The 61,282-nt window shown below is 36.4% G+C and overlaps 1 protein-coding gene and 1 pseudogene across 5 annotated transcripts; both read left to right on the plus strand.

Annotated features, from left to right (window-relative positions):
- Window positions 1–11,958: 11,958 nt before the first annotated feature.
- LOC117237246 (NK-tumor recognition protein-like) lies at window positions 11,959–31,745 on the plus strand. 5 transcript variants are annotated; one of them, XM_033501011.1, is made up of 15 exons: window positions 11,959–12,253; window positions 12,480–12,596; window positions 13,390–13,505; window positions 13,573–13,696; window positions 13,771–13,954; window positions 14,093–14,377; window positions 14,446–14,666; window positions 15,437–15,565; window positions 15,932–16,034; window positions 16,119–17,043; window positions 19,709–20,134; window positions 20,223–20,360; window positions 26,260–26,448; window positions 26,523–26,668; window positions 30,815–31,745. In XM_033501011.1, exons 2-15 carry the CDS (start codon window positions 12,528–12,530, stop codon window positions 30,928–30,930), a joined length of 3,171 nt encoding a protein of 1,056 aa, XP_033356902.1. In that variant the 5' UTR covers window positions 11,959–12,253; window positions 12,480–12,527; the 3' UTR covers window positions 30,931–31,745. The 5 variants fall into 5 exon arrangements, with proteins under 5 accessions (XP_033356902.1, XP_033356901.1, XP_033356904.1 ...); XM_033501010.1 differs by having other exon boundaries at window positions 15,932–17,043; XM_033501013.1 differs by lacking the exon at window positions 15,437–15,565.
- Window positions 31,746–39,074: 7,329 nt separating this feature from the next.
- On the plus strand, window positions 39,075–39,193 carry LOC117237254 (annotated as a pseudogene).
- The last annotated feature ends 22,089 nt before the right edge of the window (window positions 39,194–61,282 follow it).

The raw sequence follows: 61,282 nt of genomic DNA on the forward strand, positions 1-61,282 counted from the left end.
TATTAAAAGGTAATGGCTTATTTTTTATTTCCTCCATACCTATGCTGAGAAAAAATTATGCTTGATTATTGGCATTGAATTGTTCCATCTAATAGAAAAATAAAATGATTTCCAATAACTGTTAGATATGAATTGTATGCTGCTAAAATGATGATAAAACACAATAAAAAATACAATAGCAAAATAGCAAATATATAGAATAGTATAATATAAATAATTTTTAAAAATGATAATAGTAATAATAACAATGATAACTTTTGATTGAATTAAAATTATTGTAGTTACTAAACTTTATGAATAGTACACATATCTGTGTGTAAACACTCTTTCATATTATTTTTATAATATTATTGAAACAAATACCAACGAAGAATTAAAAATGATTAATAATTAAGAGAATAACAATCAAGGAAACTTGATTAATACTAAATCTGCTACTATCTACCAATTTGACCGTTTTCAAACTTTTGTACAACTTTCACATATTTAAGCATTATCACATCGCCATCAAACTACACAGCTTTTCTTAAAATATGCATACAATGAATTGTCGAATATTAATTCCCGTGTTATTTTTTTTCCAAGAAATATATGAAACCTGTCCTGACTACTGCCGCCAGTCTATTTGACCGCTCGAGATAATATGGTATTTACTCTCTAAAACAATCAATATAAAAGAAAGGCTATCTCAATATGTCATGGCCAATTCAAAAGAAATGACCAAATCTTTTGTTTTTTATTTTATTTATTAAAATTCCAATCAATTCTCGCGTTGAGAATTTTCAGTAATTTTTCTGGCGTGGCGCAGTGACATGGCTGATTATTTATAATAAGTTAGTACTTATTATAGATAAGTATAATTTATAAGTAAGTGTTATAAATAAGTGAATATTACTTAATTTAGATAGCTAATTGAATCTAGCGTTTAGGTCTAGCGGGTAGTGCCTCTTCAGTCTGCGAATCTGGTCCGTCGTATCAAGTAGCCCAGTGATTAGGGGGTTTCGGTGTTTGTTGATTCTTTTGCTATATCTGTCGCTATATTTTGCTATTTCCTCTTTGACGGTGGGTATCTTGCGGTCGCGGTGTATTGTTTCATTGGTTACATACCAAGGTGCGTCAATTAGGGATCTTAGCGTTTTCGATTGGAAGCGTTGGAGTATTTCAATGTTGGAGTTACTTGCTGTTCCCCATAGTTGGATTCCGTAGGTCCAGACAGGTTTTATTACGGTCTTGTAGAGGGTAATTTTATTCTGCATGATTAGTTTGGAGCGTCGGCCCGTGAGCCAATACAATTTTTTTATTTTGTCCTTTAGTTGCTTCGTATTATCTGAGATGTGTTTTTTCCATGTTAGTCTCTTGTCCAGGGTCATGCCCAGGTATCTGACTGAGTCCATGCTAGGAATTGTTGTGTTGTTGATGGTGACCTGGGGGCAGGTTTGTTTTCGGAGCGTGAAGGTTACATGTGAGGATTTTTTTTCGTTAATTTTGAAGCCCCATTTATGAAACCACTTTTCCATGGAGTCGAGACATCGTTGGAGAGTGGATGAGGCAATTACCGGGTCTGCGTGGGTAGCTAATAGCGCTGTGTCGTCTGCAAATGTTGCTATTGTTATCTCGTTTGGTATAGGTAAGTCGGCAGTATAGATGGAGTACAGTAGGGGTCCGAGGACACTACCTTGGGGTATGCCGGATTCTATTGGGAATGTTGCGGAAGTGGCGTCTAGGAATTTAACCATGAATTGTCTACTGGTTAGGTAGTGTAATATCGTAGAATAGATTTGAATTAGAGGTCGGTTGAAAATAGAAAAAAACCGTGTACGTCGTCTTTCGTGGTTTGTTTACATTCAAGAGCGCCTAGTAACAGCGACGCGAGAAAGGATAAGCAGCGTCAAAACAGAGGTACGGTTTCATATTTCAAGGAATGGCAATCGAGAGGCCAGAGTATGTGAGCCGAAAAGTGTGTATGTGTGTGAGAGGACGAGAGCAAGAACGAGCACGACCGGGCAGGAGTGTACTGGCGGAGATCAGAGCTAATTGAGTCGTCGAAGAGTAGAGTCGTTAGAGGTTTTGAGTCGTCGAAGAGTAGAGTCGTGAGAATTGATAGAGTTGTTAGAGAGAGAGTGTGTGTGTGTTAGATTCGTTGTGACGAGAGTGGTCAAATAACTGTAAAGTTATTTGATATAGATACGAGTATTGCATTTAGTTTCCGTTAAATATCGTTCTCTGTCCAATTTATATTTGTATATTCAATTTAATATTAATAAATTGTAAGTAATCGAAAAAAAAAATTTCTATCCTTATTTTTCGATATTACAGTAGGATTTTAGGATGGAGTAGTAGGGGTGGGGTAAGATCTTTTTAAGCTTGTAAAGTAGCCCTTCATGCCATACTTTGTCGAATGCCTGTTGGATGTCTAGGAAAACCGCTGAGCAATATTTTTTCTTTTCGAGGGTTTCCCTGATCGTATGGGTTATGCGATGGATTTGCTCTACTGTTGAATGTTGTTTTCGGAAGCCGAATTGGTGATCTGGGAGTGTTTTCAAGTCCTCTAGGAGTGGAAGGAGTCGATTCGTGAGCATCTTCTCGAATAGTTTAGACAGGGTAGCTAAAAGACTGATAGGACGATAGGAGCTGGTTTCGTATATCGGTTTACCGGGTTTAGGGATGAGGGTAATCAGTGAGATTTTCCAGGCCTTAGGATAGTGTCCAAGGCGAAGGATAGCATTAAAAATCGATGTGATGAGTGCGATCCCTTTTATGGGAAATTCCTTGATTGCTTTATTGCCTGTTAGGTCGTGCCCTGCTGCTTTCTTGGGATTTAGGCGACTGATTGTTTCTATAGTCTCTGCAGAAGTGAAGGGTTCGATAGGAGGGGACATTTGAAAGGGGGTGTGCAGGTATTCAGTAACGTCCGCGGCAGCTTTGGAGGAATGGGGTTTGAATACTTTAGACAAGTATTTAGCAAACAGGTCGGCTTTTTCTATAGGGCTGCGCGTCCATCCACCTTGCGGACGGCGGATTGGAGGGATTATTTGAGGGCGGCGCGTGAGTTTCCTGGAGGCCTTCCATAGTGAGTAGTTGGAGTTAGCTGTGGGGGATAAACTGGCGAGATATTTTTGGAAACAGTCATTTTTGTAATTTTTTATGGTTTTGGATAGCTTTCTAGTTGCGTTGTTTAGTTTGCGTTTGTCATCCGGTGTTCTATGGGTCTGCCATACTCTTCTTAGTCTACGTTTTTCTGCTATTTTTTTTAATATGTATTGGCGATATTCATGTTTGCTGTTAGACGTCTTTGTCGGTGTGGAGAGGCGGAAGGCGTTTATTATGCTCGTGTTTAAGTATTCCGTGGCTGCTTCGATTTCTTCCTTAGTTTTTAGTGAAGTTAAGGCTGAAGTTGAGTGAGCAAACTTCTCTAAAGAGCTGCCAGTTGGTGTATTCTCGATGATTGTTGAACTGACTGTTGCTATCACGGGGAAATGATCAGAGGAGAGATCAGCCGAGGAGTTGATTTGGACGTGTCTTGATGAGATATTTTTAGTTACGAAGAAGTCCAAAAGGTCGGGTATTTTGTTAGTGTCGGTGGACCAGTATATGGGTTCGTATGTGGTGAGGTAGTTGAGGTTGTTGGTTATTATGCTGTTTAAGAGGTTTTTGCCTCTTACTGTATCCAGTCTGCTGCCCCATTGGGTGTGCTTGGCGTTATAGTCTCCCCCAGCTATGAATCTATTGCCCAGGGTGTCCAGGAAGTTATCAAAGTCTTCTTTGGCGATGGAGTGTCTGGGAGGGCAGTATACTGCTGAAGTGGTGATTGTACCATGACAGTTTTCTATTGCTACGTTTGTTGCTTGGAGATAGTCTTTCTGGAATGATGGAAGTTCGTATTGCTTAATACTTGTTTTGATTATGATTCCGGTGCCGCCATGGGCTTTTCCGCTGAGGTGTTACAACTTTTTGGCTCATGTAGTCTTGCTGACCTCCTAGACACAATCGATACACTTACAGCCTCCTCCTGAACCTCCTGATTATTTTCATTAATTAAGTTTTCTATGAAAAAGCCACGTTTTCCCTTATCATTTTCACCATCACTTTGGACCTCAATATCAATTGGCTCAATTCCCTTTTCAGGTTCAAAATCTTCAACATCCCATATCCAAACAGAAAATTTCTTCTTGACATTACTCGTGTCCACACTAACACCCTTGCAGGGAAATACATTTTCTTCGAACACAACATGACACGAGATTATTACTTTCTTGGTCTTTGGTAGATCCTGTAACCCTTGACTTGTCAGTCGTAACCTACAAAAATCCCCTCATCTGCCCTATTATCAAATTTCTTTCCGCTTAGGCTGATCAGGGCTAAACTTTACATCCAAATACCCTTAGTCTATTTATCTCCCCTTGGATGCTGCATCTCTCACCGTTCCATAACTACAATGGAATTTTATCTCCGATAGCAGCGGATGGGCATAACTTCCTTATGTGGCACGTATTACTTATAGCTTCTCCCCACAGATAGTCAGGGAGCCCTGAATGGATGAGCAACTACCTAGACATCTCAACCAGGGTACTATTGGCTCGTTCTGAAACGCCATTTTGCTCAGGGTTCCTAGGGACGGTCTTCCTGTGTGAAATGGCCTTCTCCTTCAGGTAGTTCTCAAAATTGGCCCTTATGTACTCACCGCCATTGTCAGTTTGGAGGGCACTTATCTTGGACTGATGCAGGGCCTCCACTTTCATCTGATATTCCTTGAAACACTTGAATACTTCACTTTTCTTACTAATGATTCTAACGTGCATGAAACGAGAGAAATCATAAATAAAAGTTACGAAGTAATTTTCTCCACCTAATGATTTACACTGAGCTCTGTCACTGACATCACTGAGAACGATTTCCAAGGGACGTTGGCACATATGGTGAGCTGTCTTTGGGAATGGCACCTTTGTCATTTTTCACTTTACACAGACTTCACACAGTTCATCACATTTTTTGGAATCTTCCTTCACGCTCAGTACAGGAATTTTACTCATTGTATTTCCATGCAGATGACCCAACCTCTCATGCCACGATACAGTACTTCTGTATGCCTTTGCCTCAATGACTTCAATATCTTCGTCACTGTGGCCAGATGAGTTCTGCCCGAGCAGTCGAGCTATGCGGATGTGAAAACTAGTGCCTCCGTAAGTGCGACAAGAGTGAAAGAAGGGACGAGCGACAGAACCAATCGATGATGGAAAACACTCAAAAGAATACTAAACAAACAATAAGAATACTAAACAAAGGAGAAACATACGCTATAAACAGGGCAGTAGACCAACAGAGCCCAAATAAACCAACAAGTGCAGTACAGGATTGCTCAAATACAAAAGAAATAGAAATGGAAATAATACAAAAAGACGACGTAAAGAGCAATACCAACAAGGATCTACCACAACATAACGAAAGCTGGATGACTGTAACTCCCAGCAGAAAAAGACAAATAAACACAAACACAAACGATAGGAGGACCACAGAAACAGAAAGACAACAATGGCTACAAGAACATCCTACACAAAACTCCTTCAGCTCACTGACAGAAGAAATGGACACAGACCCAGCAGAAAAACCAATAACATACACTCCCAAACCAACACCAATCTACATAGACGCGAAAGTAGTAGACCCCCTCATTGATCTGCTAAACAGCACGGCAGGAAGAGAAAACTACACCATTAAACAACTTAAACTGGATCAGATAAAAGTACAAACTAATACCCCAAAAATCTATGGGAAAGTGACAAAAGCGCTAAAGGAAAAAAACGCTGGGTATCATACTTACCAACCCAAATCTGATAAAAACTACAAAGCAGTAATCAGAGGTTTACACCCTAAAACAAATACAAACAACATATGCGAGGGATTAGCCAAAATCGGACACCAGGTAAGAACGATCAACAATATAACCAGATTTGATACTAAACAACCATTACCGCTATTTTAATAGAACTTGAACCTAAAAATAACAACAAGAAAATATTCGAAATTAAAAAAATCTTAAGCACAATAATTACGGTCGAGCCACCCAGACATAACGAAGACATACCACAATGCATGCGGTGTCAACAATATTTCTTTTTTTTTATTATTTATTAAAATTACAATCAATTCTCGCGTTGAGAATTTTCAGTAATTTTTCTGGCGTGGCCCAGTGACATGGCTGATTATTTATAATAAGTTAGTATTTATTATAGATAAGTATAATCTATTCTATTATATATTCAGTGGTGATTGTACCATGACAGTTTTCTATTACTACGTTTGTTGCTTGGAGATAGTCTTTCTGGAATGATGGAAGTTCCGTAGTGCTTAATACTTGTTTTGATTATGATTCCGGTGCCGCCATGAGCTTTTCCGCTGAGGTGTTGGATATGGTAGAATTTGTAACCATTTATTTTCAAATAGTTTTTGTCGCTGAAGTGGGTTTCGAGCTGGTGTTTTAGGTAGAGTTCTAGTTCAAATTTGTGTTGCGCTAGACCGTTGGCACTCCAAAGGGCTATGCGTCTTGGTTTTATTTTGCGTCGGGGTGTATTAATTTATCCATGATGAGTGTTAGTAGCGATAGCAAATTATTTATGTGCTCCGATTGTTTCTCTATTAGCTTTTCAAGCCTAGAGACGTTGTCTGTGTTAGGTGAATTGGGGACACTATTTTGAGAAAGATCCCTTTGGCTATTCGGATTATTTTGGATGCCTTGTACTGCTTGGGCATAGGAGGTTGAGATAGTGGCGAATTTAGTAGGACTGGGTATTTGGTTGGTTGAGGGGATTGGGGTAGCCGTGAATTTCGGCGAAATGACCAAATGGCAAGCAAATACAGTGTCAAGACAAAATCCTGTAGGTGACCCCTCCAGGTGGTTTTCAATATTCTGAACCTAGCTGGAAAAAATATCTGGGTTTTGTGTAAAGAAACAACAGGGGAAAAATTTCAAGGCAAGAATTTTTATTCCAGTTACCTAGAGAACTTAGCGCTGCGTATCAAGAATCGCCGAAAAAGAAAATGTACGAAAAATATCAACAAATACAAGTTCATATTCACATGTACGAAAAATTTGTCGAGTAAAATATCGTAAAGGTTATAAAACTACGAAAATCTGTTCGAGATGCAAAAAATATGTGTGCGGCAAATGTATATTGTATATAGCAAATGTATATAAATGTATAGAAAGTAAAATAATCTGTAAATATTGCGGTGAAGTCGAATAAGATATATATTATTTATACATTTAGAAAAATGTGTATCCATATGTACATAAGGCATATATGAATGAAAGAATCTATATAACTACCGTTCATTTTTAGTCCTCTTTTCCAATTCATAATTGAATTTGGTCTGTGTTTTTGCCATTTTGCTTTCGCTTTTCTTTTTTCTCTAATTTTTTCGAGGATGTCTGGTGGAACTGTTTTTGTTTGTCTGTTGGTTGTTTCAGGTATAGTGGTTGCCCTTACTGCTTCTTGGATAGTTTCTGTGAATGTTGTTACTGCTTGATCGATGTGTTCAGGTGTTTTCAGTGGGATGTTGCAGCTGATTTTGCTCTCTATTATTTCTTTGAATATTTGCCATTTGGTGGTTTTATTGCATAGCTTCTCTGTGTTGCTGTAAAGTATTGATTTGTTTCTGTATGTAATTATTACGGGCGTATGGTCGGAGGTAAGCTCGAGGCTGGGTGCTATGTTTAGTTTATTTGCGTTTAGTCCCTTTGTAACTGCAAAATCTAGTAGGTCAGGTATTTTTCTCAGGTCTGTCGGCCAGTATGTCGGTCTTCCTGTGGATAGTATATTGAGGTTATAATTTCTGATGTATTTTTCCAAGGTTCTGCCTCGAGCTGTGGTGATTCTTGATCCCCATAGTGTGTGCTTTGAGTTATAGTCTCCGGCTGCAATATACTTGTCACTTAAGTGTCGAAAGTATTCTTCCCAGATTTGCGATGTAATTTTGTGTCGCGGCGGTACGTATACTGCTGACAACTGCAGTTGGTTGCTGTTAGTCTGTACGGTAACAGTGGTTGCTTATATATGTTCCTTACTGACCTGGCTGTGTAGGTGATGTTTTAATGTCGTTTTTATTATTACTGCCGTCCCTCCGTGTCCTTTCCCTGAGGGATGCTTGGTGTCGTATATGGTATTTTTATGTAGCTTTTTATTGTGAGGTGTGTTTCTGAGACGAGCAGTATGTCGATGTTATTGCTGTACAGGAATGTTTTAGTTTCTAGGACCCTTTGTTGTAGGCCGTTAGAGTTCCAGGCTGCTATTTTAAGCGTGTCTATTTTTATTTTTTGCTCATCATGTTAGTAAGTAATTGTAACATGACTGTTATCTGCTGTGTTTGCTGTCTGAGGAGTTCGTTTTGGTCGCTTATCATTTTTGTGATATTTCGGTGTTTTTTATGGAATGTTTTATTAGCTCTTTGATTTCTGTAGCGTCGTTGCTGTGGTTGTTCTGTTCTTAATTATCTGAGGGTGACGACCGGTTGACTACTTGCGCGTAGCTTCGGTTTCTAACGGTGTTGGTGTTGGTGTGGTTATTGTTCATTACGTACTGTGTATTTGGCGTTGGCATAGATTTCGTGTTGTTCTGTTGCGTGTGGACATTGTTGTGTGTCCTGTTTCGAATCGGCGGGAAAAGTTTGCTTTGTCGTTTTTTTCTGACTACGCAGCCTTTGTAGCTGGCTGGGTGATTTCTAGCGCAGTTGTGACATTTTACGTGGTTTATTTTTCCCGTGTGTGGGCAGTTCACTGTTAGGTGCTTCCCTGCGCATTTGACGCCGGGTTTCTGTTGCAGTAGTTTTTTGTGTGTCCGTATTGTTGACACCGCATGCATTGTGGTATGTCTTTTTTGTGTTTGGGTGGCTCGACTGTGATTATTGTGTTTGAGATTTTTTTAATTTCAAATATTTCTTTGTTGTTGCTTTTCGGTTCTAGCTCTATTAGGAATTGGGGTAGTGGTTGCTTAGTGTCAAATCTGGTTATGTTGTTGATCGTTCTTACCTGGTGTCCGATCTTGGCCAATTCCTCGCATATTTTGTTTGTATTTGTTTTAGGGTGTAGACCTCTGATTACTGCTTTGTAGCTCGTGTCGGATTTGGGTTGGTAAGTGTGATACCTAGCGTTTTTTTCCTTTAGCGCTTTAGTTACTTTTCTGTAGGTTTCTGGGGTATTGGTTTGTACGTTTACCTGGTCCAGTTTGAGCTGTTTGATAGTGTAGTTTTCTTTTCCTGCCGTGCTGTTTAGCAGGTCAATGAGGGGGTCTATTATTTTTGCGTCTATGTAAATTGGCGGTGGCTTAGGCGTGTGTGTTCTTGGTTTTTCTGTAGGGTCTGTGTCCATCTCTTCTGTCAGTGAGCTGAAGGAGTTTTGTGTGGGAATTTCCTGTAGCCATTGCTGTCTTCCTGTTTCTGTGGTCCTCCTATCGTTTGTGTTTGAGTTTATTTTTCTTTTTTTACTGGGAGTTACAGTCTTCCAGCTTTCGTTATGTTGTGGTAGATCCTTGTTGGTATTGATCTTTACGTCGTCTTCTTGTATTATTTCCATTTCTATTTCCTTTGTATTTGAGCAATCCTGTACTTCACTTATTGTTTTGATTGGGCACTGTTGGTCTACTGCCCTTTTTATAGTGTATGTTTCTCCTTTGTTTAGTATTCTTATTGATGGTATTTTTTTCCATCCTTGATTGGTTCTGTTGCTCTGCTCTTGTCGCACAATGTCGGAGGCACTATATTTTACGTCCGCCTAGCTCGACTGCTCGGGCAGAACTGATGTGATACACATGCGCACAACCATAATACGCAACGACTTTTAAGTAATAAATACATACGTCCATTTCTGGAGTTGGATATCATATGAATTTAAATAATTAATATTAAAATGACGAAAAAATTTTCTACCATAAAATGCAACACATACATAGATATGTTTGGCTATTAATATTTAACAGAAATCTAGGATTTTATGATTTTATTCGTTTTTCAACTCTTCCAAAAATTTGTTTGTTCGACACTAACAGTTTTTTCGACATAAATACATGAGAAATAACATTCTATTAATCAATTATATTTATTAAAAACTGTGTAGTTTCTTTAAAAAAATAAAGTTGGACTTTGTTCGATTTCTGAACAATTCTTTATGTCATTTTGACAAACATTTTTTAATTTTCTACTTTCGCTTTTTCTTGCACCAGTAGCAAACATCGAATCATAAATCTCATTTTCGCACAGAAGGATAACATGGAACATAGGACCAACGTATAACGATTGACTGCGAACACATGTCTAGCGACAATTGTCAATGTAGACTAGTTTCTTATCCGGAGACTGTTTCTGGACTTAAATTTCGTCTCTAAAATACACTAACTGTATTTTATTAAATATTTATATATGATATCACATGTGGTGTAACACGTGATATGTCATAATCTTTATTCATTGTGTGCTATCAGAAGCTACAAAACAAGTTAAAAAAGATTGGTACCCGGAAACGAAATTTAGTTAGAAAATTAAAGCACCAAACAAAATGAAATGAATCTGTCATATACATGTTTACCACTCCAATATTTTAGCTAAAGCGTGTCGACTAAAGTGAGTTTTCACGATTCGGTAATGTTTGATAATTTAATATTTGTTTACAGCGTTTACAACAACCTGATAGCCGCTAGATAAACTGATGTGCAAGATGGTTAAATTTGCCTCAACAAATGCTATCATACTTACTAGAGAAAAAAAATATGTAGTTTCATACGATGATGAAAGAATATTCATGCCTGTATAATTGATATGCCGAGTGCCAAGAGTTAATATTAAATCTAAATGTTGATTGAAAAATATATTGAAATTATTCGCTGATCAACATTATCGCTGATCAATTATTGTTCGAAAGGGAATACTTGCTTTTCTTCTCTAAAGAAAATATAATAAACAATTGATTTCTCTTCCTTAGGTAACTTTCAACCAGTACAATTATTGCACGATTTTGTTATTCTCATACTTATATTTGGGAAAGGAAAGTAAATATGAACTTTTCTGTAGAACTGTACAATTAAATAGGTTCCTGTAGCATGGGACTCGATAGATTCTTGTCTATGCTAGCCTGCAACCAAATAGGGCAGTGTGTTAGTACCTTCATGCCGCATAGTATAACACTAATCTGGTAACAACTAGCAGTTATCCTATTCTTGTTGCATACTATTACTATCTTCATACTGACATATATTTCATGTCAATTTAAATTATCTTGTTAAGTAAATTTTTATAGAAAGAAACATATTTTCCAATTTCATTCATATCCACATTTATGTAATAAAGAAAGTTTATTTGTGTGTAATATTATAAAAAATTAGTATCCTTATTATCATGTTTTATTCTAAAGCATTATTCATTTTATATTCTATACATTCTACATTTCAGTATTTATTTTCAAATGAAATAGAAATAATACTATGGGATCTGAGAGGAAATTTCAGTATCTTATGCCATGTGCAGTATCTATGTATTAATACGTTAATGCACATGACAATTAAACCGGGAGAAGCGTACACATATTTATATACTGTATCGGCCATGTGTGATATAATAATTTTTGTTATGCAAGTACAAAATTTTAAATGTGTAAAATTTGTAATACCTTATAGCATACGATATCAAATGAAAAAATTAAATTTATACATGAAAATTTCATACGTATACAGTTATTTGTCTACTGATTGGTAGACAACATATAGTCAACACGTTATTCATTTTGTATAATTATATAAAGATAATACTTATATATATAAGACAGTTTTATAGTTGATATTATATTTTATACTTAATTAAATTATATCAATAACGATCGACCAGAATGATTAATAGTTTTATTTAGTAATATTGCTGTAACTTGGAGGCGTGGTGCTTTATATACTTATAGTTTATGGTCGCGTTTGGTACTTGGTACACGTGCGCTTATGATGTGTGTGCCATGTCATGTATACGTACTTACGCGCGTGAAGAAGCGTGATTCGAACCTAACAAAGAAACTCATAACATAATTAAAACGGGATGATTGTGTAGCATCAGAGACATTACAAATTAAATTTTTATCAACACGTAATATTATATTAGACAAACAAATTATGGTTTTATAGAATATTTCTAACATACGTATTTAAATTTTTCGCTAAGGATTCTATATTACTTCATTTGACAGTTTGATGTCTGTCGATAGTTAATATTTTTACACTTCTAAAAGGTAATTAACTGTAAATTCCATATTATCCTCCTTTGAATTTAATTTTTAATAACTTTCAATACTTAGTTTATACTAAATAGTTATACATTATTTTATACATTGATTGTAATACATGTACAGCAAAATTAGAATCACTTTGTTCGAATATAACCTCAAATAAACGCGTGGTTTAGAAACAAGACATGAAATATTCTGTTTATTGTATTTTTTAATGCTTTATTTACAGACTGCTGCTGTACAATAATTTTTTAGTTTATCGTTAAAAATTGTTGTCATGGAGACTGGATTTTTAAATTTTCACGATGAAGAACAATTTTCAGACTTTTCATTATCTTTGGAACAGGTAATAAATATGTTACATTTTTGTTAAATAGTACATATTAGCATAATTATTTATTTGAGTTTTAACAATGTAAATTTATATAAAGATTTTATGTTATAATAAACATCTATAGAATATTAATCAGGTATAAATTATGCATTATATTTTATATTATTAGTAATTTAATTTCATATATATTTTATTTAAATTAATGTGTTATTATTGCATGGCATTCATAAATAATTAAATAAGTTTTGAAAAATGGATGTATAAATATACATAGACATGTGTGTCATTAATTTTGGACAAAATTTATATATGACGTTTTCTTATTTTATAGTCCATTTAAAGAGTCAGATAGTTATATGAAATTTTAAATTGTGAGTAATACTATAGATAATTGTTTTTAGATATAATCGTATATATTGTATAATTGTTATAATCTTAGTTGATTATTATTACACATATTTAGAAGATCTGTATTTATTTATTATTTTGCTGCTATTTTATTATACTTTTATACTTTATACATTAAAAGCAAATAATATAATATAACAAATACAAAGAAGAAAAACAAAGTAACATATTAAAATAATTACATAATGAAAATTTATTCTTAGTGATTTTAAAGGACCTACCAATTTTGAATGTGTGTAAACATTTTTCTGTAAACTATACAATTATTAAATTAATACTAAATTAAATTATATGTACTATAAATTTAAGGTTTAGTATTACTAAAACAATTCAGGTATAAATATTTCTTTTAAAATTTGAAACATATATAAAATAAATATATACCATGTTTCAACAGAATTTAATGGAAAAACCCCAAGACCTATTGATACATATGGTTGAAAATGATTTTGATTATATGGAAACTCATCTTGATATTACAAATTCTACTAATGTATGGAAAAAAGAACATGAGTGAGTATAGTATTTTTTTAAAAATCATAAAATTGAAATTTTATTACTGTGTATTATGTTATTTCAGACATAATGAGAGTGTGGATGAAATGTCAGATTCAGAAATTTCTACACTTTCTAAAATTGATAGTATTAAAGAAGATTTTGCAAAAGTTCTTACAGATTGGCAAGAACACATTGGTTACTTACAGGTTTTGCTAATTCTTTGGTTCGTTAAATTTGCTATTTTTAATGAATGAATTTGTCACTTATGATTCTTTTTTAGACTTCAGACATGGATGAATACATGGATATTATAGGATTAAGCATGAATGGTACAGATAAAAAAAATTTTTGCACTGCAGAAAGCATAATTCAGGATGAACAAGCAATACATAGTTTAGAATCTAATTTGCTTATAATGAAACAAGAGGAGTTAGGGAAAGAATCTTGTCTCTCATCTTCTCAGGGTAATTACAGTACATCAGATATAAAAAGCACTAATAAGGGCATAAATTTATTTCATTTGACATATACTGGATTGGCAATCAGTACCACCTAATGACAAAATCTGCTAGAGTTATTATATTTTATATTATATTTTATAGAGTACATGACAGAAGGTAATACATATTATAAAATTGATGACTTTATGGAAAGTGATAGCAAAAAAATAGAGATAGAAACAAAATCATCATTGATAGAACCGAAACATTCAAAAAGTCAAAATAAGTCGAAAAAGAATATACATAAATATGATAGTATAGGAAAAGATATTAGTGCAAATTTGTTTTTAAAGCAAAAAAAGAAAAGGGAACCAAAATGCTCACAGCACAATAAAGATATACAAAATGGTGGTCAAGATAATAATAAAACTACAAATCAATTACCAGGTATATTTGAACAAAGATATATATATTTACAATAGTTATTAGTAAATAATTTCTTCGTTATTATTAAGTTCTGGAAGCTGGAGATGTTAAGAGTTTACTTGAGCAATTTGAAGCTTCCGAAAGCACTTTAGTATCAACTTATTCATCTGCTGGAATGAATACAGAATATGAGCCAGATTCATCTATGAAATCTAATGAAATACAGCAATGTATAAAACAGCCTCAAATTTCAGACTTACATAAAGATATTAGAGATGCTTTACCCAAAGAAGTCATCGAAAAGATAAAGGTAATTATATGATTAATTAATGAACTCTTTGGCAAAATTAAAGAATTATGAAAGCGCGATCAAGAAACTGTCATTTTCTTACTGATATAACTTAACTTCTAAAGCAAAGTTGTACAGCAATTTATTTATAGTCATTTTGAAAGGTAAATGATTTTATCTTCTCAAGTTAATTTTCATGGATGAGATTTTTACAAAAACAAGGCTGGGAGGTCAATATAGCTTTTTTCTTTTTCAAAAATTTTGCAAACTAGAATGTGGTTTAACATTTTTTCCCATGATTTCAAATTAGTATAAATTTGAATATTAAATCATCTATTTTAGAAAGTTCTTTTAGAAATCCAGATACATTTCTTTTTTTGTTTATTTGTACAACTACATATCAGCTTTTAAGTAATTTTTGTAGAAGGTATGCTTAAAGTTTCAAGTGAATGAATGATTTTAATTGCAAACAAAATTTTGTAACCGCATGAAATTACTTGACCTTGTAAAATTTGGATAAAGAGAAACTCATCTAATCTTTCAGCTTCTCTTCTTATTGTAAAATCTTCCAAAAAATCAATTTGGGAAGGTGAAAAGAAACTTCACTTTCCAAAATAATTGCAGGCAAATTATTGTATGATTTTTCTGTATTAAATAATGTCAATCAATAATTTTTTGCTTAAATTTTGCGATATTTGCTTTTGCCATTAAAATGTATGTATAACAAGAAAATCAATATTTGGAATAAAAATAAACATAAAAATTGACTATATTGTATTATGTTATATTAGACATCTGCACGTAAAAAGATGATTTCAATAATACCTGCAATGTCTAGTAATCAAAATAATGGTCACAGTAATGGAACACGTATGCAAGATGCTGCTGCATCACTTTTTCGAAACAAGCTATTGAAAATAGTTAAGTATAAAGAATTTATAACAATATATTCATCTTTATATATTTCTAATGTATAAAAATACATTTAAATCATTAACTTGTTTAAGATAATAAACAATTAATCTTTTTTGAAGCATTAGAATATATAAATTAGATATTAGAAGAATTTTTAGAATTGGATCTCACATTATGAAATATTTCATTTGTATTTCACCTCCGCAGTCGTAAACAATTTTTTTACGTGTTATTATTATTATGACAGTAATTTTCTTTATTGATTACGCTTGTTATTATTATTATCAATATCATTTACATTATTACTATTGTTAGATAATCATAGCGTTTGAATAAGTGTAAGTAATATAATAATTATCGTATTATATTAGGTGACAAATAATACTAAGAGTAAAACCATCGATGGTGGATTAGTTCAATTGGATCATGATTATTGTAGTATGAATTCCTGTATTAAAGGTTTAGATAATAACAGTGAGTATGAGAAACAGTCTAGTGACAGCGAAGAAGTGATTACTATTAAGAATGACAATCAAGACGTATCTCATTATTACACAGCATATGAAAAACAATCATTTTCATCAGATTTGAATAAAAGTTTCATGAAAAATACAGAATATTCAACTGACAGCAATTCAAAGAAGGATAGTGGTTTGGAATCAGGTGAAGTAAGTGATAATAATGAAGAGCAGTCAGGAGTTACAACAGTTAGTGATATTCAAGATAATAAACCTACAAAACAACTGCAAAATGAAGCAAAGATTTGTAGAAAAGAAACATTAGCAAGCAAGGGAAATTGCCAACAAATTAATATTTCAAGCAATACTACCAGTTGTGTTATTTCACAAAATAAAAGTACATCTACAAGTAATGCAATACCTCAGATGAAAATACATTCAGCTCTAGCAGCAAACATTTTGCAGATACGACAAGATGTCTTAAATAAAACAAAATCTATAAAAGCAGGAAGTCAAAGAACGAAACAAATGGTTTCTGTATTAAAAAAACCACTTAATGTACAAGTACCCGTTGTAAAGACTATTTCCAATGAAAATATAGTAACTACTACTAATAGTTTACATGATAAGGTGCAGAATATAATCGTCCAAAATAGCGTAAAGACATTTATAAAGGAGGAAGAAAAAAAACCTCCTCGTAAAAAATTAAATCTAGCAGAATATAGAAGTAGAAGAGAACAGAATCGCAGTGATAATAGTAGAACAAATTCACCATTGCAACCTATGACATTAGTATATATCCATCATGCTTCCACCACAACTGAACCTATTAAGGATGACCCTAAAAATTTAATTTGGTCAGAAAGAGAAATTGTCTCAGTTTTAAAACCAAAATTAGATGTAGATGAGAAAACGGTTCGTCCAAAACCACTCACTTATGACATAGGAATTCAAACTTATGAAACAGTATTTGAATTTCCTCCAAAATCTTTAATAGATGTTGATGAGAGACACAAGCAACGAAGGTAAGAGTACAAAAATATAGATTGTTAAGAGCTGTTATCTGAAATAACTCTATTTATTAAGGGGTTATTCTGATCTAGAAATTTGAAAAAATCGAAAATTTTTTTTTCACGTTTCCAAAGTTTAGACATTCAAGAATATTCCTTTAAAAGGATTTTTCAAAATTTCAATTATTTTATGAGTTACAGCCATTTTTGTGACGCAGCATCTGCTCCGGTCCGACCGGGGCCAATGTGCAATAAACGGTAGACGCTGCCCAAGTACCTACGTCTCAAAACTTTAAACGCGTTTTTCTCGGAACTACTTTTTTCGAGTTGGCGTGCACGATGTTTTAGTGAAGTTTTAATGAACTCAGTTTTAAAGAACTCAAGTTTTAATGAACCGATTTATTTTAAATTTGGTCTGAATATTCCTTATATACTCCTCTATCGTCCGAACCACGCTCAGTTCAAAATCTTTAATATTACTATTTTTTAAACGTTCGGAATTGTCAAAAAAACGTGCGAAATAAGAAATTTTTTTTCAAACGGCCGTCATTTTGTGAAAAAATGTTGTATTGACTTTTCCAAGATTCAGACAATGGCGGCATCCATACTAATTAAGAATCCATTCGCATTTTTTGTTTCGGATGACCAGAAGGGTTGATATCATGCACGCCACGACACCCCATTTTTTTGACAGTACCCACTTTGCCAGCTCATAACTTTTTAAATATTGAGTTTTTTTTCAGTGAATTTTTTACATAATCTCGAAATATCAATAAACAAATGCTAAAAAGAAGGATAGCAAAAATATTTTTTGTTTCTCTTGTACAGAGCGTCAAAAATTGCCCGAAATTCATGCCTCTAGACCAGAATACCCCCTTAATTTTATCAAAAAATGTTTTATAAGTCCTATTATATATATTCGTCGTAATTTTCGTTTCAAACTTTTGAGATATTTTTTGAGACATTAGAGAAACCTCTTTTTTTTTATATAGTACCATACATTTTTGTCAATATTACCTTTAGCTAAAATATAGATGGCCTCAAAGACCTATAATAAGATGATTTTGCATACATCAAATATGATGTACTTTATATAAAATATTTTTGTGTTGTCAAATTTATAAATTAATTTCAGATGTAACTTCTTATTAGCTGATTATGTTATATTATGCGTATAATGTGTTATAATATGTTATAATATATGTTATAATGTAATATATAATATAATATATTATGCAGTGTATCAGTATAAATAGATATCTACCTAATACATATCTTCTTTGTCTCTAATGATATGGTTTGTCTTTAATCTTTGAATAATTTTGAACAAGAGCAGAAAGAAATATTCTTTATAGTCATTTTTTTTAGTCTTTTCAAAATTATTACTATCTTTTGTATGAAAACATATATCTTTTTCAAATATATCTTATAATTGATATTATAATATTTTCAAATATATCTGACTTATAAACTTGAGATGACTTTAAATCAGTGTAAAATTGTGAATTTACTATTTATCTGACAAACAATCAAAGTGATCAAAGTGAACGTGTCTATGGGTACCTTTCGAGTTCCTTAAAACAGATGATCACAGATCGTAATGCTTAAATCTTTCTATCCAATTATCTGTGTGCATGATCATTAAATATCTAATGAATAGCTATTCAAATATTCTATGAAAAATTTCCAAATCATTGGATTGGATATAAAGATTCAGTATATTACCACTTTTGATGTCATTGGACGTTCTTCTTTGGAGAAAAATAAGAAAAGATGTTTATAGACAATAAATTATTAATTCAGAAGATGTATGAAATTGTTTAATTAGAGTTCATGCTGCTGTCAGCAGCAAAAAAATAATTGAAGAGCATCACAATCAATAATTTTTTGTTGCAGAAAGTATATATCAGCTGATATTTCACTTTGTATCTTTGTAATCTCAACTTTGGAATTCAATCACGTTTTTATTGTTCAAGATTATAATTTACAGCTGAAATTTTTTGCTTTAAACATTTTTCGTATCATTATAAAGCAGATATTTACGTGTTCTTTACTGTGTATATTCTCCTGTATATTTCTTAAAAGGATTCAGAACTTCCATTATGAGAAACTGGTCTTGTAATTAAATATAACTAAACAACCAAATATTATCATAAATGGATGAAATTTTATTGTTTTTTTTTATAATCATCTGTCTTACTATATTTACTTTGTATAATGCCCTCTTTTTGAGTTAAAATAATCTTAAATAACATACATATTGCATTTTCATTTTTATTAAAATATAAAACTATTTTTGATAATAACATCTTTAATTTTTATCTAGTTATCCAGAGATATGTATTGTATTCAACTTAATCTTTTACTGTTTAAAAGCATACTTATATTCAATGTAATATTTTCTATTATCATATTGTAAAGTGGAAGATGTTAATTCGTACCAATGTAATTATATTTATCTATGTATCACTCAATTCTTTGGGTTGAAACATAAGTATAATAGAATATGAATAAATAGTTACCTAGGTTTGGTTGAAATGGAGAATGGAAACATTTAAAAAGTGTTTATCTTTAGTTTTGAGTTCTTTTAAGGTGTTTTGTAATTTAAGAAGAAATATAATTTAAATTAGGTAAATATTTGCTAATAATGTATATTACCATAAAATTTCATAATTTTCAGGGATAATAATGTACGGGATAAAAATCAACGATCTAATAAAAAGCTCGGAATTGGTTCCAACTCAAATCGATCTAAGTCAAGAAGTAAAAGTAAAAGCAAGAGTAGAAGCAGAAGCAGAAGTAGTAGCAATCGAAGTAGATCTCATAAACGAAGTAATACACGTCATCGAAGAATAAGTCATCGGCGTAGCTCCGTTAGCTCAAGCAGTAGTTGGTCATCGCGTTCACATTCACGTTCACGTTCACGTTCGAGTTCACGTTCGCGTTCACGTCCGCGTTCACGCTCACGTTCGCGTTCACATTTCCGTTGTCGCTCACGATCAGATACGAGGTCTTCTTTCAGTTCGGAATCAAGATATTCACGATCGCGTTCTAGATCGACTAGATCAAGATCCCAATCATCCTCTCGATATTCTAGTTGTTCCAGGTATATAATTATGAAATAGATTTTTTAATAAAAATTTAATGAAGGCGATCAATTCTTCAATTTAACAAAGTTGTGAAAATGTTTACAGATCTTCATCTCGTTCAAATTTCGGAAGAATTAAATGGTCAAAAAGGAGAAGAAGACGAGACAGGAGACACTATATAAGTTACGACAGGCATAGACAACATTCTGCAGGAAGTTATCATAGCTACAGAGATTGGAGAAGGTAAGTGATTTGTATTTATAACGTTTTCAAAAGATATAAACTTTGAAATTTATAACTATAGTAGTTATAAATTTATAACTATAGTAGTATTAAAAGATTGCTAAATTTTTATTTCTAAAAAGGAAGTGGAATTGGAATTCTGCAACTATTAAGTGGCTGATCGAAATGAAACTTGGTAAGTATCATGGAGACAGATAGTGGATCTGAAATATGAAAATTAAGTGTTGGCAATACACGCGATCAAAAAATATGGTTCATATACATATGTATCCATATCAGTCTGGTGGCAGCAGCATTGTCGTTTTTTTCTTTTTTTTTGCCAGCTGTAGTACATTTAGTCCAAACTAACACCAATACTTTTTGAAAGATTCATATTTTAAAAATTGTTTTCTTCGCTTATTACGTGTCTCTAGTCTTTGACATATACTTACATGTATCTATCAGCTATATACTCTACACACTTGCAATAACAACAAACAGAATTTTTTAATAGATAAAGTGCTAAAGATGAGATTTTATATTTCAAATCCACTATCTCTCGCCATGATATGTAGCAAATTTTATTTCAAACGACTACCTAATAATAAAATTCCACATAAAAGAACGAAATTGACAGCTTTACTAGTTAGATAGCAAGATCTGTATCTTTTGATACCAGAACAGTGACCTAAGCATGTTTCCACATGAAATACTTGCATATTTGAACGAAATTTAGACATCCAGCATGAATGCGATTAATTTAGTATAGTATATGGAAGAAAATCATCTCTAATATCTTAATTATAAGCAAAATGTTTTCACAACAAAAGATCCACAAACAATGTTTAATGTATTATCTTTAAATATCAATAAACTTTCAAATCCTTTTTCCAGAAGTATCTAGAATCTTGTCATAAATATTATATAAGCATTAATGTTCAAATTCAACTCAAATTCTATGATGCATGTTATCAATAATAGATTAAATTTGATAAATGATGTTCTTTACTTGATCTTATAGAAAGAAATTTAAATGGACAAATCTGGAGATCTAAATAGGTAGTTAATTGATATTTTAGGAATAAAACTCTCTAATCATGCTCGCTGCAAATTGATTTCATTGCTTTATTGGATATAATTTTTTTGGAAGTCTTTAATGTCGTTTAAAATCATTTTGATACATTACCGTATTAGTCGTAATATTTTTAATTTTTGTTATAAAAGAAATTTAACTTCCATTTTTAAGATTAAAAATGAAATCTTTAATAGTGGTGCCCGGATTCTCAAAAATCATAGATGTCCTAGTTCAGTTCGGGTCGGAAAATATTAGCCAGAATCGGATGGGATCCCGAAAGTGTCCCACTACATGTATAATATATACCTACATATATATATGTATTTAGACACGAATAAACGGGTCGGGTCCCGAAAGTATATTTTATACAACACAGATATACGTTTATATTAAAAGATGAACAAGTAGTGACAAATATAGATATTTTATTGTAAGTTATAATACTGAAAACAATTTCTCTACATCTACGCCGCGCTAGTCCACGAACCGGTCCGTCAGAAATTCCCTGTCGCTCCACGCGAAAGCTATTATTGTTTATACGCCTGAGATAATACTATTATAAAGTTATGATATAAAAGTTATTCTATATATAAATGCAGTTTTTATTTCTGCTTGGGATCTCTGAAATAATTTTTCTATTTTCACCGACTCACAAGTGCAAAAAGGCTAAAAGCCACTGCTGAATATTGTCTAGTAGAAATTTTAACTTAATAGACGTAACAATATTTTCTGCACTAGATTAGAATTAGAAAACTGCAGAAGATGAATTATTAATTCATATAATTAATTATCCTTTCTTATTGACATAATTATTATAAGCATTATCCCTGGGAATATCGTGAGAAGACCAATGGATGAGAAATAAAAGAGCAATTGTTTTAAACCTTTTAAATCCTAAGTTTTGAATAATTTGATACAGGAAATATTGTTACGCTTAGTATAGATCAAAATTTTTAGCAGTCAACGTAGAGGAATTATGCTTGTTACATTATAATTTAAAATAATGTACGGTATATAAGTATACTATAGTAAGTATGTATATTTAATATCTGTTACTATTTCTCCGTCTTTCGATATAAATATATACCTTTATGTTGTATGATATATACTTTCGGGATATTCTCCATATTCCTGTGTATATGTACAAGTGACAGTAAAACATTGAATATTGGATTATGTAGCACCACATACATATATAGCATTCGTCTGAACTAATTTTCGTTAAGGTTAATGCTTGTGTAGTGAGCCATAATATACCAGTAGTCATTTTTTTATAGATAGAGGATTTTTATAAATTATTATGTTACTTGTGATATTTTTTCTTTTTGTTTAACAATAAATAACGATAAATATAAAGGAATAGAATAACAAGTCTTACATCATCAAATATATTCGAGGTAATTTGCGACATACATAATTGCCATAAGTCATTACTTCATACTTATGACGTTATCTCCGTATGAATCATTGTACACAAATATAGATATATGCAAAGAAAAACACGAAGATGATAAAAAATGTAAATAATAAATTAATCCACATAAATTCAGCTAATTAACATTGTCTATAAAATGAAATTTCCTTTCATAAATGTTAACAGATTTTTCAAACGGTAAATTATTCATTGGATTGTATCTTTGAAAAACACTAAAAAATGTTTATTAGGTAAAACCGGCAAATATAAACATTATTGGAACACTGTATATATATAGAATGTTTCATATAATTTTATCATTTGAAAAACATATAATTAAAATTTCATAAAAATACTTCCTACAAAAATTATATAGTTTTGTGAAAGCTAATGTAATTACCATAGAGATATCAATTTTTAAAAATAAAATTCTGTTTGCATATAAGTTATAAAGGAATGAAATTTTTTCATGTGTAGGAGATTAATCAAAATATTACTTCGCATAGAAAATCAGAAAGAAAATTTTGTTTGTATAACATTTGATGACCTCGTAGGGCGAAATTATCTTTAAAGAGGTCATCATATATACAGACGCATAAAATACAGCGTTACACTAAAAAATCAAAATTAACATATTTTATTTTATTGCCTTTTTGTTATAGAATAAAAATATCCTTATTATCCTTTGGTCCCTACAATAGTATGTAATTTTTGTAAGAAATATTTTCATACAACTTTAATTATAACCAAGATTTCTTAGGTGATAAAATTACATGAAATAATATATTTTAAAAAATGAAGATCGTCTCAAAAGTGAACAAATTTTATTTGAAACATTTTTTTTTAATGACGAACAATTTGTAAGATAATCGTAAGAAAGGATTATAACTTTGGTCTGTATTTATACACAAGTATGTAAATAGGAACGTCTAAATATTTCTCTCTTTACATACACGTATGAAAAGACAAAAGATAAAATCAAACTGTTGGAAGCAACAAAGAAAATGATAAAAGGAAATATTTTACCAAGATCATACTATTCGCGAGATTTCGAAATTATAATGACAATCTGATTGTATTTTTTTTAAGTGAAGTAATTTTTATTTTCTCTGGTAGAACTAAGAAATTGTGATAACATACGTATCGTTTTGATTAAAACATTTTAATCTAAAGCTAACTAATACATATTCTTGCATATTAGTTCATATATTTATATAGTTCAGTAGGATTAGTTCTCTATATAAAATATACGTATCAATAGTATAAAAATATAGAAAAAATAGGGATGACTTTATATTTTTTAAATAACTTTATTTGTAACATGTTAAGTTATTAAACATTTCAATTATTGTCTCCTTTTTATTTTTTTTTTTCTATTCCGGGACTACTAACTAATTTTAATAGCAAAATTCTGTTACTGTTACTGTTATTTAAAGCCTTTTCTAGTCTCATTTTCACGATTTTACATAAGATAAGATGTTACAACACTAGCAAAAATATGCTCTGATTGTACTATGCTCTGAATGTACTATGATTTTGTCTCACTAAATATGAATTTCTACAAAAGCAACATTCTATATGTATATTTTCATATGATGTGATGTGTAATGTACTTACTTAATGTTAAAAAATTATTTGTCATCGTTTTGAAGGTTATTCTACATATTCGGATTGGTGAAAGTCTCTTTTAAAAAGTTACTGCAACATTGACTTTGGTCTTGAAATTTAAGATGAATATTTTTCTAATGCATCATATTCTATTCACTATGAGAATCAAAAGTTTCAGAGGACCGTGGGTTAACTCAACTGTTCTCTTAGAAAAAATTATTAAAATTTCATTAATTCTATGAAAGGTACCCAGCAATTGTGGTACAGTCGGCGGTAGCATGATTTTACGTTAAAAAGGAAGTCGAAAATTTAGAATAAAATTTTTTTTATATAATGCTTCGTTTTCGAGAAAATCGGGCTTGAAAATTTATCAAATATATTTAAATTTGGCTAATTACAAACTAGTTGTGAGTCAACAATCAGCAGGTGGTTATTCTACGTGCGAGAAGTGTAAAATGAAAATTTTCCGTATCAAGCTTTGTTTTCAAGAAAGTATAGTTCAAACATGTTTAGTTAAGAACTGGTCTGATATACGCACATAATAAATTTTCAAATTTACTTTTCTCGAAAACTTAACATTTATTTTGCATTTCTTATTTTTATATGAAGAATAATCTTTTGTCAATGATTTACTTTGTTCAATCCGGAATTAGACAAGCTCAATTACAATTAGCTATACTTGATAAGTTCTCAAACTTGATTTTCTAGAAAGTGAATCGTCATATGAAAAAAATTTTTTCTATAATTTTGTCTCGTTTTTTCATATAGAATCACAATTATTGCCTATTATACCACAGTTATTGGGACAACTAAAACTCATTTTCTTTATAGCAATATACTAACTGCTCGTCCGCGGCTTTAGCCAAACGATATTTATTTTTATGGTAAATTTATGTTTGTTACTCTCTGAACATTTATGAATTATGAATATCTCGTCTCTTTGACTTGAGTAGATAACTCTAACTTTAGTGACTTTAGAAATACGGTTATCCTTTTAAAACAAATTCTACCCCCTTTATATTCCCTCAGGGTTCGTCTTCCCAAAAATCCTTTCTTATCTTATGCCGACGTCATAAAAGAAATATTATTTCCAAATTTTGCGTTTCTAAATACAGTGATTTGGGTTGGGCGTTGATAAATGTATCAGTCAAAGGGTTTACCTTTTATGTACATATGTATATAGATCATAACATAGATAAAATTTGTTTTTACATGATGCAATACAAAAATTTAACCCTGAAATTCAAGATCGAGTTTAGTTTTGCAGTAATATCTTAATGGATCTCCAGTGATTCGAAAGTATAGGAAAAGTGTAGACCATGACAAACAATTTTTTAGCAGTCCATACAGACTATGGATAATATATTAGAATATCTTGATTCATGTACTTTTTTAGAAATGAACAAGAATATTGAGTACGCTATCATTTTATTCCGGACTGTTGGTTTTATTGAACTGTTTATATATCACATTATTGAAAAATACATATGCGAAGTAAATGACTATTTAGAAAGTAAGTATAAGTTACTAACTACAATAGTATTAGCTAAAGGAAGTATAGAAAAGTTAGGATATACAGGGTGGTTGATAATTCTACGTAGAATCGCCCCCTTTCCGCTTGTACCACCAGTTACCAACCACCCTGTATAACTGATCTACGTTTTATCTGAGTATATTTTATTTAAAATTTTTAACTTTAATTCCACAACTGTGTAGATATGTATATCTATACTTTAGAATAAGCTATATTTTTATTATAATTATAATTTTTCAATGTTGACTTATTTGTTTAACGTAACGTTTTACATTTTTATCTATGTTAGATCACCAACAACTTCATACCGCCGATCTTATGATAATTGGTACGACCGAGAGAAACAAAAACAAGTGGAAGAGAGAAGAGTGATTTACGTTGGGCGCTTGGATGAAGCAATCACTAAAGCTGATTTACGTAGAAGATTTGAAACTTTTGGTCCTGTAGTAGATATTAGTATACATTTCCGCGAACATGGGTAACTTTCTGATATTTTACAATTCTTTGTTATACTCATTGCATATCCTAAACTAAATATATTTTATATTTTAGTGACAATTACGGTTTTGTAACCTTTGCTTATAAAAATGACGCATATGAAGCTGTAGAACATGGTAATGATGATCCCACTTTACCTAGATATGATTTATGTTTTGGAGGTCGTCGGGCTTTTTGCAAAGTAAAATATGCTGATCTTGGTAAGAATAATTATATTACACTATATGCATATACATACATAGAAAGTAGCAATTTACTTTAGGAAATTGTAATGAAGATCTGATTTTAACTAAAATTTCTTTACGAGTTTACTGGAAAATCTTTAAGTACAAATAATCTTCTGCATAAGTTACTACTTGAAAAAATATTTGATATGTGCTGTTTAGATATACATACATATATATATGTACATATATACATATGCATATATATTGAAATTTATTGCTAAATGAAAATTGTTTACCAAAATTGAATTTGTATATGTTTGAATAATTCAGGAATTTATCTAGACAATATCATTTATAGCAAATATTTAGCTATTGTTATAATACCAAGGAACCATTAAGATGTGCGAGTGCACTGATCCTGTTTGTTAATGAGTAATGATTTAAAATGTTACTTATCAATGTTAATACATTGGTTGAAATTAATGATGATAGATTCTAAACCCCTCGCAAATATTTCTAAAATAGTACTGATATAAACTTTAATTATTCAATATTGTCTGGAATAGTTAATTATTTTCAGTAAATACGTTTTCTTACTTTTGTGTTTGTAATGTGGATGGTAATCCAAATATTGCTTTTAAACTTCATAACCTTTTTAATGTCTAGTCACTTCAAGATTCATACATGACGAAATACATTTACACTATATGACAAAAGTAATAGTGATTTTGAGAAACTCAAAGAAAATAAGTTTGACGAAATTAGTTTATCACATTATATTCTGTCCTCAAACATTTAAATTAAATATCAAGTATCTATTTATACTATTGATAATATATTTAAAAAAATTAACTTTTCGGAATAGTGTTTAGATAGCTGCACTATTTATTAAAAATTTGGTAATTTTCAAATTCCATAAGTCGCTTCTTAAACTCTTAAGATACTAGAAAAATTTTTTTCAATTTCAGCTTTTAAAAATCATTATCACTGCGTCAGCATTGGTTTTGGCATTGACTTAAAGACAATACGTATTAAATATTTTTTCAAAATCAATGCTTTTACGTTTTAAGACATTCGCTTATAAATAATTCCACAAATGTATACAATATATAACATATAAATAATGATAGCAGAATGATAACGTATGATAACAGATTCAGGTAATGATTTCAAATGCAAAATATCGTCAACGTATTATTCTTAAAATTAAATAAGAAAAAATATTATTAATCTTAAACATTTGGGAAAAATTACAAAATCTTTCTATCCGACAAAATAATCAAAATTACTTCCTGGTAATATAGGCAGGAGTTATTAGCGTTACTGTTAACTATAAACAACATTTGCACAAACAGTTGGTCGAATTTCTGTTAAGAAAAATTACACAGTACAATTACATGTGTATATGTATACAGGATGATACATGTAAAGCGTGACGATCGAATATTGTCGAAAATATTGGTGGTACAAAAAAATGTAGTTAAGAGAATCTAATGTGTTCTCGAGGCTACAACTTTCCTCATAATTAAATTTTTTGTACATTGAGGGATCAAGGACATTTCAAGACTATCAGCATTTTTTAAAATAAAACTATATATTTTTTAATTTATTAAGTATGGTCCACTTTAAGATAAATTCAATGACTATAGTCATTCAAGGACAATCAACGTCACAAGTAAAGAAAAAGTCATTATATGACTTTAGAAAAAGTCCTTCCAACTGTATTCATAATATTGCAATGTTTACAATTTATGATGTTTACAATTATTTGAGCAGAAGTTCCAAATATTGCTCTCTCACTTGTATACATTTCATGAACCCATAATAGAACTTCATATATCCTAATTTTTTGTGACATAGATTGACTTTGAGTGAATATAGTTCAATTCATTTTGTTATAGACTATATAGTGTATAGACTAGATAGTGCATTAAAAATATATATAGTATCATTTTAAAGAAAAGTGATAATTTTGAAATGTTATTAGCCCCTTTGTATACAAAAAATTCAATTACATGAAAAGTTGTGGTTCCTAGAATACTTTAAAATCTTTTTAACATTTTTTTGTATCGCCGACATTTTCGACAATATTCAGCTGTCACGCTTACCTTACCCTGTATTATTACACAAGGTGAACCACGAAACGTGATCAGCTTAAATTATTCTGTTGTTAGTGGTCCAATCAAACATTTTTTTGTCAACTCTTTTTCCGGAGTTTTCAAGGTCACTACTTTCAGTTTTTTGTAAATAAACCAATAATCAGAACCGAGGAAAGATTTAAAAAATAATAGTAAATCTGTTCGGATAAAAAAAATATTTATTTTCCTATTTGTTAAATTCGTCTCAATATCCACTAAAAGATAGATGTAGAAAAATTACAGATTTATCTACAAAAAGCTGAAGATGATCTTGAAAACTCAAAGAAAAAAAAAGAAGAGATTTGACAAAAAATTTAGCATAATTATCTTAAAGCTCTTTTTGAACCATATTATCATAAAAAAAAAATTTTCGATCGTCCCAGTAACAGAATAACCTAAATTAATCATGTTTTGTTTCACCCCATAAATGAAGAATGTCCTTGTATTTATTGAAATATAGTATTTTATTACTTGATTGGGAGATTGTCTAAGACTTAAAATTAGTAACAAATATTTTGTAAACAATATTTATCATCTTAAACATTCTATAAAGATATAAAGAAGTATGCGGATATATTTATAATGTTATGAGTACGGTTGCGACATTTTATTTTCCAAACGTATCCAGTAACAGTGTATTATATAGTCCATGAACGAATTTGATGTAAAATCCGCTAGAATTACTGAGAACTGAGGAGAACACCACGGAGTAGTAAAAGCTTGAAATCTCGTAGTTGAACCCGATGTAAAATTAAAAAATCGCGAAAAATATTAATCTCACAATTTTTAATTATTGAAATTTTTGAATGATATAAATCAAACGGCGAAGTTGTATTATATAGAAACATTTAATTATATCAAAATTGCTAGTTTAAATAATGATCAATTCAATTTGTTTTATAAATATAACTAACTATGATAATTAACATAATTTTTATATTGGCATCTACCTGAACTGTGATCATAAAACTTGCCGCCATGGTCAAGGTGAACAATCCTGTTTGGGAGTTAGTTCTTGAACTTGTCAACTCATGAATTTTTGATCATACGTCATTATATAATATTTTTCATATAACAAATTTTTGAATACCGGTATAATTGCATGGCATTTATAATTGAATATGTATTTCAAATTTGTATAATAAGTAACAAATTCATTCTTGTATTGTCATACCATTTCCAATTTCAATTATTTAATAATTTTGTTCCATCAATATTTCAAATTATTTACAGAAATATACAAATACAAATCCCAAGTTTTAAAGATATATTTGTATTTTTGTATGATAATCAAATTTATATCTTAAATGATATCATACAAATGTTTATTTCACCAATAGAATCAATCTTTTATCAGAATTATATCTTTTATAAAAGATATTGTGTCTAATATAAAAAAATAATATTTAAATAATTAAAGGAATAATAAAATTTATTAGTAGAGTAACTGTAGTGTTAGTTTCTGCATTTTGAATAACTAAAGTACATTACATCTTTATCTATCGAAACTAATATTTAACTATATATATATTAACTATAATGTTATTAATATTATCGATTCATCAATCTATATAAAATTACATATGATTTAAAATTGTAATAAACGATTTTTTAAAAGTGTATGACATTTGATAATATCTAATTACTGTTACAAAATTTGAATCCTTTCTATCTCAAATGAAGTTTTATGTGCTAGTATTTCAAGTCTATTATCTTTGTATTTATTTTAATTGTGTTTTATTTTTGTAAAAGTTAAAGTTATTGTCACATTGCACTATTTTTTTACAATTCGATATAAAATAAAGAAATATTCACAGAAAATGAATTGTTACCTCATTATATTTGAGCAAAAATCTGTCCTGGAAAGATCTTAAAATTGAGAAATTTTCTGAAATTCATTAATAAATTAGAATTATCTAATAGTGACCTGTTTCTTATTATTCAAATGAAATATAAAGTTTAAAATAATAATTACAGATAATATATATATTCTATTGCAAAATCATATTAGAATATTCTAATATGATGTTATTTTTTACAGATGGCATGGCAAGCAGTTCACTTAATAGCGGGCACATGTTACAAAATAATGAAGATAACACATTTGATCTTCTATTAAAAGAAGCAAAAGCAAAATTACGTAAAAGGAAGGTTTGACATATGTACTATTTGTTAGTTATAAATGTAATTTAAAAAATTAGCACAGAGATGTCATCACTGATGATATTTGAAATAAAATTAAGCGAAGAGATCTATACTGGTATTTTCCATTAACAGAAATATAGTAAAAGTTATATAATTGTTATAGACTATAAATAACTGTTGCAATATGGCATCTATAATGAAAGTAACAGTTAACTACTGTATTTTTTGAATTAATTGAAGATATCAGTAGCAGACATATGTATAGAATATTTCTTTAATCTATTTTGATATTTTCAATAATAATGAAAGTATTAGATCTTTTCTATATGAAAGTCTGTTTAGTTAAAAATATATAACTCTTATAGATTTATTTTACTCACAGTTTTTATAAATAATTTATTGAAGCTAATACAATATTAATTACAAGATTTCTGATATAGGAGCATTTAAGTTAAATAAAAAAAATTGTAATTTAAATAATTTTAACTTTGAACGTATGAATCATAATAATCATACATATTAGTTTAAAGCTATTTTTTACGTAGAAAAGGAAATGTATTTTCGTCGTCTTCGATACAAATATTATGCATTAATCGAGATAAAATGCATTATGGAAACTTAAGAACACCTTCATTATACCCTACTAAACTGTTTGTATGTTTGCATAGAAAAATGTAGTAACAAAAAAATAACAATCTGATAATACATTTACCCTATCTTATAATGGCTATAATTTCTTTAAGCAATTAAAGGTGCATTTAATGATTGTATAACATGGAATATGTGCATATTTAAATTTGCTGGATAAATATATAATATGGAATACATATGTGCATATTTAAATTTGCTTCGCTTACTTACAATTTGATATATAGATAAATTGAGTTCCATATATTTTCAAATTAAAATTTTTATTCATATATTATCGTACAAACTGTTAACTGTATTATCACTTTTTACCTTTAAATGTTATAAACTCGCAATAAACTTTTATCACATAAGAAGTTTTTATTTTTAATGAAGAGTAACATCGAATTTAAAAAATAGTGTTATTCTGACATTTATTACTTTCTTTTTTCAACATTTATCTGTTTGTTAGTTTTGTTTATTAATATAATGTAGAATTCCCAATATGATGTATTTATATAAACATAATTTAAAGGTAAGAAATGAACACATTTATTATAGATTTTCAAGTAAATATATTTTATTTCAAACCAAAATTAAGAATTCTAAGTACTAAGTTTTAGATTAAGTAAAAGTAATAAATATGATGCCAAATTGAAAAGAAGCAAATTGAAAATATTTATCCCTAATTTTGGGAACTATAATTTCTTTTACAGTAAAATATCAATCTCTATAAATTGTAATAAGTTTTATCAAATGTATGTATTGCTCATGCTGACTGGAGATTAACATTTAGTTAGCTTATTTTATCAATATAATTGTTTATCTTACTTAATTATCAATGTAGAATAATATAATAAATGAATCACAATTTAAAATATCTTTATTCGATAATAAAATGTACAAAGATAAATGCAATCGTTGAACTATATTGTCAATCTTTACTATTAAATTAAATACTGATCATTATTTACATTTTTTGTTCATAGATTAAAGAATTTTTATTTATTTTTTAATTTTATTATAATCCACTTTTATAGAACACAAAAAAATATATTTTTTACATTATTTTTAATCTATAGTTATCCAGTATTATTTATTTACCAATAAAAATAAATATTTTACGGGTATCCGGCTGGCAATGGTAATAAATATTGATAGACATGGGACAGATTGGATATGCAACTAATTATCAAGCAATAAATTTCTCTTAAGATCATTTTTAAGATATTTGGTTTTTAGCAAAATAAAACCTACGAACATATTTGTGTGAATATTATGAAAAAATTATAAACATAGTATGTACAATTATACATATAATTCGTAAACGAATATTAGTAAATAGTTACGAAAGTAGAATATTTAAAGCATTTTGTGAACTACAAAAAATATCAATAAATACTTATAATTTTGAAAAGAAATGACATTGTGGTATTAACAACATAAGATACACGTTTGTGTCTTAAAATCGAAAGGTATGTCATATACACATGTAACAATACATGAAATTGAATAGATTTTGTAAACTTTCAGTATGTGTAAACTAAAAATACGATGCTTTTTTCATGGAAAATAGAACTATTATTTTACTGGATCCGTTCGAATGATAGTCATGAGGTAAATAACTGCGTGATCTGCACTACCTAACCGTTTGCCTTTTGTTCCTTTCTGCAAAATTCTCCTTACTTTATCTTGAGGACCCACAACGTAGAAGTTTTTTTCTTTCTTTTTTTTTATTTATTTAAATTTTACAATTTGTCCAGTAGGACATTTGGTAAAATATTATAGCGGTATACTAATATAATATGTGGGTGGCCACCCCCAGCGGGGTACCATTATCGTGTTTGTTAGGTTATGTCCTTTGTGAGATCTGTTGGGTGTTCCCTTTTTAATCTTCTTTTTATGCTTGATGTGTCGACCGTTTCCGCTGCCAGCCGGTTTGGGTGCGTTGCTATTCTTTCTCTGTACCTTCCTCAGACAGCAAACACAGCAGATAACAGTCATGTTCAGTTCTGCCCGAGCAGTCGAGCTAGGCGGACGTAAAATATAGTGCTTCTGACATAGTGCAAGTGAACCAACCAAGGATGGAAAAAGTTCCAACGATAAGAATACTAAACAAAGGAGAAACATACACTATAAAAAGGGCAGTAGACCAACAGTGCCCAATCAAAACAATAAGTGAAGTACAGGATTGCTCAAATACAAAGGAAATAGAAATGGAAATAATACAAGAAGACGACGTAAAGATCAATACCAACAAGGATCTACCACAACATAACGAAAGCTGGAAGACTGTAACTCCCAGTAAAAAAAGAAAAATAAACTCAAACACAAACGATAGGAGGACCACAGAAACAGGAAGACAGCAATGGCTACAGGAAATTCCCACACAAAACTCCTTCAGCTCACTGACAGAAGAGATGGACACAGACCCTACAGAAAAACCAAGAACACACACGCCTAAGCCACCGCCAATTTACATAGACGCAAAAATAATAGACCCCCTCATTGACCTGCTAAACAGCACGGCAGGAAAAGAAAACTACACTATCAAACAGCTCAAACTGGACCAGGTAAACGTACAAACCAATACCCCAGAAACCTACAGAAAAGTAACTAAAGCGCTAAAGGAAAAAAACGCTAGGTATCACACTTACCAACCCAAATCCGACACGAGCTACAAAGCAGTAATCAGAGGTCTACACCCTAAAACAAATACAAACAAAATATGCGAGGAATTGGCCAAGATCGGACACCAGGTAAGAACGATCAACAACATAACCAGATTTGACACTAAGCAACCACTACCCCAATTCCTAATAGAGCTAGAACCGAAACAACAAAGAAATATTTGAAATTAAAAAAATCTCAAACAGAATAATCACAGTCGAGCCACCCAAACACAAAAAAGACATACCACAATGCATGCGGTGTCAACAATACGGACACACAAAAAACTACTGCAACAGAAACCCGGCGTCAAATGCGCAGGGAAGCACCTAACAGTGAACTGCCCACACACGGGAAAAATAAACCACGTAAAATGTCACAACTGCGCTAGAAATCACCCAGCCAGCTACAAAGGCTGCGTAGTCAGAAAAAAACGACAAAGCAAACTTTTCCCGCCGATTCGAAACAGGACACACAACAATGTCCACACGCAACAGAACAACACGAAATCTATGCCAACGCCAAATACACAGTACGTAATGAACAATAACCACACCAACACCAACACCGTTAGAAACCGAAGCTACGCGCAAGTAGTCAACCGGTCGTCACCCTCAGATAATTAAGAACAGAACAACCACAGCAACGACGCTACAGAAATCAAAGAGCTAATAAAACATTCCATAAAAAACACCGAAATATCACAAAAATGATAAGCGACCAAAACGAACTCCTCAGACAGCAAACACAGCAGATAACAGTCATGTTACAATTACTTACTAACATGATGAGCAAAAAATAAAAATAGACACGCTTAAAATAGCAGCCTGGAACTCTAACGGCCTACAACAAAGGGTCCTAGAAACTAAAACATTCCTGTACAGCAATAACATCGACATACTGCTCGTCTCAGAAACACACCTCACAATAAAAAGCTACATAAAAATACCATATACGACACCAAGCATCCCTCAGGGAAAGGACACGGAGGGACGGCAGTAATAATAAAAACGACATTAAAACATCACCTACACAGCCAGGTCAGTAAGGAACATATATAAGCAACCACTGTTACCGTACAGACTAACAGCAACCAACTGCAGTTGTCAGCAGTATACGTACCGCCGCGACACAAAATTACATCGCAAATCTGGGAAGAATACTTTCGACACTTAAGTGACAAGTATATTGCAGCCGGAGACTATAACTCAAAGCACACACTATGGGGATCAAGAATCACCACAGCTCGAGGCAGAACCTTGGAAAAATACATCAGAAATTATAACCTCAATATACTATCCACAGGAAGACCGACATACTGGCCGACAGACCTGAGAAAAATACCTGACCTACTAGATTTTGCAGTTACAAAGGGACTAAACGCAAATAAACTAAACATAGCACCCAGCCTCGAGCTTACCTCCGACCATACGCCCATAATAATTACATACAGAAACAAACCAATTCTTTACAGTAGCACAGAGACGCTATGCAATAAAACCACCAAATGGCAAATATTGAAAGAAATAATTGAGAGCAAAATTAGCTGCAACATCCCACTGAAAACACCTGAACACATCGATCAAGCAGTAACAACATTCACAGAAACTATCCAAGAAGCAGTAAGGGCAACCACTATACCTGAAACAACCAACAGACAAACAAAAACAGTTCCACTAGACATCCTCGAAAAAATTAGAGAAAAAAGAAAAGCGAAAGCAAAATGGCAAAAACACAGAACAAAAGAAAACGAAAAACACCTAAACAAACTCGCAAAAGAAATAAAAAACAAAATAAAAGAGCACAACAACAACGAGTTCACAAGGTTCATCGAGTCACTATCTGCACACGAGAACTACAACTACTCCCTATGGAAAGCGACAAAAAAAAAAAAATAAAGAAGGCAACAAAAATGGTACCAGCAATCAGAAGAGCAGATAACACATGGGCAAGAAGCAACGAAGAGCAAGCTGAAGAACTTTTCAACCACCTATGCAACACATTTACCCCACATAATATCACCAACAGCAACCACAATAGTTATACGGACGAGGATGCGCTAACCACTAGTACACCAACTGACAATCACTACACCATACTCAAAGCAACAGCACAAGAAATCAGAAACATAATTGAGAAAACAAAAAATAATAAAGCACCAGGAAACGACCTAATTAACGGCAAAATCTTGAAAAACCTTCCGCCAAAAGCGATAAGACAAATCACAATAATAGTTAACGCAATACTAAAAATACAATACTTTCCAAAAACTTGGAAACTAGCACAAATCATAATGATATCCAAACCAGGCAAGGACCCACACGAAACCAAATCCTACCGACCAATCTCACTACTTCCGGTGTTCTCTAAGATACTAGAGAAAATAATTTACGACCGAATAAAACCCATAATAGAGAAGAATCAACTAATACCGGATCACCAATTCGGATTCAGAAACAAACACTCCACAATAGAACAAACGCACAGAATCGTCAATGAAATCTTATAGGCGCTGGAAACAAAACAATATTGCACGACACTCTTTATGGACATCGAAAAAGCATTCGATAAAACAAACCACACTAGCCTACTTCAATCAATCAGGAAACAGTTCCCGGGGCAGATATACCAATTAATCAAATCATACTTAAGCAGCAGAACCTTCATAGTAAAAATCAAAGACACATACCCTGAAGTTAAAGAAATCAAGGCAGGAGTTCCGCAAGGAAGCGTTCTAGGACCAATTTTATACACATTATACACGGCCAACATACCAACAACTAACAATAGCAAAATACTGACATTCGCGGATGACACAGCTGTACTAGCCAGGCACACTAACCCTACAACCGCAGTTACATTACTACAAGAACATATCACAAAAATAGAAAAGTGGCTTCAAGCAAAACAAATTAAAGCAAACCCCGATAAATGCAAACACATTACATTCACACTGCGAAAACAGAAACCACCAAACATTGTACTAGACGGCACACACATAATACAAACAAGGCAAGTCAGATACCTAGGACTCCACTTAGATACACGACTCACATGGAAACAGCATATTAAAGCAACAATAGACAAAATACAGATGGCAAGGAGACAAATGTACTGGCTAACAAGTCGAAAATCCAAACTAAGCATAGAAAACAAATTAAAAATATATAAGATGGTCATAAAACAAATCTGGACGTACGGAGTAGCACTATGGGGAACAGCAGTAGTGAGCCATATAACCAAAATAGAGGCAACGCAATCTAAAATATTCACAACAATAGTAAACGCGCCATGGTACGTTAGAAACGAGAACATTCAGAAAGACCTGGGAATACCAACGGTCAAGGAGGAGATTAACAGAAGTGCAAGAAGGTACAGAGAAAAAATAGCAACGCACCCAAACCGGCTGGCAGCGGAAACGGTCGACACATCAAGCATAAAAAGAAGATTAAAAAGGAAACACCAAACAGATCTCACAAAGGACATAACCTAACAAACACGATGATGGTACCCCGCTGGGGGTAGCCACTCACATGCTATACTAGGATACCGCTATAATATTTTACCAAATGTACTACTGGACAAATTGTAAAATTTAAATAAATAAATAATAAAAAAAATTGTTATCTTCTCATCTATGATTTTTATTGAACAAAACTTGAAATATTTATAAACTAATAGTACGCATATATAATAATATAGATGTATTTCATAAAAATAACAAATATGACGAGCGCTATTGCGCCGCTTGTTTTTCTTCGCAATCGATTAAGACAAGCGCTATCGCGCTGTTCAGGATTCATCACCCCTTTTTTTTCAAAAACACCTGGGACTCAACCGGTTAAATCAGTGATTCCTGCGTGATTTCCCTTCTCGTGGATCTTCTCAAAGGCAAAATGTTCCTGACATCTCATCGATACATTTTCACAACATTTCAGCGAAACATACGAGCCACTATTTGCATCTATTCTTGATTTTCCGAAAGATTATATCCTTCAGGCCATACTTCTCCTGCTTTACCTTTGGATGAACATTATCGCCTTCCAATATTTTCCGTATTATATCGATATGATTATCCTGCAGTTGTGTCACCTTAATCCATTCAGTGGTTATGTCCATAGACAAACAATTTATAGGATTCTTACTTAAATAGTCCAGATAAACTGTCTCGTCCACTGGGCGATACAAGATTTCAAAATTGTAATCCTGGAAGTAAACGCATTAGCGAACAACTCCGGATCGAATATCTTCTTTATTTGCAGTCCAGCGAATTGCATTGCAGTCCGTAATCATTGTAAACCTTATATTAAGCAAATACACGCCAATGAGTTCTGCTCTTCCGGACTAGTTTTTCGTATGTTCAATCAGCAATTAAATTATTCCAAATCCTACTGTCAAGGAATTCTCCTGCAAGAGATTTATCAATAATGTTATATTCCGAGTAAAATTTTCAATGAATTTTCGAAAGAATTTCGAAACCCCTAAAAATCTCGTCGTATCTGTTTAACATTTGTTGGATCGGGAGTCTCTATAAGTGCACGGATCTTTTACATCTTGTCGCATGCCCTCGCTGGAAGTTTCTCTGCCTCAATATTCTATTTTTCTAAATTTATTATAAAATTCTTTTTCTCAAACGCGCGTAGAACAATTTGTAATTACTTAAAACCTCTCTCAAGCTTCTTAATGTTTAACAACTAGAAATATGCGAGAACTCGAAAATATCGGGTGGAGTCGGGATGAGAAATATCCTCGAAAATCTCGGGATTCTCGAATATGTCAGGATTTCTGAGAGTGTTGGGGATTCTCGATGATGGGGATGATGAGGATTGTGTTGGCAAGGTAATAGATGTTATTACTTTGCCAACGCCCTGGCCACGTTGAGTGCACTCGTTCCCGTCAGATCACGAAAGTTAAGCAGCGCCGGGCATGGGTAGTACTTGGATGTGTGATCGCCTGGGAATTCCGTGTGGCGTTAGCGAAGCACGCTGGGCCCGCCCCGCCCCCCGGTGGGGTTCGGGCTTGGGCACGGCGGCTCCGGCGACGAGGCGCGGTGTGACAATGGCCACACACCGCTCCATCTGCGGCGGTATTAGGCGGGGTGCGACGCTCACACCGGTTCCCGGGCCTCTCGATCGCAGCCGGGACGGTAATCGTGGAGGTTTTAGTCGGTTGTAGTCCCAACCGATAACACCCCCCAACAAAGCATTATAAACGTTATCGAAGACTTCAAAAAAAGTATACTACAAGCGTTAAAAGAACAACAAACGCAATATTAAATGAAATAAAAAAAACACTATCAACACACGAAGAAAGGATCAACGCCATCTTTAGCACTTTTAACAGTGCGGGAGATAAATGCCGAAATCCACTAAACCAACAATTACAGCAAAAAAGCACATAAACTAAACTTAAAAAACCTGAAAATAATAGCAATAAATGCCAACTCTCTAATTTCAAACCAAAAAAGATACAGTATGCTAACCCTAATAAATAAAGAAACCCCCGACATCGTACTCGTCTCAGAAACAAAACTAAATAAAAAACACAAAGTACACTTCAAAAACTACTCCATGACAAGACACGACAGACCGAATGCCAGCCAAGGAGGAGGAACAGCAATCCTCGTAAAAAACCCCATAAAACACAAAACAATTATAAATGACAAAATAACAAGTTTCAAAATCCTAGAAACAACGATCATAAAAATAAAAATAAGCAATAAGGAAAACTTGTTTATCACTGCAGCCTACGTAACCCTCGGAAACCAGAAAGAATTTAGCGACGAATTCAATAAACTTTTCGAACTCTTGCAGCTCAATATAACGGAAAACTACTATATAATAGCGGCCTGAACGCAAAACACACGAGCTGGAAAAACGAAACAAACAACACGAGAGGCAACTTCATTAGAAACTGGCTAGACAATAAAAGCATTCACTACAAAACAACCTTATACAGCTCCGAGCTACCCTCTTACCTAAAAGGACGCTCATACCTGGACATATGCCTAGCAGATGCACGAGTAAAATTTCAAAACCTACGTCCAAATAACACCCTCAAAACCTCAGCCTATGACAGTGACCATAACGCCCTAATATTTCACGTAAGCAAGAACACATCTCAGTTCGCTGTTGAGTGCCGAAGCGTGCAGACGTGTCTCTAGTGCCCAGTGAAGTCCGAAAACAGCATGTGTCGCCCAACCGCCGAAAGTGAACACAGCCAAGTGTTTCCTACCCTTTACGGAGAAGAAAATCCCACGCACCTAACCCCAACCCGAATACTAGCCTCATAGCCTCACGACTAGTTATTCACTTTGAATTAACTAGCTCGATGATGGCCCAGCAATCGCGACCAGGCTCTCCGGAGCAGACTCGCAACTACCCCGCGCTACCTCCCCCGTGGCAGAAGTGTAGCAGAACTCTCCGCACCAACGACGCTAATATTACAAAGAAACGGAAAATAGAAACATCAAAACCAGACACGATCGACACCCGGAACGAACAATCAACGATACAAATAAACACCCACAACAAGTTCGCCGTACTGCAATCCACTAACGACGCCATGGAAATCGCAGACCCGCCGCCAAACCAACAATCACGGAGAATCTCCCCTCCCCCACCTTTGTGGATGACGTCATCGACATACAAACAATGATCAAGTCCTTAGAGAGAGATATCTCCAAGGACGACTACAACCTGAAGATCAACAACAACAAAGTAAAAATTCTGCCGACAACCCCCGACGCATACAGAAAAATCACCAAACTGCTTAAGACATTGAACGCCAACTTTCACACGTACCAACTCAAACAAGAAAGACCTTTCCGAGTAGTCCTACGCAACATCCACCACTCAGCAGACATAGACGAACTCAAATACGAACTCTCAAAACTCGGCCACGAAGTCATCAACGTAATATAAGGCATAGAGTCTCGAAAGACCCGTTATCCTTATTTTTCATAGGCATAAAACAAAAGCCTAACAATAAGGAAATCTACAATATCAGTCGCCTAATGAAATCAATAGTAAAATTCGAACCACCGCTTGTGAAAAAAGAAATAGTGCAATGCAAAAGGTGCCAAAGGTACGGTCATACGCAAAAATACTGCAACCATACTTTCCGCTGCGTTAAATGTGCAGGAACTCACTCCACTGACCAGTGCGCTAAATCACCGGAAACCCCAGCGAAATGCATCCACTGTCAAGGTGACCATCCTGCCAACTATAAAGGCTGCTCAGCCTATAAAACTCTATACACAAACAGGTACCCTGAACTCAGAGCAAAAGAGGTAACCAACCAAACACCCAGCCCGCCGAAATTCACGACTACCCCAATCCCCTCAACCAACCAAACACCCAGTCCTACAAAATTCATCACCACCTCAACCTCCTATGCCCAAGCAGTACAAGGCATCCAAAATAACCCGAATAGCCAAAGGGATCTTTCCCAAAATAGTGTCCTCAACCCACCTAACACAGACAACTTCTCTAGGCTTTGAAAGCTAATAGAGAAACAATCAGAGCAAATAAATAATTTGCTATCGCTACTAACACTCATCATGGATAAATTAATACGCCCCGACGCAAAATAAAACCAAGGCGCATAACTCTCTGGAACGCCAACGGTCTAGCGCAACACAAACTTGAACTAGAACTCTTCCTAAAACACCAGTAAATTGACGTAATGCTCGTATCGGAAACCCACTTCGCCGACAAAAACTACCTGAAAATAAATGGTTACAAATTCTACCATACCCAACACCCCAGCGGAAAGGCCCACGGTGGCACCGGAATAATAATCAAAACAAGTATTAAGCACTACGAACTTCCATCATTCCAGAAAGACTACCTCCAAGCAACAAACGTAGCAATAGGAGACTGTCATGGCACAATCACCACTTCAGCAGTATACTGCCCTCCCAGACACTCCATCGCCAAAGAAGACTTTGATAACTTCCTGGACAATAGATTCATAGCTGGAGGAGACTATAACGCCAAGCACATCTAATGGGGCAGCAGACTGGTTACAGCAAGAGGCAAAAACCACTTAAACAGCATAATAAACAACAACCTCAACTACCTCACCACATACGAACCCATATACTGGCCCACTGACACCAACAAAATACCCGACCTTCTCGACTTCTTCGTAACTAAAAATTTCTCATCAAGACACGTCCAAATCAACTCCTCGGCTGATCTCTCCTCTGATCATTCCCCCGTGATAGCAACAGTCAGTTCAACAATTATCGAGAATACACCTAATGGCTCCATTCACAACCAACACACCAACTGGTAGCTCTTTAGAGAAGTCTTTAGACACTCAACTTCAGCCTTAACTCCACTGAAAACCAAGGAAGAAATCGAAGCAGCCACGGAATACTTAAACACGAGCATAATAAACGCCATCCGCCTCTCCACACCGACAAAGACGTCTATCAGCAAACAAGAATATCCCCAATACATACTAAAAAAAATCAGAAAAACGTAGACTAAGAAGAGTAGACCCATGAACACCGGATGACAAACGCAAACTAAACAACGCAATTAGAAAGCTATCCAAAACCATAAAAAATTATAAAAACGACTGTTTCCAAAAATACCTCGCCAGCTTATCCCCCACAGCCGACTCCGACTACTCACTATGGAAGGCCTTCAGGAAACTCACACGCCCCCCACAAATAATCCCACCAATCCGCCGTCCGCAAGGTGGATGGGCGCGAAGCCCTATAGAAAAAGCCGACCTGTTTGCTAATTACTTGTCTAAAGTATTCAAACCCCATTCCCCCAAAGCTGCCGCGGACGTTACTGAATACTTGCACACCCCCTTCCAAATGTTCCCTCCTATCGAACCCTTCACTTCTGCAGAGACTATAGAAACAATCAGTCGCCTAAACCCCAAGAAAGCAGCAGGGCACGACCTAATAGGCAACAAAGCAATCAAGGAACTTCCCATAAAAGGGATCGCACTCATCACATCGATTTTTAATGCCATCCTTCGCCTTGAACACTATCCTAAGGCCTGGAAAATCTCATTGATTACCCTCATCCCTAAACCCGGTAAACCGATATACGAAACCAGCTCCTATCGCCCTATCAGTCTTTTAGCTACCCTGTCTAAACTATTTGAGAAGATGCTCACGAATCGACTCCTTCCACTCCTAGAGGACTTGAAAACACTCCAGATCACCAATTCGGCTTCCGAAAACAACATTCAACAGTAGAGCAAATCCACCGCATAACCCATACGATCAGCCAAACACTCGAAAAGAAAAAATATTGCTCAGCGGTTTTCCTAGACATCCAACATGCATTCGACAAAGCATGGCATGAAGGGCTACTATACAAGCTTAAAAAGATCCTACCTCACCCCTACTACTCCATCCTAAAATCCTACCTAACCAATAGACAATTCATGGTTAAATGCCTAGACGCCACTTCCGCAACAATCCCAATAGAATCCGGCATACCCCAAGGTAGTGTCCTCGGACCCCTACTGTACTCCATCTACACTGCCGACTTACCTATATCAAACGAGATAACAATAGCGACATTTGCAGACGACACAGCGCTATTAACTACCCACGCAGACCCGATAATTGCCTCATCCACTCTCCAACGATGTCTCGACTCCATGGAAAAGTGGTTTCATAAATGGGGCTTCAAAATTAACGAAAAAAAATCCTCACATGTAACCTTCACGCTCCGAAAACAAACCTGCCCCCAGGTCACCATCAACAACACAACAATTCCTAGCATGGACTCAGTCAGATACCTGGGCATGACCCTGGACAAGAGACTAACATGGAAAAAACACATCTCAGATAATACGAAGCAACTAAAGGACAAAATAAAAAAATTCTATTGGCTCACGGGCCGACGCTCCAAACTAATCATGCAGAATAAAATTACTCTCTACAAGACTGTAATAAAACCTGTCTGGACCTACGGAATCCAACTATGGGGAACAGCAAGTAACTCCAACATTGAAATACTCCAACGCTTCCAATCGAAAACGCTAAGATCCCTAATTGACGCACCTTGGTATGTAACCAATGAAACAATACACCACGACCTCAAGATACCCACCGTCAAAGAGGAAATAGCAAAATATAGCGACAGATATAGCAAAAGAATCAACAAACACCGAAACCCCCTAATCACTGGGCTACTTGATACGACGGACCAGATTCGCAGACTGAAGAGGCACTACCCGCTAGACCTAAACGCTAGATTCAATTAGCTATCTAAATTAAGTAATATTCACTTATTTATAACACACTTATAAATTATACTTATCTATAATAAGTACTAACTTATTATAAATAATCAGCCATGTCATTGCGCCACGCCAGAAAAATTACTGGAAATTCTCAACGCGAGAATTGATTGTAATTTTAATAAATAAAAAAAAGGTACAGTAAATTCCCCGCTACTTTTCAGTATTTACAACAGTGACTTACTAAACCTCTTTAATCTCAATACATCCACCCACAAACGCTCCATAGCCTTCGCAGATGACCTAATCATCTACGTAACAGGCCGCAAAACTAAGACAATAAAAACTGAACTGCAAGAACTTTTCGAAAAAATAAACGACTATTACTACGCATGGAAACTAAAAATCAACACAAGCAAATGCGAAACCATACTGTTCAGACCCAAATTAAGTAAAATCGGCCCAACAGAATGAGAACACTGCAGAAAATTCCAAGGAAGAGAAAAAGCAAACAAAAGGGCACTCATACCACACAAAAACTGCGTAAAATATCTAGGAATAAACATAGACGACAAATTAAACTACAAGCAGCACACCAAAATCCAACTTGCTAAGGCCAATAAAGCATTCTGGAGAATAAAAAGACTATTCTACTCCAAACATCTCGACAGCAAAGTAAAATACTATGCTACCAAGCACTAATCAGACCGATCATTACCTACGGCTGTCCCATCTGGCACAACATATCAGCCTCCCAGATGGAAAAAATCCGCATATTCGAAAGAAAATGCATCAGGGCTTGCCTGAGTACATACAGATCCGATAAGAGAGAACATTAAACCGACAGAATTCAATTCTGACACCGCAGAACACAGATGTAAAATGTAAATATTGTAAATATTTGTAAGTATTTGTAAATATTTGTAAATAATCCTAATTGACACCCCCCCCTCCCGCTCCATCCCTCTCATCCCACCCCTCCCCAAAGTTACACAGCACCCAAAAAGCAAACTACCGAAGCGTCCTGTTTTACGACCAAGTTTTTCAGGACAGAAAAAAGCAATAAAAAAAAGCTCCGCTCCCCAGAAGCTTAAACTCAAAAAACGCCTGGCGTCCGTGCGGATTTCCTCCGCGTAAATATAAAAAAGAAAGATGTTATTACTTTAAATATCATTATTTTTTGTTATTTATATTGTGTATGGAATTGGCAAACACTATACCAGCGCTTATAGCTGATAGATGGAGTCCACGAAGCATAAGTAGCTATTTGTCACTGATAATACATGACGTAACAAAAGACTATAAAATGTGCCACTATATTTATATCATTTAAGAGAATCACATACTGCGAAAAATATTGGAAATACATTGTTATCATTTGTAAGTACATGGAAATTATATGAAGTTAATTAATATTTATAACAGACAACGGCCGAAATATTGAAAAGACAATGAAAATCTGTACAGATTAGAAACGAATATTTTGCTCCGTTCACTGATTACAAATGGCAATAAAAATAATAATGAGAAAATTTTCCTCGTTCATAGTTTTAAACAAAGAATCCAAAAACATTGTTGCCTTTTTCTCAAGATACACGTCTGCAAAAAAAAGGTTTTTATAAGTGCAGCTAGGTAAAGGTAAAGCCGAATGAGACGTCTTTACAACTAGTCCAAGATGTGAATACAAGGTGGTACTCCACATACGTAATGTTAAGAAGATTAATTTAGTTACGAAAGCTGTTAGTGTAATTTTATGTGAAATGCCTGAACATTTATGTAATGAAGAATAGCAGTTTGCTGTAACATTGATAACTATATGTATATAATTGTACCAGTGAAAGATGCTACAAAATTAATGTATGGAATGTATTAGGTTGTCCGAAAAGTTTCTTTCATTTTATGAGGAAATAATAGACGCAGAATGTTTTTTGTTTTATATTATTTTGTCGAATTACGTACGATCCATTTTGTTCTGTTGAAATAAACTTTGCGACATTTCACGGACTTGGTTTCACGTTTGTATAAAGGTGCACTGTTATAAAAACCACGTTTGCGAAAGAAAGACACATTTCGGACAACCTATATATTGAACATTATAAAACATCGCACTATATTCTAACCTATATTGAATTAAGTAACATACATTCAACATGTGATACGCAAGACAAAATAACAAGTGAACTGTGTCACTATCTGTTCAATTGTATGATAGTATAATTGTGTAATTAAGACTTTCTTTTCCTTCATAGGCGCCCCGCGCCCTTCGTCTTCTCCCTGATGATGTAATCGGGAGTCATCCTTGGTTGATTGCGCCGTTAGAAGGGACCACTCATCCTAACGCCAAACTGCCTGGACCGTCGTGCAAGTCCGAAGGAGAGACCAGACCCTCTTCGGCGTGACGGCACTCTCGACGGATGTTGTCCTCTCAGCCTTTCTCTCTCGACGCGCTCCTTTGAGAGCATGCCTTGCTCACAGTAGGAGCGGTCGGCGATGTACTCCCGTTGCTTCCTCAGTATGGCTTCTATGATCGCCTCGGGGGCCAAACTCTCGCCGATGGTGAATCGAAGGACACGACGCGGTTTCTCCTACGCCGGGCAGAACTCCAGCGTATGCTGTGCCGTGTCTTCCTCTTCCTTGCAGTGGTGGCACGTACTAGTCACCTCCCGCCGAATCCATAGCAGGAACACCCCGTGCCCGGTGAGCACCTGCGTCATCCTGTACGTCAGCAGGAGCCCGCCACGATCAATCCAGGCCTCTCAGTTCGGTAGGACCGCTTCAACGGCCCGATGAGGACGCACCGTATCCTCGGCAGTGAGCTGACTGCGCCACCGTTCCTGTACTTCACTGTACTTCATCCAGGAGGCATACCGGACGATATGCGGACGGCGAGTCTGTCAGTCGTCCCTCCTTCTGAAGCAGGACCAGCCTCGTCATGCGCCATATCCGAGGGTATACTCCCTCCCTCAGACACCTTGTAAATAGGTGACGTAGACTGAGGGCTATGACCGCCATCGTCTCCGCCCATATCCATCCCGAGACTCAGTCCGGGCCCGGCGCCACGTTGCGGGAGGCCATCTTTTTCGTCGCATACAGCATCTCCTCCTCCGCAACCTCTAGTTCCTCTCTCCACTTCACTGTCTAAGTTGAGGAAGTGCGCGGCTGTCCCGGGCTGCCCACCTGTGGCGGGAACAGTGTGCGAATGAGCCCCTCCAGCAATGTCGGATCCATATCTACCGGCAGCGATGAGGCCCTTTGACGCCGTTTCTTCGTCACCATCCTGTACGGCCGCCCCCGTCGACTGGACGAGGTCCATCCATGATCGGGCTTTAGCGCTCTTGATCCTCCGCTGTCAGATGCGTCGCATCCCACTATATGTCTCCTAGCAAAGGGAGATCTCTTCCTTGTCATGAAACCGCCGACGGCGGGCTCTCTGGAACCGCCTGCGGCTCCGAATGCACCTCGTCCGTAGCTCTGCGATCTCCGGGATCCACCAGTACACATTCCCGTTCTGTCTAGCCCCAGGCACAGAGCGTGGCATTTATACACATCACACGCCGCTTTCATGTCTCGGCAAAGGTTTTTCGCCTCCTCTGTACGGGCGTTGCCTGGAGCATCTCGCAGCCTCAATCCTTGAGGTGCCATCTTGGTGGTGGGTGGAAGCGTTCCATTCCTCTGATGCCGCGGGCATTGTCTCCGGTCCGCCCTCCATGAATATGTAGAGGTGGTCTGAGAAAGTCTCAACCCCCTCAGTTACTCTCCAGCCCGAGACCCGTCGGATGGCATCGGTGATACCCCATGTTATATCGACGACGGAACACCTCCTCTCCACGCTACGCATGTGGTGGTCGAGTCTCTATTAAGTTAGAAGAGCTCGAGGCCCGGCCCAGCCTGACACACCCGGCCACGAGCATCTGTCCTTGTGTTCCCCCATTGCGAGGAGTGAGCATTAAAGTCTCCCATGACGGGGACCTGACGTGAAAGGTATCGTCTCACGCAATCGTCAACCCCGTCCAGGAATGCGTCAAACGCGACCAGGCCACTGTTCGGAGAGACATATACGCCCATCAGCACCATCCCAACCCACTCGATCGCGGCATACCCCTTGCCCTGCTCGTGCAGGATCTCTGCGGGGGGTGTGCCCGGTGCTGACGTCCACGTCATAACGACAAAGCCGTCCAGGTCTTGTGCCCTTTTCCATCGCCCCAAGTTGGTCTGGAGAAGCCGCATGAATCTACTTTACTAAGTCCATATCCATGGCCTCCCCCCGCCTTTCCTCTTCTTGCGATAGATCTCTCGCGTTTGTGTAATTAAGACTAAGACTTTATTATTTTAATGTTAACACGTTGACTGCCACGCGTGTTTTCAAGCAAATTTCCGTCAGGCCACGTGTGTGTGACATCAATCCATATCAGAGACCAGGCCACACACCGCGGGCAAGATGGCAGCCAGATGTCCGCTCATCCTTACTGCGCACCCCCAATAGTTTTGAGGTATAGTTGTTGTCCGTAATACTTGTAGTTGCTGGCTGAAGACATCGCTGCTGGGGTACTGATATTTTCTTCTAATTTAAATGCGTGGAAGAAAAATAGGACTACGGGCGCCGGGATTCGAACCCGGGTCCCGAATGTTCGTAACCTAAGGCGCTAACCACTGCGCTACCGTCGTCCAGCAAAAGTTAGTGTCGAGTGGCGGTATTTGTTGTCGAGTGCCGCCATAGTCTTAAGGACCCATCATAAACCTCAGGAATTTTCTAGCCAAGGTCTTTTTTCTAAATCGTTTTCTAAATATTATTGTTTACCACGGCTTGACATGGGAAAGTTAGTTTTTCTCACGTATGATGCTTTCCGCCAGCAACTTCCTATCGAGGGCGGCTAAGACCCTTCCTAGTCCATCAACCTTCGTTTATCGAATCAGAAGCAATGTCTACTGCCCTCACTCTGCTAACCAAAATTGTCATCAACAAATCCGATAGTCCCGTGCGCTAGACACACTCATTGCTAGCTTTCCTCCGACACAGCATCGTCGCTGTACTTTAATTATTCTTCATCGTTAGAATAGTCAACATGTCATCACTGGGTTACTCTCCTTAAATCAATCACTTACTTAACTTATACATACTCATCAGTGTACCTCTTAAGTGTTGGAAATATAAAGTTTATAACCCTCTTAATCGCAGCGTTATACTATCTTAACCACCCCTATTATCTCAACGGAAATCAGGGGATCCATCTTTTCGCGGCGTCGATTATTATAATCGTAACGGGAATTTACGACTCCCGTTGACGTGTTTCCTCGCGACTGCGTCTCCCCGCGAGTTGCCGAATATACAGTAGTCATCATATATTGTCGATTACAGCTCGAGCTTTTATTTTAATCAGTCATATCTGTGGTTTCCACGTAAGTCTTTTATCTAAGGTCATTCTCAAATACGTCACTTCGTTATTAAACGGAAGAGCTTCATTGTTTAACACGATACAAGTTCATATTGGTTGAGAGCAAATTGTACATGCCAGCCTTTAATTTGTGTTAAGCTTTAGTTATGTTTAGTTAATTTTAATACCTCTTTCAGCAGCCCATTCCTCGAGCCAAAAAAGAGCTTGTTGCAGTTGTTGAGAACAGTTTTGATTGTTTCCGCTATACATGAAAATGTTGCTTCTTACTTGCGACGATACATTGGCCACATAAGTGGAGAATAAAATAGGACCAAGAATGCGTCCCTGATTGATATCTGTTCATATTTGATGTTTCATTGAGTGCTTGAATAAAGAAAGCTCTGTTATTGAGATAGGTAGTTCTGATTGCTGTTATGTCCTTTGGTAATTTATTTTGGAGATTTTATATTAGTTTATCATGCAGTACTCAAATGCTGTTTCTAGATCAAGGAAAACAACATTGCAGATCTCTTTATCTAAAAATGTTTTTCCCATTTTATTTACAAGCTCGTGCATCTGTTCGATAATACCGTGGTGTTTTCTAAATCCAAATTGGTGGTTTGGAATGATGTTTTGGCATTTGTTATACATTTTTGTACAATCATTTTCTCCAGGATTTTAGGCATGGTTGGAGGAAGGGTCAAATGTCGCTAGTTTGTTAATGATGTTGGTGGCTTTCCTGGTTTTTCTATTAGTGTAATCTTTCCACACACCCATGCAGTTGCAAAATAGTTGAGTCTCAACATGGCGTTGTATAGGATGATTAAATATTTAATTGCTTTGTCCCGTAACTGTTAAAAATTTTGCTAGTTATTAGGTTTAATTCAGGTACTTTCTTAGGATTAGGATTTTTTATTAAGTCTTTGACTTGTTTTGATGCTATTCTTAATGCAGTAAATTTTATTTCGGTTTGATGTTCATTACTTGGAAGTCCACTGTTTGTATAGATTGCTTGTAAGTAAATTTGTGCTTCTTTCATAAACTTTATTGGTTCACTGATTCTTTTGCCATTTTTATCGGTCTACCAAGAAATGTTTGTTTTCAGTCTTTTGAGATTTGAAATCATTTTTAAATTTCTTGATTGTATAATATTCTTGTCCTCTCGGCGATATTAATCTAGAATCCCAATCGCTTATTTGTTTTCGCACGTTCGCGGGGAGACACGATCTCGAAGAAGCGCGCCAACGGGAGTCGTAAATTCCCGTTACGATTTGCTAATCGACGCCGCGAATCGTTCGATCCCTTATTTCTTTTGGGATAATAAGGGTAGTTAAATGAAAGATAACGCTGCTGCTAACAGGTTATTATATATTTTCACAACCCAACAACTTCGGTGTAACACAGAATGAATATTTGCTATGAGATGACTACGAATGAGTGCGACCTGAGTCTCTAGTCGGATTATCGCGTATAATGATGGATTTGTCGACTCACTGTATTCGAATTGTTGACTGCTTGACGAGATGCTTGATTGAGACTGAGCTTTTCGCCCTTGTGTTTTACCGGAGGAAAGCTTGGTGTGGGTGTGCCCTTAGAATGAAGAACGCGGATTCGTTGCTCACACTTTTCGTTAAGGAGGTGAGGGTAAACATCCGCGATGCCAATCGGTTATGACCCCTGCTAATGAAGAAGGACATGGGGAAGTCTCCCACCAGCGTGGAACGGGGTGACTTCATTCTTGGGGAAAACCAGCCGTTTTTGGTGGCCATGTGTTCGGTTTTCCGTTCGGCGACTACCCGCTTTCTCCGTGAATTTTAAAAGCCTAATAAACTCAAGGACTTCTCCGAAACTCTAACATAACCGAAAATACTTCTAGACAATAGTTTGACTGGCAAACGTGTGGAAACAATGCAGTTAAAAGGTGTCGTTTTATGGTGGGTCCTTGAGTTTATTGAGGGTCTGGAAGGCTGGCGATGGGCCGCTGGCTGCTAGGTAGCGTCGGCTGGAATGCAGATGTTCCATGCGACGCAACACTATTTGGCATTGAAGTCGTCAACAATTACACATTTCCCATGTCGCGGTAAAAGGAATTCAAAGTCTTGTGTGGTAATCTTGTTTGCAGGGGAAATATAACACGAAATGAGTGTTATTAGGATCTTTTTCATTCTGACTGCAATAGACGTTGTTTTGGGTCGTATCAGGTCGTCGTACGCCGCAAATTAGTATGAAATACTAATTCCTCGTGCTATTCCAGTTGCGGAAGTAGTTACGTCGGGCGATCCTCTATCTGGACCAGGCCATACACCGCGGGCCAGACGGACACCAGATGTCCGCTCATTCTTGAGCTGATACCCTCAATAAATTGAGATACCCTCAATAACCTTAAGGGCCCGTCATAAGTCCCAGTAATTTGCTTGCTAAGGTCCTTCAGACCGAACAAATGTCTTTTTCTAAATCACTTTCTAAAGACTAGTGTCTACCACGGCTTGACAAGGGAAAGTTGGTTTTTCCCACGTACGATGCTTCCTAATAACAACTTTCTATCGAGGGCAGCTAAGACCCTTCCTAGTCCACCAACCTCCGTTTATCCAATCAGAAGCAATGCATACTGCCCTCACTTTCCTGACCAAAAACGTCATAAACAAATCCGATGGTCCCGTGCGCTAGACACACCCATCGCTAGCTTTCCTCCGACATAGCATCGTCGCTGTACCCTACTTGTCCTACGACATCCAGAGAGTCAAAGCAACTACTTCTCCTACGACTTCAGAAGGGTCAAGTCAACCACTTCTACTACGACATCAGACAAGTCAACTACTTATGCTACGGCATCAGTCAAGTCAACTACTTATTTTACGACATCAGAGGAGTCAAGTCAACTACTTCTACTACGATATCCAGAGAGTCAAGTCAACTACTTCTCCTACGACATCAGAAGAGTCAAGTCAGTCTCGATCAAACGTCAGCTCAAGTCAGTCTTCACCAAGGATCCATTCAAGTTAGTCAACAAGTCGAATACAGTCAGTCGACACAACACATCATCATACACGACAACACGAACAGAGTCTCAGGTCGTACTCATTCGTAGTCAGCTTATATCAACCATTCACTTGTATTACACCGAAGTTGTTGGATTGTGCAAATATATAATACCTGTTAACAGCAGTGTTATTTTCAAGTTAACTACCCATATTATCCCACAAGAAATAAGGGATCGAACGATTCGTGGCGTCGATTAGTCAATCATAACGGGAATTTACGACTCCCGTTGGCGCGCTTCTTCGAGATCGCGTCTCCCCACGAACGCGTGAATTTACATGCGGATTGTGTAGAAGGATCTGTCCGTTTCCTGTGTCTCTTGCAGTAAGCATATATCTATTATATATCATATATATATGAGGAAAGTCTTGAGTGGAGACCATTGCAGTTCCATGTTATTATTATGCCTTTATCCATTTCTAATAACCAACCTGATTAATAGTTCCATAACACAGGTTAAGTTGGGATATCATTTGTTCCATGAATGAGAATATTTTGTTAGTTTCTCAATCAACATATTGAAATTGTTATTCATACCCATTGTCTTGTTGAATTGTTGACTTTCTAGCTACCTCCGCTTATGATTTGTTAGGATCTATGGGGAGGGATTTATTATGTAACTATTGTGTGTCGAATTTCTATTGTGTATATATAAATATTTTGTTTGTTTCTAAGAACGGACTGTACGTTTTTGTTTGACTATTTTTGCGATGAACTCTCTCTTTATTTGGTATCCTTTATAAATAATCTGTTTCTGTAGAGACAGTTTTTAGAAAGATGTTGCTTCGCATATTTTATGCATTTGTACTCTATTACTTATGTGAGCGTATATTTGCAGCTCATATAAGTAATAAGAAGTAATAAGTAAGAAACAGCTTCGAAATATTAAAAATTTCTCTGTTAATTGTGACTGGTTGCAGTTGTATTGAAAACATCGATAAAGGTTGAGTAGCTTTTTTGCTTTGAATATTACTTACATGTAACCCTGTATGACCATAGATCTTTGCGTAAATCTTTAAGAATTCCAGTAACTCTGTGATAAGCATCCATAGATGACGTCTGGACTTTTGTCTGCTGATTTATAGTTTTGAGAGTATTACCGACGTATTTCCGATGAATTTATATAGAATCTCTATTAGTGGTTGTATGGCATCGGCTTGGACGAATATTGTAGTATCGTAACTACTTTAACTAGTTTATTAATGATAAGCAGATCGGACAGGTGTCAATTGAACAGAGAATAATGTTTGTTAAACATGAACTAATCGCAGCAAACGTATAATAATTAACACAACATTAATCAACGACTCTCATCAACGCAATCCGCACTCTTTGACATCTTAACTCATACTGTTATTAATTCGTCCTTTATCCTCTAGCAACCCCTTGTTTTCTGTTCTAGCCTCATTATGTACATGCTCAGCAACCGCTCGTTTATAATTCACACGACACCCCCAAGCCTCTCATTCATGATACCACAATATTGTTAGTCGAAGCTGTAATGGTTCTCTCAGTGATCAGGTGTACATTTTGCAAAGCGTCGTATTTATTGGTGAGCGGGATATTGGGGTTAATTAGTTACTTTTTTGGAGACTGATATCTTGGTAAATGCTGTAGATATCAGGTTATAGCTTTTCTTCATTAATTCTTTTTCTATTCCTGATCTTCTACTTTCAGATGCTTCGGATATTATAGATGTATCTGTATCTGTAGCGACAGATTCATCTAAATCAGTTTGCATTTCGGCATAAGTTTCGGCGAGCTTCTATCTTTTTGAGATATATTTATTTGCTACTTTTTATACTTTTAGCTGCATATTCAGTGGTTGAAGTTTCGATTCAGTATGTGTAAGTAACAGATACACGTATACATACGTATGCACTATATACACTCAGGACGCATAATTATTTCCTATAAACACATCTGATGTCATCGATAGTTTAAATGAAACTTACTTAAATCTTTAAGTATTTCATTTTATAAAAGAGAACTAAAACTAAAGTTGTCCAAAAGTTGGTCCAAAATAAAAAGTGTTGCTAAACTTAGTAATAAAAAACAAAATACAAATCGTACAGAAGATAACTTTAGTGAACGTAGAGATGAAGAAATAATAACATATTTCAAAGAAAATAATATTCCTAGAAATAGATATATTACAAATTGATAAGAAATAAATTGTAAGGGATTCCCCGTATTATCAAAAGCAGCAGAACAATACATGGTCATATCTCTTTTCTTTTGCACGTGGAGAAATTCTCATGGACACTCTGCTGCTGCTAACAATCGGCAACAGCAGAGTAGTGTCGGTCTCTGTTTTGACCACTCGCGGAGAGACGCGATCGCGAGGAAGCACGCCAACGAGAGTCGTAAATTCCCGTTACGATTAGATAATCGACGCCACGAAATGATCGATCCCCTATTTCGATTAGGATAATAGAGGTGGTTAATTGAATATGACACTGATGTAACAAGGTGTGATTGATAGCTTATTTCTACAACTTTGAGAAGAAGATAGTTACGCTGGTGCGTATGTATAAGATAAGTGAGTGACTGATCTTCGGGTGTAAACCCGATCGAAGGATGTTGAATGTTTGAAGGATGTAGAATCAGTGATGTTAAGTGACGATGCTGTGGCGGAGGAAAGCTAAGGATGGGTGTGTCTAGCGCACGGGACCATCGGATTTGTTGGTGACGATTTCGGCTAAGAGAATGAGGGAAATAGGATTCGTTGTTAATTGGTTAAACGAAGGTTGGTGGACTAGGAAGGGTCTTAGCTGCCCTCGATAGAAAGTTACTATTGGGAAGCATCGTACGTGGGAAAACCCAACATTCCCTTGTCAAGCCGTGGTAGAGAATAGTTCTTAGAAAGTGATTTAGAAAAAGATATTTGTTCGGTCTGAAGGACCTTAGCAAGCAAATTATTGGGATTTATGACGGGTACTTAAGGCTATTGAGGGTACGCCGTAAGGATGAGCGGGCATCTGGTGTCCTTCTGGCCCGCGGTGTATGGCCTGGTCCAGGTAGAGTGTTGCCCGACGCAACAGTCTCTTACCGACTAAAACTCCATGATGTTCATCCTACGCGTGTGACAGGAGTGCTTCGGGGACCTCTTACGAATTATCTTTCCGTTGTACCCCCCTCCCGCGTTCTTTTGATCGAGCCAGTCCTAGAGATTCCCCTAACTGTTGAGTTTGGTGCTAAGTGAAATGCCCCCCCCCCCTACCTCCATCATCCCTTCTAGTCGCGATACGTTGGGACGACGATGAAGCAGCTCTAGGTTGCCTGACCGCTATCTCCCTCTATCGCGTTATCCTGCAAGGGTGAGAGTTTCTCTTCCTCTCCCTTTCTCGAGGAGGTCGATCTCTCGTCTATGACGTGCCGCAGGGTGTAGCGGGACAGCTCCCACGCCGGACAAAACTCCAGCGTGTGCTGCGCCGTGTCCCTGCCCTCCCCGCATTGGTGAGAGATGTCCGTCGTCTCCAGTCCGATTTTCATCAGGTACTGGCCGAACATATATGATCATATCTGCCACCAAAACAACTAGCAAACAACATTATTATACTGACCAGTGTCACGTCCCGCGCGCCGCACGATCCGTAGCGCGGAAGTAAAATTGGTAATTTCTTTTAAATCAAGGTAATTTAAAACGTTTATTTGAAACCATGTTTACAGTATTTGAAGTAAAAGGCAGTTAAAGCCGTAAAAAGCTATATCTTGTGAAACCTTATCTAACTATGTTTTTATATTTACCTAAATATGTTTTTATAGCGATATTAAGACAATGTAAACTGTAAACAAAGTCGGTAGCTTGATCAAACGTTGGGGATCTTTCCAAATATTTTCAAAAGAAAGACCCCGACATTTTTTCATCTCCGACAGATATAAATAAATGTAGCGACTCAGAAAAATCAGTAACAATAACTACCGTTCGTCTATCGAATAATAATTAATTACCGTTCGTCAATCGAATAATTACCATTGTCTATCGAAGAGTTAGTTATCATTTTGTCAATCGAAGGATTACCATTTTGTTAACTGAAGAATTTTATATCCGTCAGTCCGTCAGTCAATTGTCAATATCGAAATCGAGTACGATTTGAATAAATCATTACATATTTGTAGTATCGTGGACGAAAGGCCTGAGAAATATCGGGCGAACTACAGACAATGTCGCGAGAGCCGAGGCGCTGTCGGCTCCATCAATGCATTACCGGGTCCTTCAGGTAAATAGGTAAATAGCCGAAAAGACCTTCGTGACCCTGGCTACGAGCGTCTGTAAAACACGTGTGCGGTGGGCTCAGCAATAGACAATAGAGCGCTACAATGGCCCAAGAGGCAGTCGAAAAGCAGAGTGCGAGTCGAACAGCAGAGTGCGAGCCGAGGAGCCGTGTGCGAGTTGAGCGGAGACAGAGGTTGCGAGTGGCGTTGCCGAGAGAGTGTGGTTTGCGCTGTTTTCTGTGCGTTTGGCGTGAATAGTTCAGGTTGAACAACAATCGTCTTTTTCTGTCTGATTAACATCTCTATTGTCCACTCTTTGTAAACACATTATATCACGATATTACATATTGTTAATTTACTTTCAAACAACTTTAATCTTCTCCCGTGCCAGTATTCCAGGCATAGCAGGTTAGCCGAAAGTGGAGCTTATTACCAGTTGCATTAAACGTCAGTTAACGCTACTGAACGCAGCAGCTAAATAGAACGACAACCGGAACAAGGCTATTGTTTAAAAATGTAGAGAAATTGGTTTTTTCACACGAGAATTCAAAATAAAATATTGTGGTATCGTAGACGAGGGGCCTGGGGGGCTGTCGTGCGAATTATAAACAAGCGGTTGCTGAGCATGTGCGTGGTAGGGCTAAGACAAAAGACAAGGGACATAAACGATTTAATAGCTGTATGAGTTGAGAAGCCACAGAGTGGCGGATTGCGTTGTCGAGATAGTGTTGTTAGCGTTGTTGAGAGAGAGTTGAATCTGTGTTGACGAGAGTTGTTAATTAATTATCTAATTGTCTTAATTATAATACGTTATTACGATAACCATTATTTTCTGTTTAATTAACATCTGTTTAATCCATTTATTATTTATAAACTAATTATAATAGTTTATGATACACCAAATAAGTAATAATTATAATATTGTAGTATTTGTAGCGGCACTCGACAGCAAACTTCCAACAATTTCTATCTCGTGGCTCTCTACCCAAAGACCCTTCGGACAAGAAGATTGCCAGATGTCGATACATTCTTTCAGAATATTTTCAGCTAACCTAAGGACCCGCTATAAATCTTAGGATTTATTTAGCTAAGATCCTCCAAAGGAACAAATAGTCTTTGTCTTAACAGTCCCTATACCTACCACCCACTACGGGAAGATACTGGAAATCTGCTTTCCCCACGTACGACGCTTCCTGCTAGCAACTTTCTCTCAAGGGCGGCTGGCATCCTTCTCTAACCACCAACATGGAAATTAACCAATTAACAGCAACGTCAATTTCCCTCACTTTCCGAAGTGATAACGAAGGCATCTCTCCACGAATACGATGATTTCGTGTCCTTAGACACACCCCATCTTAGCTTTCCTCTGCAGTATTATCATGATGAAAAGTCAGTCCCGAGACGCCTGTCCGAGTTGATAGTTGGTAGCTGGTAGCAAGCACTGATCCGAGTCGCCCGACATCTCAGGCAATCATCGTCCGAACTCGTAGCGGATACCGAATAGTATCTTTTTTTTTTTATTAACGTGGAGGAAATCCGCACGGATACCACGTCGCTTCTGGAGAAAAGCGGACTCCAACCGACTAAAACCTCCACGATGACCGTCCCGGCTGCGATCGAGAGGGGCCCGGGAACCGGCATGCGCGACACACCGGCCACCCCGCGCGAACAATACGTCCTCTAATGGAGCGATGTGCGGCCATGTCACACCGCGCCTCGTCGCCGGAGCCGCCGTGCCAGGCATTCCGGTTCCCGGACAAACCGGACTGCTTTGCGGCCCCGAGGAGCTGAGCTGCTAGCGTCTAAGATCGAACCCCACCGGGGGGCGCGATGAACCTAGCGCGTCTCGCCGAAACGAATCCACGGCCTCTGTCGCGCCCTCGCCGATCGATTCTCTCAGGGTGGGAATACCGCACCCATAACCTCCTTCATAGAAGGAGGTTACGGCTCTCCTTCTCTCGCTTACCAACAATGCCTCGAGGATCGTCGACGGCGGGAGGTCCCATCCGATTTCCACAATGAGGTCGCTGCGCGGCAGCGCCCACGCCGGGCAGAGCTCCAGCGTGTGTTGCGCCGAGTCCACGCTCGCATCGCAGTGGTGGCAACGAGCCGAGCAGTCCCTGGCGCGATGTCCTTCCTTCCTGCACCGGTGGTAGCGCTCCGACCGGTCGGTCTACGATGTGCAGTCCCGGCGCACGTGACCCTCCTCCATGCACCTGAAGCATTGGAGTCGTCGCCGCTGACCAACCTATGTTAATCTTATCTCCTGGCCGGGCGTCTCTTCCTCTGCTGTTTTGCCATACCGACCCGAGGCCCCGAGGAGCGGAGCGTATGACTTCCACGTTGACCTCGTCGGCGTGGCAGCCCCGGCCTTAGCAACGGCGGCTGCCACTTCCTCCGAGGTGACCGAGTCCTCCAGTCCGGTCACTCTTAGCTCGGCCGTCCTTCGCGGCACGGTTACCTTGGCGAGCATATCCTTCAGCGCGGCCGCCATCCGCTCGGCCAGTCGCAATGCTTTGCTCCTAGCGTCCTGACTTGAGATTTCAAACAGCAGCGCCCCCGTGATCACCCTCCTCGATCTTAACTCCGTGATGTTGAGTTCGTAGAGTTTGACTTCCCTCTTCACCACCGACATCGCATCCCTGTACGTGAAGCCCGAGCCGTCCCTCACAGTGAGCGATACCGCGGCACACCATGGGGGTCGGGGAAGGCCCGGCACTTTCTCGTTGTGCGCGTCCCGCCCACTAGCGTTGCGTCTCTTTCCTGCCACGATAGCTCCGAGTCCATCGTCGCTGCCCGCTCCTCGCATGGATTCCCTTCCCGTGCGAGGGCGCACCGGAGGCCGAGCGGCCACCTCCGCGAAAGTCCTTGCTCTCGTTCCGCCGCATTCGGTCGCCGTTCCGGGCGCCAAGGCTCTTGTTCGCTGTCGACGAAGGAAGGAAGAGACGACGATACCCGTTCCTTGGTTCTTGCGTCCTCGGTCGGCGCATGGACCGTTGGAAGAGGTTGCGCCGTGGGCTTCCTGTTCTTTCGCCCCGCTCTACCTCTTCCTCCTCCTATGACGGTAGTAAATCCTGCCTCGTCGGCCGACGACTCCACGGTCGACCGCGAGGTGTCTCTCGCCCGCCGCAATCGTGCTTGTGCGGTTCTTGCGGCGACGCCAGCGTCCGTAGCCGGGGGGATCGCTCCTCCTGGCATTATTTCTCGCCGACACTCCTCCAACTTGCGGAGGAACAGTATCTTGAGATCCTATAGTGGATCTCGAGGTCCTGGAACGCCGAATCTATCCGTTCTCTTGGTATGTGTATTACTCCCCGACCCGACGGCGCGACGCTGACCAGGGGTGTGGGAAAAGTGGGGGAGGGGGATCCATAATAGTTCCCGTTGGGGCTTGGGGAGCATTTCCTTTCGTCTCCCTCGTAGAGGTGATCTCCACCTCTTGTCCATCGCCGCCGTTGTTACCAACTTTGGCTGCCCTCTCCGTGCATCTCTTGTTCAGTCGTTCCACCTTCTCTTGGAGACAACTGACCTCTCTCTCCAGAGAACGCACCCTCCTTCGCAGGTATGCGACGCCTTCCTCTTCCTGATCGTGGGTCGGTGCCGCGTCCTTCACGGTCGCTTGCTTGTCGACCGGTCCGATCTTCATTTCGTTCCTCCGCATGTCGTCGCCACTGTCGGCACCATCGCGGATGGTAGAGGCGGCGGCGGCGGCCACGGTGGCAGCCTCGGCGTCGGTGTCGGTATCCGTCCCGCGTCTCGCGTCCCTCTTCTTCCTCTTACCGGGAGCCGGCAGTAGCGCGGAGTCCGAATGAACCGCGGGCGCGTCCCCCCGCCGTATGCGACGTCCCGCGCCGCCGCTGCGACTGTTGGCGGCGGAGGCAGTGCTTTCTGTGGATTCGGTAATCCTGCGGTACGACCGCTTGCCGAGCGTACCCGGAACGGTCGAATAGGAAGAGCATGACGACATTTCGTCGTCAGAAGCAGTAATAGGATAGACTAAACATCCTGCATGCCACAGCTATCGAAGCAACAATCAGATAGTAACGGAATAGCCACCTCTGATATACAACCGACAATAACCCCTCCAGAGGGACTAAAACCTCAGTATAAAAACCCTCCCAAATTAGCGCTCGACGCCTTTCTGTTGTAACAATTTGAATCGTCACTCTGTTGGATTCGCATAATAAATTCTATTACTATATATAAAGTTCAATTTC

The sequence above is a fragment of the Bombus vosnesenskii genome, unplaced genomic scaffold, assembly GCF_011952255.1.
Source record: "Bombus vosnesenskii isolate JDL3184/JDL3185 unplaced genomic scaffold, Bvos_JDL3184-5_v1.1 scf7180000013364, whole genome shotgun sequence".
In the NCBI taxonomy this organism is placed as follows: Eukaryota; Metazoa; Arthropoda; class Insecta; order Hymenoptera; family Apidae; genus Bombus; species Bombus vosnesenskii.

What these genes read in the sequence shown, in the direction of transcription:
- LOC117237246 (XM_033501010.1), top strand. Translation starts at nt 12,528, where the DNA reads ATGGAGACTGGATTTTTAAATTTTCACGATGAAGAACAATTTTCAGAC. An exon ending in AACTACAAATCAATTACCAG is followed by an intron (nt 14,378 to 14,445) that starts GTATATTTGAAC and finishes GTTATTATTAAG; the next exon opens with TTCTGGAAGCTGGAGATGTT. An exon ending in AGTAAAATATGCTGATCTTG is followed by an intron (nt 26,669 to 30,814) that starts GTAAGAATAATT and finishes TATTTTTTACAG; the next exon opens with ATGGCATGGCAAGCAGTTCA.